The sequence below is a fragment of the Lissotriton vulgaris genome, unplaced genomic scaffold, assembly GCF_964263255.1.
Source record: "Lissotriton vulgaris unplaced genomic scaffold, aLisVul1.2 SCAFFOLD_1937, whole genome shotgun sequence".
Taxonomy (NCBI): Eukaryota; Metazoa; Chordata; class Amphibia; order Caudata; family Salamandridae; genus Lissotriton; species Lissotriton vulgaris.
In genome coordinates this window covers 4,318-75,565 of record NW_028246219.1, presented here as the reverse complement: position 1 = coordinate 75,565, position 71,248 = coordinate 4,318, and the positions used below count along the sequence as shown (strand labels likewise).

At 51.2% G+C, this 71,248-nt stretch overlaps 1 protein-coding gene across 1 annotated transcript; it reads right to left on the bottom strand.

Annotated features, from left to right (window-relative positions):
- Positions 1 to 31,207: 31,207 nt before the first annotated feature.
- LOC147666041 (ADAMTS-like protein 5) lies at positions 31,208 to 69,462 on the bottom strand. Its single transcript, XM_086949305.1, has 4 exons — positions 69,159 to 69,462; positions 37,955 to 38,159; positions 33,440 to 33,511; positions 31,208 to 32,806 (listed from the first exon to the last, which is right to left on the bottom strand). The coding sequence occupies exons 1-4, from the start codon at positions 69,366 to 69,368 to the stop codon at positions 32,427 to 32,429; spliced, it is 867 nt and encodes a 288-aa protein (XP_086805431.1). The 5' UTR covers positions 69,369 to 69,462; the 3' UTR covers positions 31,208 to 32,426.
- Positions 69,463 to 71,248: the final 1,786 nt, after the last annotated feature.

Sequence of the window (71,248 nt, the reverse complement as noted above, 5' to 3'; positions counted from 1 at the left end):
CATTGGATTCAGGTGATGCGTGGATCGCCCTCTGCATTGGATTCAGGTGGTGTGTGGAGTGCCCTCTGCATTGGATTCAGGTGGTGCGTGGAGTGCCCTCTGCATTGGATTCAGGTGGTGCGTGGAGTGCCCTCTGCATTGGATTCAGGTGGTTTGTGGAGTGCCCTCTGCATTGGATTCAGGTGGTTTGTGGAGTGCTCTCTGCATTGGATTCAGGTGGTGCGTGGAGGGCCCTCTGCATTGGACTCAAGTGGTGCGTGGAGTGCCCTCTGCATTGGATTCAGGTGGTTTGTGGAGTGCTCTCTGCATTGGATTCAGGTGGTGCGTGGAGTGCCCTCTGCATTGGATTCAAGTGGTGCGTGGAGTGCCCTCTGCATTGGATTCAGGTGGTGCGTGGAGTGCCCTCTGCATTAGATTCAGGTGGTGCGTGGAGTGCCCTATACATTGGATTCAGGTGGTGCGTGGTGGTGCGTGGAGTGCCCTCTGCACTGGATTCAGGTGGTGGTGCGTGGAGTGCCCTCTGCATTGGATTCAGGTGGTGCGTGGATAGCCTCTGCATTGGATTCAGGTGGTGCGTGGAGTGCCCTCTGCATTGGGTTCAGGTGGTGCTTGGAGGGCCCTCTGCATTGGGTTCAGGTGGTGCGTGGAGTGCCCTCTGCATTGGATTCAGGTGGTGCGTGGAGTGCCCTCTGCATTGGATTCAGGTGGTGTGTGGAGTGCCCTCTGCATTGGATTCAGGTGGTGGTGCGTGGAGTGCCCTCTGCATTGGATTCAGGTGGTGCGTGGAGTGCCCTCTGCATTGGATTCAGGTGGTGCGTTGAGTGCCCTCTGCATTGGATTCAGGTGGTGGTGTGTGGAGTGCCCTCTGCATTGGATTCAGGTGGTGCATGGAGTGCCCTCTGCATTGGATTCAGGTGGTGCGTGGAGTGCCCTCTGCATTGGATTCAGGTGGTGCGTGGAGTGCCCTCTGCATTGGATTCAGGTGGTGGTGCGTGGAGTGCCCTCTGCATTGGGTTCAGGTGGTGCGTGGAGTGCCCTCTGCATTGGATTCAGGTGGTGCGTGGAGTGCCCTCTGCATTGGATTCAGGTGGTGCGTGGAGTGCCCTCTGCATTGGATTCAGGTGGTGCGTGGAGTGCCCTCTGCATTGGATTCAGGTGGTGGTGCATGGAGTGCCCTCTGCATTGGATTCAGGTGGTGCATGGAGTGCCCTCTGCATTGGATTCAGGTGGTGCGTGGATCGCCCTCTGTTGGACGTGGCCCATCTGGCAGGTCCGCCCCTGAAGTTTTTATGGTATATGTAACCTGGGGATGGTGATTCCCCCTCGGAGTGAGTGTGAGGAGAGAGCGACCTACCCTTCCATAGGAATACATGGGGAATGGATGAGTCCCCGGTAGTTCCCGGTGCGTAGGGTGTACAGGGTCAAGTCTGGTATGTATGAACTCGTGAGATTGAATGCTGCGCAACGGTATATGAGGTATGAGTGTGTCTAGTGTAGAAGTCCCCCTTTTGGAAGTTGGCATATTTGTGGAATATGTGCCTGGCGTATGATTGGCCGGGGCTGGCTGGTGAGCCTGGCTCCCAGGATCTGGGAGGGTCTGCCCCGGTGGTGAATGGAGTGTTTAGCATACTGATGTGAGGGGAGGAGTGAGCCTGGGTCTGCTTGTGGATTGACTGTCTGGTTTGAGTGTCATGAATGAGGCTGGGTTTTCCCCAGACAATGCTGGCTCCGCCCCCTGGGGTGCGGCTGATGTTCCCAGCCTGGCCAGTGTAAAGAATCCCCCCATAACCAGTTCCAGCTGGTTCTCCCCCTGCCTGCCCCTTCAGACCAAGAATGTGTGTATAAAAAGGGTGCTGTGACACTCTGGACTTGTTCTTGTTCTCAACTTGAATCTACCAGGAGCGGCTGCTGCTTGGGCTCAGGGTTGGCTTGCCTCCCTGGGCCCTGCCCTACTCCTGGACTCCTGATGGTTTTTCCCCTTCTAGGAGCGGCTACGCTCCACCTGAGGTCCTAGACTCCCTATGGACTTTGCTACCTTCATCTGGCCTTTGGGAGCGCTTTCTTCTGATCCCTAGCGCTGGGAGCGCGGCATCTATACCCTAGCGCTTGGGAGCGCTGGATTCATCGAGCCGGTGCCACCCGGCATTTGCCCTGCCCCACGGAGTTGCCAGACGCCCAGCGAGTGCCTACCTCGCCTACCCCCCTTGCGTGGCATATTTACGAGGGAGCCTACTCCTCGCTACCTCCCCGAGTTCACCGCTGCAGCCCGGAGTCGGCTGTGGAGGCGCTGTGCTCGCCTCCCTATCCAGGGCCGCGCTGCCATTGGCGGCCCCGGAGAAAGCATTGCCACCCCGCCATTGGTCCTGGCCGCCGGGACTCCTACCGCATCATTGCGGGGCCGCGCAGGGATTGGCCCGATCTTGGAGGGCTTCCCCAGGCGCACCCGGCAGTCTATGGTCCTCCCGGAGGAGGGAACGCCGCCCTCGCCACGCCGAGGAGCTGAGGCCCCGTGGATCCGCTGCCTCTAACAGCCGGTGAGTGCGGGAAGGACTCCCACGATGCTCCACATTCGGCTCCTCCTTCCTTGAGCCCCGGAGAGGCTCTACCTTGGGCCCCCTCATCTCTCGAGCCTGCGAGGCTCCACCTCTGGCCCTTCATTTTCCCGAGCCCGGCGAGGCTCTACCTTGGGCCCCCTCATCTCTCGAGCCTGCGAGGCTCCACCTCTGGCCCTTCATTTTCCCGAGCCCGGCGAGGCTCTACCTTGGGCCCCCTCATCTCCCGAGCCTGCGAGGCTCCACCTCTGGCCCCTTCGTTCCTCGAGCCCGGCGAGGCTCCACCTCTGGCCCCTTCGTACCTCGAGCCTGCGAGGCTCCACCTCTGGCCCCTTCGTTCCTCGAGCCCGAGAGGCTCCACCATTGTCCCTTGCCCTATCGAGCCTGCGAGGCTCCAACGTGATGCTCCCAGCATCTACAGCTGCCCAGCACTTCGTGGGCCGCTGCCACGTTTAGGTTTATCGATGGGTACCTGCAGTCCCCCTCACCCCTGACATTGAGACTATGGGCGTCCCAGCCCCCGAAGGTCGGGTGGCCTGTTGAGAGGACTAGCTAAATGTCAATTGTGCTCCTTGAGATTTATTCTATGTGTCTTTCCTACAGGTACCCCTGCAAGCTTATGTACTTTTGTCCTTTCCCCCCTGAAATGCCAGATGTCCCCTGTATGTGATTCCTGGCAGTGGTCCCTTGGCCCTGCGCTGTACCTTCTTCCCTGTAGCCCCTGCCCGTGCCCCTGGCACCTTGTACAATGTGTGTTTCTATGTGTCATGCTTAATACAAAGACTATTTTCATATATTCTTGGTGTGGAGTTCCTTTTGTGGGAGGCCCGGGATGTTGTTGTTGGTGGGTGCGTGCGCAAATACTTCACATGTCCTCCGAGATAGGCCTGGCTGCCCGCGCCGCGTTACCTAGGGGGCGAGCAGGGGTCGACTTTTCATAGGAGTGGCGGTCTCTGACTGGCTGTGGCGCAAGCCCTGGCCGGCCGGGGGTCCCATTTCCTACACTGGTGGCTAGCGGTGGGATCCGGACTTGTGTTTGCGCAGTACCACAATGATAACTGGCCTCCCTACAAAACTCTGTATTGTAAATGGTCGCAAAGAAAGGAGATTATTGTTTTAAGAGTTTACGTAAATGCCCGTTCTGTGAAAGATGTGTTCTGGTTAGGTGGCCCTAGCTAGGGAGGGTAGATCAACTCCCTAGTACAATGTGTTTTCTGGACTCACCGGAAGGGTGGGATCCAGTGGTGGCAGCATAATTATGTTCAATGTGTATGGTCCCTGTCCCTTCCCTGGAATAATGGTACCTGTGCCACATAGGATCAGGTCAAGTTGCTAAAAATGTCTGTGAAAAAAAAAAGTTGCTAAAAATGTCTGTGAAAAATGTTAAAGATTGTTGGAAATACCCGTCCTGTGGAAAGTTTTAAGGGTTACTTAAATATCTGTTCTGTAGAAAAAATGTACATGTATACTGAGAGTTAGGTGTCCCTAGCTTGGGAGGGTAAATCATCTCCCTAGTGTAATATGGTTTTCTGGATTCACCAGAAGGGTGGGATCCAGTGGTGGTTGCAAAATTGTGTTCAAATATGTATGGTCCTTGTCCCTACCCTAGAGTAATGGTACCTGTGCCCCGAGGGTCAGGTTGAGGAATCAGGGGCGGTGGAAAACTGTCCTACCAGTCTAGGGAACGGTATGTGCATGAATGTTGAGGTATGCTGAGTAATGGAGTATAAAGTTCTCTGGGATGGGGAGCTTGCTGAATCAACGTTAATCTTGTCCTTCCTTACCCTGATGAATGTGTTGGAGGCATCATGGGTTCCGTGCACCGCTGAATGTGTTTGATGCGTCAGATGCCCCCCCCCCTTTTTGCCCTGCTAATTGTGTTTGATGCATCATGCGTTCCGTACCACGCTGAATGTGGTTTAGGCGTCAGGTGTCGCCCTGGCTGAATTTATGTTAAGTTGTATCCCGGACAAGGAAGACCTGCTGGCTCGGCCGCGGCTTGCCTTGGGGAGAGCTGAACCTTGAAACCTGCTGGCGCTGCTGCAGCTTGTTTTGTTAAAGTTATGGTAGTTGTATCCCGGACAAGGAAGACCTGCTGGCTCGGCCGCGGCTTGCCTTGGGGAGAGCTGAACCTTGAGACCTGCTGGCGCTGCTGCAGCCTGTTTTGTTAAAGTTATGGTAGTTGTATCCCGGACAAGGAAGACCTGCTGGCTCGGCCGCGGCTTGCCTTGGGGAGAGCTGAACCTTGAGACCGGCTAGTGCTGCCGCGGCTCGTTTTGTTGAATTCATGTTAGTTGTATCCCAGACAAGGAAGACCTGCTGGCGCGGCCGCGGCTTGCCTTGGGGAGAGCTGAACGCTTAGTTCCCAGGTGGAAGACCAGTGGAGGGAGGAAGTTCCAAGACTGTTAGGAAAGTGTGTTCTGAGGGTGTTTCTCCTGGGAGAACGCGGAACCTCAGAAGTAGAGGTAGGGTGGGGCATTCTTGCCCGTGACCTCTGGCAAGCCTGAGGGTGTGGACCCTAGGTGGAAGGAACAGTGGTAGTCGTGGCTACCCTGAGAAAGGGAGTGGAGAAGGTCTATTGTGGGCCCGGGGTTACCACCCCCCACTTCGGATTAGCAGGGACCAGTGGTATCTGGGTGGCCTAGGGCCTGGTCCTAGTCACGGACAACTAAGGCGTGCCAGTGAGGTAGCCTGGTTGGACCTACGTCTTTATTATTTTCTTTATTTTTTATTTTTCTTAATTTTTAGCCTGTGTGTGTCTATCGGTCCAGGTGGGCGTCGAACTAGAGGGTAGCTCGGTAGCGCGGGCCACGTCCATGTTCTATCGCCCTGCAGCAGGGAAGTCCATCACGGTAGTGATTGGTCTACCCTGCGTTTGGGCTGGGAGGGGCATGTGTTGGACGTGGCCCATCTGGCAGGTCCGCCCCTGAAGTTTTTATGGTATATGTAACCTGGGGATGGTGATTCCCCCTCGGAGTGAGTGTGAGGAGAGAGCGACCTACCCTTCCATAGGAATACATGGGGAATGGATGAGTCCCCGGTAGTTCCCGGTGCGTAGGGTGTACAGGGTCAAGTCTGGTATGTATGAACTCGTGAGATTGAATGCTGCGCAACGGTATATGAGGTATGAGTGTGTCTAGTGTAGAAGTCCCCCTTTTGGAAGTTGGCATATTTGTGGAATATGTGCCTGGCGTATGATTGCCGGGGCTGGCTGGTGAGCCTGTGTTAGACGGACCGGGAGGGTCGGCCGAGGACAAGGGGAGAGGTCTCCGGGGAGAGCCGTCTCCAGCGATCGTACAGACAAGTAACTTCCCCCCCACAGACGGACACCACACCAGGATAAGGTTCAACGATACTTTATCAGCAATTCTTTAGTTACGGTAGAATTATACAAGGAGGTCTGGACTCAGGGGTCCCCTCGAGTCTGGTCTCTGGATTGGGAAAAGGGTAGCGGGACAGTCTTGTTACCAGTAGATAAAAATAGCTCTCAATCCTCGAGCTCGGCGTTCTAGATGATCGGGCCGCGGCGGAGCCAGCAGGTCCCGAGATGGATGAAGGAAGCGACGGTCCGCGGCGGAGCCAGCAGGTCCCGATGAAGATGGTGGTTACAAACGGTCCGCGGCCACCCCAGCAGGTCCCGACGACGATGATGATTACGAAGGTCTTGGCAGCGCCAACAGGCAGGACGATGGTTCGCAAGGCAGGGCTACGGCAGCGCCAGTAGTCCGTCAAGGATGAGTTCTTCACTGCGTCTCTCGACTCCAGGATACAACTGCCTTCCTGCTCTGGAGCTGCCCCAGTTATAGGGCTGATCCTCTTTGATGTCCGGACCCTCGCTCTTGGAGGTTGGGGGGTCCGGAATGAAGGGGTCCAGACACCCAGCAGGGGGGTGGAGCCAGCGCCCGGGGAGATGGTGGGCGAGCGGCACCTGGCGAGGGAGAGCCATCGACACCTCTTTCTCCCATTGACCCGCCAAGTAGTCCGCTCACCTCCTGGGTGGATGATGGTGCCGGGATGTCTGAGGCCTGGCCAGGCCCAGGGTTGGGGTCGATCGGGGGCCACGCGGCCTCGTGGCGGAGTGTCCAAGATGGCGCCCAGGCTGGGCGCGCGGGCCAGTGAGGGATCGGGCCCACGAGGTCGATATGTTCAGAGGCAAGGGTCCCGGAGGGGACGGAAAGCGTAAAGTGGTGGTGTGTGACACTTGAGGGACCGGGCTCGGGCCTGGTCGGGCAGAGGGGGAGCGGCCCTTCACGTGGCCTGTCCAACATGCGTCCCCCCCAGCTGAAGGCGGGGAGAGTCACCCATCCTCTTGGGGACTCTCCTCGTCGAGGCGGAAAAACCGGGACAGGCCATCTGCGTTGGCGTGGTCTGGCCCAGGCCGGTGTTCAACAGTGAAGTCCATCCCTTGTAGGGAGATGGACCAACGTAGTAGCTTTGGGTTTTCCCCCCGCATCTGCATCAGCCACTGCAGGGGTCGATGGTCGGTCTGCACCCGGAAGTGTGTGCCAAAGAGGTAGGGCCGGAGCTTTTTGAGGGCCCATACCACGGCGAAGGCCTCTCTCTCGATGGTGCTCCAGCGTTGTTCTCGAGGTAGGAGTCGCCTGCTGATGAAGGCCACTGGCTGGTCAAGGCCTTCGGTGTTCAATTGAGACAGGACCGCCCCAATGCCGTGGTCGGAGGCGTCCGTCTGTACGACGAATTCCCGGCTGTAGTCGGGGGCCTGGAGCACAGGGGCGGAGCACATGGCGGCCTTCAGTTGTTCGAAGGCTGTTTGACAATCTGGGGTCCAGTTGACCTTCTGGGGTTGATTTTTGGACGTGAGCTCCGTGAGGGGCCCCACTATGGTACCATAGTCTTTCACGAACCGTCTGTAATAGCCCGTGAGTCCCAAAAAGGCGCGGACCTCGGTCTGGGTGATGGGGGGCTGCCAGGACTGGATGGCGGCAATCTTAAGCTGCAGGGGGGCCACCAGGCCGCTTCCCACCTGGTGTCCGAGGTAGGTTACGGACCCCTGACCAATTTGGCATTTGCCGGCCTTGATCGTGAGGCCAGCTTGCTGAAGGGCCTGTAGCACCGCTCGGAGGTGGTGGAGGTGGTCGGACCAGTGGTGGCTGTACACAGCGATGTCGTCTAGGTAGGCGGCGCTGAATCCTTCGAGCCCGGCCAAGACCTGGTTGACTAGCCGCTGAAATGTTGCGGGGGCATTCTTCATGCCGAAGGGCATGACCTTGAAATGATAATGGCCATCAGGAGTGGAAAATGCAGAGCGTTCTTGGGCCCGGGGTGTGAGGCCGATCTGCCAGTAGCCCGCCGTCAGGTCGAAAATGCTGAGGTAGCGGGCAGCTCCCATGCGGTCGATTAGTTCATCTGCCCGGGGGATGGGGTGTGCGTCCGCCCTGGTGACCGCATTCAAGCCCCGGTAGTCGACGCAGAACCGGAGTTCCGGTGTGGTGCCGGGAGCGGCTGCTTTGGGGACCAGTACTACTGGGCTGGCCCAGGGGCTGTCTGAGGGCTCAATGACCCCGAGGGTGAGCATTTTGGTTACTTCTCCCTGGATGCAAGCCCGTACCCGATCTGGTACGCGGTAGGCCCGGTGGCGGATAGGGGGGCTGTCCCCCGTGTCCACATCGTGCACACACCAGGAAGTGACACCTGGGGTGAGGGAAAACAGGTCGGCGAACTGCAACAGAAGGTCCCGACATTCCTGGCGTTGGTCCAGGGTGAGGGCTCCCGAGAGTCGGACCCCATCCACGGAGCCATCTTTCTCCCCAGTCCGTAGGAGGTCAGGAAGGGGTTCGGAGTCTTCTTCGGCTCCATTGTCTGTGGCCATCAGGAGGCTGAGTTCTGAACGCACAAAGTGGGGTTTCAGCCTATTAGCGTGGAGGAGTCGGAGGGGGTTCCGTGAAGATTCCATGTCGATGAGATAGGTGACAGGACCCTTACGTTCAACTACTTTGAAGGGCCCCGTCCACTTGTCTTGCAGGGCGCAGGGCTCGGTGGGGGACATGACCCATACCTGTTGTCCGGGTTCAAATTCGATGGAGGAGGCATTCTGGTCATACCACTTTTTCATGTCCTCTTGACTGGCCTCCAGGTTTGCTTTTGCCAGTTCTCTGAACCGTCGGGTCTGGTTGCGGAGGGTCAGGAGGTATTTGAAGACATCCGGGGGGTTCTTTAGAGGGGGCATTTCCCAGCCTTCCTTGACTAGACTGAGAGGCCCCCGTACGGGGTGTCCATACAACAACTCAAACGGGCTGAAGCCGAGGGACTTCTGGGGGACCTCTCGATATGCGAAGAGGAGGCACGGCAGCAGCACATCCCACTGGCGACGGAGGGGCTCTTCCAACCCCCCAATCATCCCTTTGAGCGTGCGGTTGAACCGCTCAACGAGTCCGTTTCCTTGAGGGTGATAGGGGGTCGTGAATCGGTAGGTGACCCCACACTGTTGCCAGAGGGACTTCATATATTTGGAAATAAAGTTTGTGCCCCTGTCGCTGACGACTTCTCTGGGGAAGCCCACACGGGAGAAGATCCCCATCAGGGCCCGACCGACCACCGGGGCTGTCACAGTTCGCAGGGGAATAGCCTCGGGGTAGCGGGTGGCGTGGTCCACTAGTACCAGGATGAACCGATGTCCTTGTTTTGTACGGGGGTCCAGGGGCCCCACAATGTCTATCCCGACCCTCTCGAACGGGGTGGTGACCACGGGAAACGGTTGCAGGGGGGCTTTTAGTTTGCGGCCGCTCTTTCCACTGGCTTGGCACGTGGGGCAAGATCGGCAATGCTGGAGAACATCATTCCTCATTTTGGGCCAGAAGAAGTGGGTTACTAGGCGGCTGTAGGTTTTATCCTGACCCAGGTGTCCCGCCAGGGGGACATCGTGGGCTAGGTTTAGCAAGAAGTCTCTAAAACGGAGGGGCACCACTAGCACTCGGCTGGCCCCCAACTCCGCGATCCTTTGTTCACTGTACAGCAGATCATTGTCCCAGTAGACCCAATGTGTTCCGGAGGTATCCCCTGCGCTCTGGGCGAGGGCTTGTTGGCGGAGTCCCTCGAGGGAGGGACAGGTCTTTTGCTCTTGGCGAAACTGTTCCTGTGTGGGTCCCCCCTCTTGATGCCACTGGTCGAGGCTAGCGAGGTCCGGAGGTTGAGCTGGTTCTGGGGGGACGGCACGGTCGGTGTCTTCGACTGGGGCGACCGGGGGAGGAGGTGCCGGCCATTCGGGTTCCTCTTGTCGGGGATTGGCACGGGCGGCCATGGACCGGGTGGTGACGCACGCCCAGTCCGGGACGCCCAACATCCCCAGGTGTTCTCTTCGTTCTACGGCTGCCCAGGGCGAGCTTTCAAGGTCATTTCCCAGGAGACAGTCTACGGGAGCATCATCTCGGACCGTTACTTTCAACATGCCGGATACCCCTCCCCATTCGAAAGGGACGCAGGCCATCCGACACAGACTTTCTGAGTTATCGGCTGAACGGACAGGGCAGAGAATGTTTGGTATGAACTGTTCTGGGGTCACCAGGTGACAGCGGACGGCTGTTACACTGGCCCCGGTGTCACGGAGGGCTTCGGCCCGGCGTCCATTGATGCTCACCCATTGGCTGTACTTCCGGGTGTTAGCGGGTAGGGGGACCCGCGGGACCATGTCTTTCCCCCCTAAGCATGCTAAAGTCATGGCGGCTGGCTCCCATTCTTGATGCTCTTGTTCGTATTCTTCCTGCTCCTCGGAGATCTGTTCTTCCCCTAGGGCAGCAGCGGCCACTTGGCGGGGTCTTGGGCTCTGGTACTGCGGGCAATTTGGGTCGTTTGCATAGTGGCCGACTCGTTGGCATCGGTGACACGTGACATTGGCTCTGTATCCCGGTCGCGCCGGGGTGCTGCCCCGGTTGGCCGGGGGGGTGGAGCTGGTAGCGGGGGCGACCGGAGCGTTGTCTCTTCCTCGCCCTTGGCCCCCTCCTCCTCCTCTGGGACGGTGCTGACCGTTGTTGTTCCGGTTCTGTTCATAGGATCCATTTCGGCCCACTCTGGTGATTTCCCACCGGTCAGCCTCGGCTGCGAGCTGCCGTGGATCAGTCAAATTGCTGTCGAGGAGGTGCTGCCGGAGCTCAATGAAGCAATTGTTTGATAGATGCTCCCACACCATGAGGTTGAAGAGTTGTTCGTACGTGGTGACATTGCTTCCTTTGATCCAGCCCTCGAAGGCTCGGCTAAAATAGTTCACGTAGTCCACCCAAGTTGTACCCGGGATGCGGGTGCAGTCTCGGAACCTCTGACGGTACATCTCGGGTGTGAGCCCATAGCGGGTGAGGAGGGCAGCTTTCATGTGGTCATAGGAGGTCATCTGATGGTCCGGGAGCTGTAGCAGGGCATCGCGGCCCTCATTGAGGAATCTCCCCCAGAGACCGGCTCCCCAATCGTTTCGATCGATCCGGTGGGCGGTCATAGCGATTTCGTAGGCCTTGAACCATTGCTGGATGTCGTCCTCTCGGAAGTATTCTCGGACGACATCCTTGGGGATGTGTACCTTTTTCTCTGTTGCCCCTGGGTCGCGGGGTTGCTCGGGCACCCCTAATTCTCTGTTCTGCTTGCGTAAGTCTATCTCCGCTAGTTTGCGCTCATGTTCGTACGCCAGCCTCTTTTCCTCGAGCTCCCTTTGTCTCTGTTTTTCCTCTCTTTCTTCTCGGAGACGCAGGTGCTCTAAGCTTATTTTTTGTTCGGCCAGTTTAAGTTCAACCTCCATTTTGAGCCGGGCCATTTCTAGTTCGTGTAGTCGTGTTTTCTCTCGTTCCTGGATCTCGTCTTGTGAGAGACCCGTTCTCTGCTCCTCGGGTGCAGTGGTGTTTTTTTCTACTGCTGCGATATTTTGGTCGGTGGTTTCCACGGCCCCGGTTTCTGCCCAGGACTCTAAGGCCTGCTTAAAATCGTCTTTGGTACTTAGACCGGTGGTAGCGATACCTAGTTCGATGCAGAATTGTTTTAGTTCACGATGGCTGTACTCGTTCAATTTCTCCATTTGAAATTTCTCGGTGGATCCGCTTTCTTTAGTTGTCATCGTGATTTCGTCGTGGGGTGAGCTACTCTCTGTACGATTATGCGGTGATTCGGATCGCGCCGCTGGCCACCAATGTTAGACGGACCGGGAGGGTCGGCCGAGGACAAGGGGAGAGGTCTCCGGGGAGAGCCGTCTCCAGCGATCGTACAGACAAGTAACTTCCCCCCCACAGACGGACACCACACCAGGATAAGGTTCAACGATACTTTATCAGCAATTCTTTAGTTACGGTAGAATTATACAAGGAGGTCTGGACTCAGGGGTCCCCTCGAGTCTGGTCTCTGGATTGGGAAAAGGGTAGCGGGACAGTCTTGTTACCAGTAGATGAAAATAGCTCTCAATCCTCGAGCTCGGCGTTCTAGATGATCGGGCCGCGGCGGAGCCAGCAGGTCCCGAGATGGATGAAGGAAGCGACGGTCCGCGGCGGAGCCAGCAGGTCCCGATGAAGATGGTGGTTACAAACGGTCCGCGGCCACGCCAGCAGGTCCCGACGACGATGATGATTACGAAGGTCTTGGCAGCGCCAACAGGCAGGACGATGGTTCGCAAGGCAGGGCTACGGCAGCGCCAGTAGTCCGTCAAGGATGAGTTCTTCACTGCGTCTCTCGACTCCAGGATACAACTGCCTTCCTGCTCTGGAGCTGCCCCAGTTATAGGGCTGATCCTCTTTGATGTCCGGACCCTCGCTCTTGGAGGTTGGGGGGTCCGGGATGAAGGGGTCCAGACACCCAGCAGGGGGGTGGAGCCAGCGCCCGGGGAGATGGTGGGCGAGCGGCACCTGGCGAGGGAGAGCCATCGACACCTCTTTCTCCCATTGACCCGCCAAGTAGTCCGCTCACCTCCTGGGTGGATGATGGTGCCGGGATGTCTGAGGCCTGGCCAGGCCCAGGGTTGGGGTCGATCGGGGGCCATGCGGCCTCGTGGCGGAGTGTCCAAGATGGCGCCCAGGCTGGGCGCGCGGGCCAGTGAGGGATCGGGCCCACGAGGTCGATATGTTCAGAGGCAAGGGTCCCGGAGGGGACGGAAAGCGTGAAGTGGTGGTGTGTGACACTTGAGGGACCGGGCTCGGGCCTGGTCGGGCAGAGGGGGAGCGGCCCTTCACGTGGCCTGTCCAACAGCCTGGCTCCCAAGATCTGGGAGGGTCTGCCCCGTTGGTGAATGGAGTGTTTAGCATACTGATGTGAGGGGAGGAGTGAGCCTGGGTCTGCTTGTGGATTGACTGTCTGGTTTGAGTGTCATGAATGAGGCTGGGTTTTCCCCAGACAATGCTGGCTCCGCCCCCTGGGGTGCGGCTGATGTTCCCAGCCTGGCCAGTGTAAAGAATCCCCCCATAACCAGTTCCAGCTGGTTCTCCCCCTGCCTGCCCCTTCAGACCAAGAATGTGTGTATAAAAAGGGTGCTGTGACACTCTGGACTTGTTCTTGTTCTCAACTTGAATCTACCAGGAGCGGCTGCTGCTTGGGCTCAGGGTTGGCTTGCCTCCCTGGGCCCTGCCCTACTCCTGGACTCCTGATGGTTTTTCCCCTTCTAGGAGCGGCTACGCTCCACCTGAGGTCCTAGACTCCCTATGGACTTTGCTACCTTCATCTGGCCTTTGGGAGCGCTTTCTTCTGATCCCTAGCGCTGGGAGCGCGGCATCTATACCCTAGCGCTTGGGAGCGCTGGATTCATCGAGCCGGTGCCACCCGGCATTTGCCCTGCCCCACGGAGTTGCCAGACGCCCAGCGAGTGCCTACCTCGCCTACCCCCCTTGCGTGGCATATTTACGAGGGAGCCTACTCCTCGCTACCTCCCCGAGTTCACCGCTGCAGCCCGGAGTCGGCTGTGGAGGCGCTGTGCCCGCCTCCCTATCCAGGGCCGCGCTGCCATTGGCGGCCCCGGAGAAAGCATTGCCACCCCGCCATTGGTCCTGGCCGCCGGGACTCCTACCGCGTCATTGCGGGGCCGCGCAGGGATTGGCCCGATCTTGGAGGGCTTCCCCAGGCGCACCCGGCAGTCTATGGTCCTCCCGGAGGAGGGAACGCCGCCCTCGCCACGCCGAGGAGCTGAGGCCCCGTGGATCCGCTGCCTCTAACAGCCGGTGAGTGCGGGCAGGCTACGGGACGCTCCTCTGCCCTGGGGAGTGCTGTGGGTCCGCGAGGCTTCCCCCCCCTTGGTCCCAGAGTCCGGGAAGGACTCCCACGATGCTCCACATTCGGCTCCTCCTTCCTTGAGCCCCGGAGAGGCTCTACCTTGGGCCCCCTCATCTCTCGAGCCTGCGAGGCTCCACCTCTGGCCCTTCATTTTCCCGAGCCCGGCGAGGCTCTACCTTGGGCCCCCTCATCTCTCGAGCCTGCGAGGCTCCACCTCTGGCCCTTCATTTTCCCGAGCCCGGCGAGGCTCCACCTCTGGCCCCTTCGTACCTCGAGCCTGCGAGGCTCCACCTCTGACCCCTTCGTTCCTCGAGCCCGAGAGGCTCCACCATTGTCCCTTGCCCTATCGAGCCTGCGAGGCTCCAACGTGATGCTCCCAGCATCTACAGCTGCCCAGCACTTCGTGGGCCGCTGCCACGTTTAGGTTTATCGATGGGTACCTGCAGTCCCCCTCACCCCTGACATTGAGACTATGGGCGTCCCAGCCCCCGAAGGTCGGGTGGCCTGTTGAGAGGACTAGCTAAATGTCAATTGTGCTCCTTGAGATTTATTCTATGTGTCTTTCCTACAGGTACCCCTGCAAGCTTATGTACTTTTGTCCTTTCCCCCCTGAAATGCCAGATGTCCCCTGTATGTGATTCCTGGCAGTGGTCCCTTGGCCCTGCGCTGTACCTTCTTCCCTGTAGCCCCTGCCCGTGCCCCTGGCACCTTGTACAATGTGTGTTTCTATGTGTCATGCTTAATACAAAGACTATTTTCATATATTCTTGGTGTGGAGTTCCTTTTGTGGGAGGCCCGGGATGTTGTTGTTGGTGGGTGCGTGCGCAAATACTTCACATGTCCTCCGAGATAGGCCTGGCTGCCCGCGCCGCGTTACCTAGGGGGCGAGCAGGGGTCGACTTTTCATAGGAGTGGCGGTCTCTGACTGGCTGTGGCGCAAGCCCTGGCCGGCCGGGGGTCCCATTTCCTACACCCTCTGCATTGGATTCAGGTGGTGCTTGGAGTGCCCTCTGCATTGGATTCAGGTGGTGCGTGGAGTGCCCTCTGCATTGGATTCAGGTGGTGCGTGGATCGCCCTCTGCATTGGATTCAGGTGGTGCGTGGAGTGCCCTCTGCATTGGATTCAGGTGGTGCGTGGATCGCCCTCTGCATTGGATTCAGGTGGTGCTTGGAGTGCCCTCTGCATTGGATTCAGGTGGTGGTGCGTGGAGTGCCCTCTGCATTGGATTCAGGTGGTGCGTGGAGTGCCCTCTGCATTGGATTCAGGTGGTGCGTGGATCGTCTCTGCATTGGATTCAGGTGGTGCGTGGAGTGCCCTCTGCATTGGATTCAGGTGGTGCGTGGAGTGCCCTCTGCATTGGATTCAGGTGGTGCGTGGATCGTCTCTGCATTGGATTCAGGAGGTGCGTGGAGTGCCCTCTGCATTGGATTCAGGTGGTGCGTGGAGTGCCCTCTGCATTGGATTCAGGTGGTGCGTGGATCGCCCTCTGCATTGAATTCAGGTGGTGCTTGGAGTGCCCTCTGCATTGGATTCAGGTGGTGGTGCGTGGAGTGCCCTATGCATTGGATTCAGGTGGTGCGTGGAGTGCCCTCTGCATTGGATTCAGGTGGTGCGTGGAGTGCCCTCTGCATTGGATTCAGGTGGTGCATGGAGTGCCCTCTGCATTGGATTCAGGTGGCGCGTGGAGTGCCCTCTGCATTGGATTCAGGTGGTGCGTGGAGTGCCCTCTGCATTGGATTCAGGTGGTGCGTGGAGTGCCCTCTGCATTGGATTCAGGTGGTGGTGCGTGGAGTGCCCTCTGCATTGGATTCAGGTGGTGCGTGAATCGCCCTCTGCATTGGATTCAGGTGGTGCTTGGAGTGCCCTCTGCATTGGATTCAGGTGGTGCGTGGAGTGCCCTCTGCATTGGATTCAGGTGGTGTGTGGAGTGCCCTCTGCATTGGATTCAGGTGGTGCGTGGAGTGCCCTCTGCATTGGATTCAGGTGGTGCGTGGAGTCCCCTCTGCATTGGATTCAGGTGGTGCGTGGAGTGCCCTCTGCATTGGATTCAGGTGGTGCGTGGAGTGCCCTCTGCATTGGATTCAGGTGGCGCGTGGAGTGCCCTCTGCATTGGATTCAGGTGGTGCGTGGAGTGCCCTCTGCATTGGATTCAGGTGGTGCGTGGAGTGCCCTCTGCATTGGATTCAGGTGGTGCGTGGAGTGCCCTCTGCATTGGATTCAGGTGGTGCGTGGAGTGCCTTCTGCATTGGATTCAGGTGGTGCGTGGAGTGCCCTCTGCATTGGATTCAGGTGGTGCGTGGAGTGCCCTCTGCATTGGATTCAGGTGGTGAGTGGAGTGCCCTCTGCATTGGATTCAGGTGGGGCGTGGAGTGCCCTCTGCATTGGATTCAGGTGGTGCGTGGAGTGCCCTCTGCATTGGATTCAGGTGGTGCGTGGAGTGCCCTCTGCATTGGATTCAGGTGGTGCGTGGAGTGCCCTCTGCATTGGATTCAGGTGGTGCGTGGAGTGCCCTCTGCATTGGATTCAGGTGGTGCGTGGAGTGCCCTCGGCATTGGATTCAGGTGATGCGTGGAGTGCCCTCTGCATTAGATTCAGGTGGTGCGTGGAGTGCCCTCTGCATTGGATTCAGGTGGTGCTTGGAGTGCCCTCTGCATTGGATTCAGGTGGTGCGTGAATCGCCCTCTGCATTGGATTCAGGTGGTGCGTGGAGTGCCCTCTGCATTGGATTCAGGTGGTGCGTGAATCGCCCTCTGCATTGGATTCAGGTGGTGCTTGGAGTGCCCTCTGCATTGGATTCAGGTGGTGCGTGGAGTGCCCTCTGCATTGGATTCAGGTGGTGCGTGGAGTGCCCTCTGCATTGGATTCAGGTGGTGCGTGAATCGCCCTCTGCATTGGATTCAGGTGGTGCTTGGAGTGCCCTCTGCATTGGATTCAGGTGGTGCGTGGAGTGCCCTCTGCATTGGATTCAGGTGGTGCGTGAATCGCCCTCTGCATTGGATTCAGGTGGTGGTGCGTGGAGTGCCCTCTGCATTGGATTCAGGTGGTGCGTGGAGTGCCCTCTGCATTGGATTCAGGTGGTGCGTGGAGTGCCCTCTGCATTAGATTCAGGTGGTGCGTGGAGTTCCCTCTGCATTGGATTCAGGTGGTGCGTGGAGTGCCCTCTGCATTGGATTCAGGTGGCGCGTGGAGTGCCCTCTGCATTGGATTCAGGTGGTGGTGCGTGGAGTGCCCTCTGCATTGGATTCAGGTGGTGCGTGGAGTGCCCTCTGCATTGCATTCAGGTGGTGCGTGGAGTGCCCTCTGCATTGGATTCAGGTGGTGCGTGGAGTGCCCTCTGCATTGGATTCAGGTGGTTTGTGGAGTGCCCTCTGCATTGGATTCAGGTGGTGCGTGGATCGCCCTCTGCATTGGATTCAGGTGGTGCGTGGAGTGCCCTCTGCATTGGATTCAGGTGGTTTGTGGAGTGCCCTCTGCATTGGATTCAGGTGGTGCGTGGAGTGCCCTCTGCATTGGATTCAGGTGGTGCGTGGAGTGCCCTCTGCATTGGATTCAGGTGGTGCGTGGAGTGCCCTCTGCATTGGATTCAGGTGGTGCGTGAATCGCCCTCTGCATTGGATTCAGGTGGTGCGTGGAGTGCCCTCTGCATTGGATTCAGGTGGTGCGTGGAGTGCCCTCTGCATTGGATTCAGGTGGTGCGTGGAGTGCCCTCTGCATTGCATTCAGGTGGTGCGTGGAGTGCCCTCTGCATTGGATTCAGGTGGTGCGTGGAGTGCCCTCTGCATTGCATTCAGGTGGTGCGTGGAGTGCCCTCTGCATTGGATTCAGGTGGTGCGTGGAGTGCCCTCTGCATTGGATTCAGGTGGTGCATGAAGTGCCCTATGTATTGGGTTCAGGTGGTGCTTGGAGGGCCCTCTGCATTGGGTTCAGGTGGTGCGTGGAGTGCCCTCTGCATTGGATTCAGGTGGTGCGTGGAGTCCCCTCTGCATTGGATTCAGGTGGTGCGTGGAGTGCCCTCTGCATTGGATTCAGGTGGTGGTGCGTGGAGTGCCCTATGCATTGGATTCAGGTGGTGCGTGGATCGCCCTCTGCATTAGATTCAGGTGGTGCGTGGAGTGCCCTCTGCATTGGATTCAGGTGGTGCGTGGAGTGCCCTCTGCATTGGATTCAGGTGGTGGTGCGTGGAGTTCCCTCTGCATTGGATTCAGGTGGTGCGTGGAGTGCCCTCTGCATTGCATTCAGGTGGTGCGTGGAGTGCCCTCTGCATTGGATTCAGGTGGTGCGTTGAGTGCCCTCTGCATTGGATTCAGATGGTGCGTGGAGTGCCCTCTGCATTGGATTCAGGTGGTGCGTGGAGTGCCCTCTGCATTGGATTCAGGTGGTGCATGGAGTGCTCTCTGCATTGGATTCAGGTGGTGCGTGGAGTGCCCTCTGCATTGGATTCAGGTGGTGAGTGGAGTGCCCTCTGCATTGGATTCAAGTGGTGCGTGGAGTGCCCTCTGCATTGGATTCAGGTGGTGCGTGGAGTGTCCTCTGCATTGGATTCAGGTGGTGCGTTGAGTGCCCTCTGCATTGGATTCAGGTGGTGCGTGGAGTGCCCTCTGCATTGGATTCAGGTGGTGCGTGGATCGCCCTCTGCATTGGATTCAGGTGGTGCGTGGAGTGCCCTCTGCATTGGATTCAGGTGGTGCGTGGAGTGCCCTCTGCATTGGATTCAGGTGGTGCGTGGAGTGCCCTCTGCATTGGATTCAGGTGGTGCGTGGAGTGCCCTCTGCATTGGATTCAGGTGGTGTGTGGAGTGCCCTCTGCATTGGATTCAGGTGGTGCGTGGAGTGCCCTCTGCATTGGATTCAGGTGGTGCGTGGAGTGCCCTCTGCATTGGATTCAGGTGGTGCGTGGAGTGCCCTCTGCATTGGATTCAGGTGGTGCGTGGAGTGCCCTCTGCATTGGATTCAGGTGGTGCGTGGAGTGCCCTCTGCATTGGATTCAGGTGGTGCGTGGAGTGCCCTCTGCATTGGATACTTTGAATGTCATGCTTCCTGTGAGGGGGTCGTGCTAGTTTTGTTATGTGATGGATTCCTCACAGGCACATCGGAGTTTGTTTCATGGAAGTGTGTCCATTTTTGAGGAGCACATTAGTGGGAGAGGTGTGGCGCAGCGGCCAGGGCGACAGACAATGGATCTGGGGTTCACGGTTCGATCCCGGCACCAGAGGCAGGTCAGCCCAGCACCATGTGACTCTGGCCAATAGCTTGCTTAATCTTCCCGAGGGCCCCCAGCGCCTAGAGACCCTTACGGGTGATTGTGCGCTTTACAAATATGGAATATTATCGTTATTATTACACATTCCGTGTGGCAATTCAAGGTGCCTGCTTTGTATTCTTCTGAATACTTGAAGTCTTGGTTTCCTTCGTTATTGGGGGTCATATTTATTCTTTTATTTTTTTGAAAACCTTTATTGTGCAGTACCAGCAAACAGTTACGGGCCTACAACCACCTGGCCGGCCTCGGCTACGATATAGAGCACAACAGCAAATTTACGGTTACTCAGTAGCACATCATTTTAAATATTATAGAATATAAAGGATCAAATGCCGCACAATCTAGCAAGGAGTACCGAGTGGGCAACGCGTGCAACATAGCAATTGAACAGCTAGCATTTTCAGAGTACCGGTACTAAAGACTATCAATGGGTGAAGCATAAACCATACAGGCTACATACCAGTCATCGCCCATCCCAGGTACTTATAGCAACCCCGACACCTCCCACAGAACCGCAATAAGCGGAGAACAGCGAGAGGCACCCAACCGACCCAGCATAACGATCCAAAAGAATGAGAGAAAAGAAAAGGAAAGGAAGAAACACATGAGAAAGGAAGAAAGAGAAAAAGGCCCATAGTCACTTAGAGAAAACAAAACAAGAACCCCAACCCCCAACCCCCCACCCTGCACCCCTGCAGAGGCTACGGCCTACCCCCCCCCTAGCAGCGTGCCTGTCGCCCTCAAAACGAATACCCGAAATTTAGAGAGAAAAACGTAAACAAGAAAGGCCATAGAGAAAGGACAAATAAACCCAAGAGCACCCCCCCTCCGACCCCTCCACCCTGCACGTCAAAGAGGCTATGGCCCACCCCTCAACTAACGTGTCCGCCACCCCAGAAATGTCCCAATGAAAGGGAAAAAACGGGGGGAAAAACAATAATTCCAAACCCCCGCCCTCCCCCCGCTCACATCCAGTAGCTCGGGGTCAACCACAAATAGATCAACAAGTCAACAGACAGTAGTGGCATCGTAGTACAGTCCAAGGAAACGTTCTCATCCAATGATTGACCGGGCATCCGTCCCTCAAGACAAGGAAGAAGAGTTCACCCCTGGCCCATTTTGACCCTGCCATCGATCCGTGGCCACTGATAGTGAGCAATGCAGTACAACTTCGGACAATCAAAGTGACCAGTCAGACAAAGTAGAACCAACTCCATGAGAGACCCCAGCGACAATGGGCCAAGGAAGCAACATTTCCAGCAGTGTAGGCGCGTCAGCAGGGGACCTGGCCAATCTCCCATATCGCAACACGCCAAGAGCAACGTAGGATGGATGGACAAAGGAGCAGTGCCCAGGAAACATTCCGCCGGCAGTCCAGTTCCAGGCCCCAATGCCCCACACACGAAAGCAATGGATTCAGATTCATATTCAACACCAGGTAGGGCCCCCCGCGGAGCCAGCGATAGGTACACAGCAGCTTCATCCGGTGGCATTGGGGAGCCACTACCAGCAGCTCACTCTTCCAGATCGTCGAGGCCAGCATCCAGCAGTGAAGTGAGAATGGAGTCCAATTTCCGTCCGAGGTCACTGGCTTCCCTTACCCAGGCAAGGTTTAGAGCGCCCAAGGCAACAATAATGTCTCGAACCGTAGGTTCCATCGCGCTTGGTTGGCATTAACTCCCTCGCACTCAGAGTAGTTCCCTCTCCAACCGGCCCCAGCAGTCCCCACCGTCTCGACTGGCCACCAATAAAAGGGGGGGGGGGCCAGCTCCACACTAAACTGCTGCGAGCAGTCCGCCATTTCCACTATAGCCAGAAGCAAGTCGCTCAGTCTGTAAGCACTCGAGAGAAGGCGCAGGCATCGGTCGCAATATGTCCCTGGTAATAATATTACCAGGGACAGACCCGCCATCAATGTCCTGCAGGACACTGGGATCCGCGGGAGCACAGGTCTGTCCCCGCACGCTCGGTGCTTCACACCCGCCCGTCCGGGCAGCCCACCCAAAGCTGCCCCGAGGACAAAGGAGCAGTCTCACTGCCCGGTGGCGCGCGGCCGTACCCCGGGCATCGCTCGTCTGAGAGGCTCCGATGTTGCCTCCAGTAGCAGCCGTCGCCAACCTCCGGCCCCTCGGCCAGCGGGCGGACTCAGTCGCGGTCCAGGCAGAGGGAGCCGGACACATCCAAGCTCCGGAGTAACTTCTTCCGACACCTCATCGGGTGAGTCCCGCGCTTGTGCAAGCGGGGCAAGGCAGGATGATATCAGGATTTGTATCGTGGCGAGCGGAGCTCACAAACTAGGCAGCCATCTCGCCTCGCGCTCGCCCACGCCCCCCCCCCCCCCCCGGTCATATTTATTCTCATCTTTAATTTTGGATTGTTCTGTGAGGTCCGCTTCTGAGGTTCTCCCAGATGCAGTGTCTGTATTTACCTCTGTCCTTCATTTACATGGTTGGAAAGATTTCAGTTTTATCTAAAGAGAAAGTTTGCTTTTTAATCCTACTTCATTTATAGAACTAAATATGTGTTTTGAGCTCTTGTCTCTCTTGCAGCCAGATTGGATTTCGGCTCAAACGCTCCTGCTGGTCCCTTGCGGGATATTCGTCGACGGGCTTGGTTTATTCTATGCCTCTTGACTTGCTAGGCCAGGTGTGGCCACTGGCAAGGGCTCCTTTTCAAGTGGGTTTCCTTCGGTAGTTCCAGCCTTCTCGGATATCTTTGCCAGGCAGCCTTATCTTAATGCTGAGCCTCCAAAGGTGTTTCATTGACGGTGCGATATCTCTCTTGATATTATATTGTATTGGACTTTGGGACTGTTTTTTCAGTTCCGTTTAACCATGTGTGTATACAGAGTTTACGTAAGGGTGTTAGATATGTATTTACCCATGCTGAGATATATGTTTGCTATATGTAATAAAAAAGATAGTACTTTCTTTTAAATTTAGATTTAAATGTATGCCTGGAACGCAGATGGATAGATCTGGGTATAATGGATCATTTGTTATACCAGATTCATATCTGATTAATTTCCATCTTTACGGGCACTATACAATGTATGAATCTTCGGATGGTCATTTTTATTTAAAAAAAATCTTTGTTTTTGAGACGGACTCGACGTTCATCTTTCTCGATACGTGGATTGATCTTCCCGATCTAGCAATGAATGTTTTTTTCTTTTTGGTTTTAATGGGAATGGGCTGTGGAATCCCGTCTTTTTCTGGAACTATCAGGGCATATTTCCTGCAGATATTCCTTTACTGATGGAGAGAATGCGGGTTACTGGCCGTTTGCGCTGCCTTTGGCCCTTCTAGTCAAAGGACTCACTTACCCTTTGGGGTTAGATTCTATTGTCTGTCTGTTGTCGGATGTCTTCTATCCTGTCCCTCTTGAGGCTGAGCTTTTTCTGTGCCTTCGGGGGTTGTTTCTTATTTGCACTGTCTGTGGTCATTGCCTCGGTGTTTATGGAGGGCCGGGCTCTTTTTCATTTCATTCCTCCGTAGGTCTGGTCTGTGGTCAACTTCGGCCAGCTGGTTCTCCTCGAGAGCTATTATAGGATTTGTTCGCCGACCCTCCTACGTGTGGGTAGAGCTGTGGTATTTAATTTAAAAGTGGAGGAATCTGCTGCTAGATGTCTCTATCAGATGAACACGTTACTAACCTTTGCTATGTGGTAGAGTCACAGTCTAGCCGCAGGCTCCTAAACGCCCGCCCATCATCCCGCTCTGCGAGCGTTCATTCAGCACTGGTTTCATATACCAGTGATCACTGTTTCACTTCATTGTCTAATTCAACAGACCACTTGGTCTTACTTCTTGAATCTTGACACGGCGCTGCCACACCTTTCATTTCCATTTGCTCTGTCACAACATCGGGTCTTTCCTTATGTGCTTTGTCTGGGTATTATCATACCATTTAATTCAATTTTTTGATTAAGTTTTAAAGATACATTGATCTTTTTGGCACACTGTTTCCACGGCCAGTTTCTACAGTGGCACCGTGTTTTTGCACAGAGGGTTTCACAGAAGAAACAGACGTCCGTGCCCTGGAGGGGACTTATATGACTCCACTGACGTCACAATCAGAGTCGACGTCATCACAGAGTTGTAAGGCGACGTCCTGCGGCGCGCAGAGGGACTGCTAAAAAAAAATCCACATCCAGTTTGACGCTTGGTGACAATTCAAAAGTTAAGGAATCTGCGGCTAGGGTGTGTCTCAACCAGATAATGCGTTACCGAAGGTAAGTAACTTGTTCGTTAAGTTACCTGTGTACCTCAATCAGGCTCAGATGCGGAAATGGCTCTACATACATTAGATTTTTATGGAGCCCTGGTACTCTGATGAGCTCCGGCAGAAAAAGGCCTCCTGTAAACCCCTCGAACGCCTCTGGAGACAGAACTACTCCCTGGACAGCAAAACCGCTTATAAATCAGCACTTAAAGAATACCGGAGAATGATCGAAAAACACAAACGAGATTTTCTTGCCTCCAAAATTACCCATGCCAGTAATGGCGCTAGGGAAATCTTCAACATAGTGAGATCCTTCACAAACCCCAACGCTCTGACTCGTACTCAGCCCGCCTCTCAGTCGCTTTGCGACAAACTCTCACAATTCTTTGAGGATAAAATCGAGGCTATTTATTCCTCCTTCCCCACCCCTAACATCGTAGGGCAAAACAAGGATCCCTTCACTCCCTCGCATCCGCAACCTACTCTATTCGAATTTACACCCATTTCAGAAGCAGACTCGTTGGCTGAACTTTTCAAATGCAAATCAGGCTCACCCAAAGACCCTTGGCCTGCCAAGCAATATAAAAATCTTGCATCCCTTCTCAACCCCCACCTCAACCTTATCTGGAATAACTCTCTCAGATCGGGCTGTTTCCCTGCCAAATGGAAACACGCCTCCTTAGTCCCCATCCTTAAAAAACCCAATTTGGATCCAGACAACCCCAGCAACTACAGGCCTATTTCTCTCCTGCTTGCTCCAGCCAAGATCCTGGAAAAACTGGTACATGCCCAGCTGTAGAATTACATTGAAACCAATAGGCTTCTCCTCGACTCCCAGCATGGTTTCAGGTCGGGCCACAGCACCGAGTCGGCCCTAATCGAAATGGCTGACTCGGTAAGGTGGACGCTTGACCAAGGGTCGAGGGCGGTGTTGGTGCTGGTGGATATCTCGGCAGCATTCGACACCGTCTCTCACAAAATCCTGCTGGAAAGACTGGAGGACCTAGGGTTGGGTGGCGCTGTTCTGAAATGGTTCTCATTCTACCTTTCGGACCGTACACAGCAGGTCTTCACTCCTCCATTCACCTCTCCTGCCAGACCACTCAAATGGGGAGTCCCACAGGGTTCTTCCCTGAGCCCGCTCCTTTTTAATGTGTATTTCACCCCCCTGGCCAAGCTGATTGCACAGACGGGGATCAAATCTACTTCCTACGCTGACGACATCCAGCTTCTCTTCACTTTCGACTCCCCCTCCGCCTCAGCTTTTGATCCACTGAAATCCTGTCTCAGGGACATCTCGAGCAGGATGGATGCTAATTCCCTCCGACTCAATGCTGGAAAAACAGAGATCCTCTTTTTCAACACACCATCCCCCCTGGACTCTAGTATCTGGTGGCCAGCAGACCTGAGCCTAGCTCCCACCCCCAAAGACTCGGTGAGAAATCTCGGAGTTCGCTGGGACAACCAACTTAGCTTTAACAATCAGGTACAAACAGTCGCATCCTCCTGCTTCGCTAAGATCCGCACCATAAAACACCTCATTAACTACCTGCCGGCGGACTGCCGTAAAACTGTGATCCAGGCACTGATCATATCCCACCTCGATTATGCCAACGCCCTCTACCTTGGTATCACAGCAGGCCTCTGCCATAAACTTCAGACAGTCCAAAATGCCGCCGCCCGGCTGGTGGAGAGAATCCCTGCTAGACACCATATCTCCCCACACCTCCGCAAACTCCATTGGCTGCCCATAGCAAAAAGATGTGTATTCAAGGCCATGACACTGGCCTTCCGAGCATCAAAAGGCAGTGGATCGGCACACCTGAAAAACACCCTGCGACCCTACGCCAACTCCAGGACTCTACGATCTAATACCCTCCACTTCCTGGAAACTCCCCGATTTAAACGCTCTCGGGCAGGTGGAAAAACTTTTGAGGTCTGTACCTCTCAGCGCTGGAATAAGCTCCCACTAGCCTTACGCACCTGCCAGACAGAATCAGCCTTCCGTAAATCCCTGAAAACACATCTATTCTCCTCTTAACATTGGAAATCTGACCCCATGACCTCTATTTTTTTCAGAGTTCTCAGCGCCGGGACGCCCCGTTGGGGCCGCTGCGCGCTCTACAAAATTCTCAAATAAATAAATAAATATTACACTGACAGAACAACTCTTTGTTGCTTTTTCACCCCCCCCATACAGGAAAGCCCATATCTCAGTAAGGCATTGCAAGGTGGTAAAGCCAAACAGAGTTTACCTACCCCCCAACGCACACTCTGTTTCCAAGATAAAGGCTTCTATGGCTTTCCTAAGCTGACACCCAATAGCTGATAATATGCAAAGCAGCTTCTTGGTCCACACCACACACTTTCACTAAGCATTATTGTCTGGATGTTCTAGCACGCCAACAAGCTAATGTAGGACAGGTCATGCTACGTACACTCTTTCAATCGACTGCACACCCACAGGTCAACCACCACTTTGGAGAGCACTGCTATACAGTCTATGCAAAGCATGTGTATCTACAACCACAAATGCCTCAAACGGATTATGTTACTTACCCTGTGAGCATCTATTCTTGGTATGTAGTGCTATGACCCCCTCCCCCCGGACACCTGTGACCATAGCAGGTCCTTTACCTTTGCAGTTCAATGGACATCTCTTCACTGACACTTTCTTTTACTCCATTCTCACCCGCCTTTGGGAAAACAATTTAAACAATGGAGGAGATGCCCGTGCGCAGGGTACAAGTAGTCAGGAAAACATGTGCTGGCCAGAAACGAGGGATGGAAAGCCATAATAGACCATCCAGACCTGATGGTGCTGGCTAACGACTGTAAACCACTTATGACAGGAAACTCGGAAATGGATAATAACCGCTTCGAGGAGTGGATGGCTGCCCTCAAGGACAAAGCTGGGCCTGCCAAGGGGAATAGTAGGCCGCGTAATAAGAGAATGTCCGCCCCATGGTTCCATCACTCGTTAAAAGAGAAACAAGGAGAGGTTCGCGTGGCTGAGCGTAGGTGGCGGAAAGAATATTAGGAGGAGGAACGGGATAACTACAAAGTAGTAAGAAATCAATACCATGCACTCATCAAAAAGGCCAAAGTTAATTTCTATACCAAAGTAATAGAAGCGGCTAATAATAAGCAAAAATCCATTTTTAAGATAGTAAAGGATTTCAACAACCCCAAAATATTACAGCAGGAAATTCCCCCATCTGAAAACCTCTGTAATACCATCGCAGACTTCTTTGAACAAAAAGTACAATGCCTCACCAAGGACTTTGTCACTCCTGATAAAGCCCTAGGAGAAGAAAGAAGTACAGTGAGCTTGCCTTCTGACATGATGGCGACCTTCCGACCAATTAATCTGGAGGAAACCCGCCAAGCCATTCTGACGACAAAATCAGGGTCCCCGTTCGACCCGTGTCCACCTATGCTCTGACATAAGATTGTGGATATGGTTAATCCTACTATTAATATTATCGTAAATACATCACTGTCCACGGCAAATATCCCCCTAGAATGGAAATTGGCGGCGGTTAAACCACTGCAGAAAAAACAACTACCAGATCCGACCACGCTGTCTAATCTTCAACCGATCTCACTACTCACCGTGCTATGTAAAATAACGGAATCCTTTGTAAACAAACAGATTACCAAATTTCTGGAAGACACCCAAGCCTGGCACCCAAACCAATCTGGTTTCAGAGCCCAACACTCCACTGAGTCTGCTCTCCTGATCACCACCGACACCATCCAAATGGCCCTGGACCAGGGCAAGAAGACTGGCCTGATACTTTTAGATCTGTCGACAGCCTTCGACACGGTCTCACATACCATCTTGATTGACCGGCTTGCAACATCTGGCATCACAGGAATGGTATTGGACTGGATCAGGAACTTCTTAAGTGTCAGGAGGCAAGTAGTCACTCTGGAAGATTTCTGCTTAAAGGAAAAACCACTCACGACTGGAGTCCAGCAGGGATCCAGTCTAAGCCCGACACATTTCAATATTTATACCACCCCTTTGATTAAGCTAATATCGTCTTATAGTATAGACGTTGTAGCGTACGCAGGCGATACGCAGCTTATCTTAGTCCTCGACAAAGATACCAGGGACTGGGAAGAAAATCTCAAATGCTACCTGACGGCCACATTTGAATGGATGGAAAAAAATTACTTGAAATGTAACACGGGCAAAACTGAAATAATATTAATGGGCCCCCAAAATGACTTCGTCCCCAAACTATGGTGGCTGAAAAACGCAGAGGTACCGCCGCACACAATCAATACGGCACGTAACTTGGGTATCAAATTTGACACCACTCTGTCGTTTAAACAGCAGGCTTTATCAGTAGCAGGGACCTGCTTTAATGTCATCAAGGGACTAAGGAAATTCTTTGATCTACTGCCTCTGGCAGCCAGGAAAATGGTAGCGGTCGCACTTGTAACGCACGACTCGACTACTGCAATAGTCTGTATGCGGGAACCACTAAGGTGGTCACCCATAAGCTGCAAATGGTGCAACAGGCTGCCGCCAGGCTGGTGCTGAAATAGCCTAAGAAATCCTCGGCGTCAGCCGCGCTAAACACTCTGCACTGGTTACCAGTGACCAAACGGGTCCTTTTCAAGGTTCTGCTAATTACTTTTAGAGTATTCCACTCTCAAGGACCAAAGTATTTATTAAGGAGGTTCTCTCGATACCATCCCTCGCAGACTTTGAGGTCCTCAAATGCTAACTTGCTGACTGTTCCAGCTTTAAGACTCAGTACGAGGTGTGGTAAATTTCTGCCTGTCCTAGGGTCTAAGGCATGGAATAAACTTCCCCCACACCTCCGTGCTATGGAACGGGAATCTGAGTTCCGTAAGGCGCTAAAGACTTGGATTTTTAATCTTCCTGACACCTGTGCCAGAGCTTTAGTATAATCATCTCAGCCGGACTAGTGAAAGTAGCCTGACCTATCATCCAGACCTTTTCTGGTCAGTGTAGGCGTCAAGATGCGCCATGGAGTGTATGTTGCGCGGTGCAAATACCAGCTTACATTACATTACATTACAGGTTAGGTAGCATAATCCTTTATGTGCCTGGGAATCATACGTCCCTTTTTGGGGTGTTATATCTATTTTTTACTGTGTGATGTTTATGGCCATCTTCTTAGCCACCTGGACTTTTAACCACCCAGTTTCCCCCTTTGCTTCTAATCTAGAACTACTGAGAATACCATATCTGAAACACGGCTTCTTTTGCTCAGACACCTTTACTCCATGACAGGGATTGTATAGACAAACACATTGTAAAAGAACTGAGAGCCGAAGTAATTCGAGGACAGCTGAGAACTCACTCTGTACCCAATGGCATAACGCTGGCTATTAGGTTCCCTTGTTTTTTAGGTCAAGCCTAGAGCAGCGCATGCGCTGCTTGCTCGACTTTTAGTAAGGGGGTTTCAAAGTGCTACCAGAGGCTTTTGCTGGCCTCAAGCTTGCGTTCATGCACGCATGCATGCGCGCAGCCGCCATCTGTCTTTTCTCCGGTCTTGCTTTTTTTTAACTTAAAGGCAAGCATGTGATATTGTCACACTTGAAGCGTTTAAGTTTCTGTTTTTCCAGGCATGTAAGCTTGAGGCAAGCTCATTATATTGACAGACTTGAAACGTTTGCGGCCGCATGTTTCCACATTAAGATTTGTTTATTGGATATGTGGATATGTTTGGGAGGCTCATGTTTATCAGACATTGTTGCCTGGCGCGGCAAGATCCCTGTGTTTATTTATTATTGCAAGATCGTAATTTGCCTATACTTAACAAATGTTGAGCCATGCCGAGGCTCGAACCAGGTCTCAAGTCGGCGGCTCTAACCGCTAAACCACCGCCTCTCCATCTAGGGATAGCAAATTGAAAATAGGACAACTGATTACATGCTGTATTTTTTTCCCTGTTTACTTACTTTTTTTACAATGGGGCCCCCGCGCGGGTGCCGCCATTACAACAAAAGGAAATAAATAAACGGAAAAAAAAGTCTGCCCGACATTTTTACCCAGTGCTTTAAATGGGCCGATACTCACCGGTACTGAGTACCGGCACGTCCGTATATTTGTGCTGTCAGTACCGGCACTTTTTCTGTAGACTAGGAGGGTACCGGTACCATAACGGCAGGCTCAGGTTATGCATCTCCTGCACCTCAGGGCAAGGCCATGTCCTCCAGGGCTACCGAGCAGCTTGCAAGTAAATGAGGCGTGAAGTAGCCGCCCTTTTCCAGAGTTGCTGCTGAAGATTAGCAGCGCCCATTTCATTGTTCCCAAACTGCAGGGGTTTGAGTGGGCACTTGTCACACTGTGATTAACAGGGCAGGGTCTCTAGACAGACCCTGCACTGTCAATCTGGTGTGCAGCGATGAAAGTGCTTTAGCGCCCCTACCCCCACCCGGTCAGCGTTCAATGCCATGGCTCCGTGCTTGGGAGGTAGTCTCTCGCAGCTCACTTCTTTGGATGCCCTCTCGGCTCCGTACGTGCTTTAAAAGCAGATCAAAGAAAACGCCAGGATTTGCATACATATTGAATCGGATTACTGATACGGATCTAAAAGTACCTAAAAGGAGCTTTCCTTTCAGAAAGATAAACATTATATTTATTTTAAGGTAATATTGCGACCAACTAATTACAATGATTATTTACAAAGTTAAAACCCTGTAAATTTTATTTCTTTGGCACAAACAATTGTGAAACGAAAATGTAGTTATGTTCCATATTTATTTAATCTCTTTCCGTATTCCTGTCCTGATCAGGGGAGAGGCTGCAAAGGAAAGAACCTGCTGTCCTAAGGAAACTTGCATGCCGCATTCGTTTACTTTCACAGGCGTAGGTTTCTGGACCATGAAGAGAAAGAGTTCACTTGGGAACCAGCTTGATTAGTATTCTGCCCAACAGAGTCTCAGCGCTCAGTGGCGTCACTAGGGGGGTGCAGACCGCACGGGTGACACCATGAGTTACAGCACTGGGTGACACCAACCCTAGTGACGCTGCTGCCCACCCCTCCAGCAAAGACCTCAAAACAAGGAAATGTTAACATATCACTGTTTGGCTGTCATTTTGTGTAATGAGGTAATCTGTTTTGTTGACAAACACATTTCTCATGTGTTTTGATATATGCTGCAACTCGTACAGAAGTCATTATGTATGATCATATGTTCCCGTAGCCCCGCCCCTAACCCCGCCCACTTGCCACGCCTCTAGCTCATTTTAATGAGTACCTGCACTATTTTTTTTCCGTTTAAAGCAGTTTTTGAAACATCTGAAGCTAAAGCACATGTGCCGGGATTACTTCAAAAGTAAAGAAAGAGAAAAATGCACATTTTCTTATTCCTGGGGCGGCGAGATCCCCGCTTATTTATTTGTAATTAAAAAATCATTAATAAATGTTGAGCCGATGCCGAGGCTCGAACACTGGCCCCCAGGTCTCAAGTCGGCAGTTCTAACCTTCAGAAATGCGTCCCCAAACCCTCACGTTGCTGCACGAACTGTGAAATTGCCATGACAGCTGCATAAAGAAAACTTTACAACAACATGACATTTTCTTAGTGTTAGTTTGACGTCGCTGCACATTCGACTGGAAAAGGAAAACCTTGGATCTTCAGCCTTCCCTCCCATCTGTCATGTGCTTGCATCTCCACTCAGCTCAGAAGTTCACGCTGGCTACTATAACGGGCTCCCTTTCGATTACACCTGCCCACGTGTACATTAAATAGTTTATATCTACATGAAATCACCCACACTAGGACTCATGAAAGTTTTTCCAGTGAGACATTCCAGCTCAGATCCGAGAAATGAACGACCTTTTTTCCTTCTGGAAAGCCATCAAAACTCACCTTTTCAATTAGTTATGTTATGTGCACTTCCGGACAACCCCCTCTAATTTCCATCGTTAGCTGTCCCCTGGACATTGGCAGCTAGCGCCGGGACGCCCCTTGGCTGGGGCAGCCGTGCGCTATACAAACACCTTTAACATAATAGACCGGCCTGATATGGAACTCCTTTCAGGTCTTATTTCCTTGTCCTATATGGCGCGTAAATCGTTTTTGAAAACAGATTCCATGAGCGAAGAAGGTTCTATACATTGAAATTGCTAGTAAAAACATCGACTTGACATATTCATTTTTATTATATTTTAACTATGTTGAGAAACTTCTTTCATTTTTTGGGGAGGGGCAACAGGGCGGAAGCAGGCGGGATTAGTTGAGAGCATTAGACCTGCAGACCACTCACTAGAAAGGCAACTATATTCTTTGTTTGACACCTATTTCTTGATTTTTTTTTAGAAACTTTATTATTTGCAAAAATAGATACAGAGAGAATAAACGGGTCCGATTTTGCATATGTCTATATATCATTATTTGGAATTCTTTCAGAGCTCAGCAGTTCACGTATGACAGTAGGTGCCCAAAAAAAAGACATGGATTTCATATTGGGGCAGGACAATAGAGAAATGAAAACAAGCATTGGCATAGCCAATAGGTCTCGCTTTTGGGACCTTATAAGTATTTAGTTATGCAACACAATATCCTTGGTGCAATCACACCAACTGTTGCCTGGCTAACACTTATAAGGTCCCAAAGGCGAGACCTATTGGCTATGCCAATGCTTGTTTTAATTATAGCGCCTAACCACGTAGGTGCTTCAACACTATTTGGCTGAGCCTCGGCCTCAGAATGTGCTTGTCAGTTCTGCATTTTTTTTTTTATTCTAATTATAATGTTTCATTTTTTAAAGCTACGACCCTGATGGAGCAGTGACTCTCGCTGGGTTTGATTACTTGTTGGGCAGTACCCGAGTTTTAAGGCTCCATCACTCCTGGAATAAGCCTTGACTGCTTGGCTGCGCTACCCTTTGGAGAATGAAGACCTAAGTATGCATTCTTGACACCCAGAGAGCAGCGCGGTAGCCCCCAGAGCCCTTCGGAGTCAGTTGTAACCAATAGGTACTTGCAGGGGCCCCGTCCAGTAACCACTGCCAGCCCCAGGACCCACAGTCCATCCCTGGAAGCCATCTTCAAGAGCTGCATTTAGCTCCCAGCCCATCCTGCCCTACACACCAGACAACGTCTCTGCGCTCGCCTCTTGTCCCCTACAGGCCACCACCCATCCAATGACAGAAGGCTCGATGCTCTGCCCATCATGCCTGCAGGGATGAGGTTATTGTATGTTGTGAGTGATTAATGGAGTGCGGGTTCATGTCTTTGCAGGGAGCTGTAAGGTGTTACAGGGCCTGGCTGTGCTTCATGTCCCTCAGGCTCATCCGTGCCTGCTGAGGTACAGTGTCTTTGTAGCTCTTGCAGTCTGAGGACCTCTTGGGATGTCCACAGGGCGGTATAGCTGTGTCTGTCTAGCACGATGCGCTCAGAGTTGAGGTGGCGTCGCGCCATCAGCAGGTAGTCCCTCCGTTCCATCAGGCGGGGACAGTCGCATGGATCGGGCACCCAGATGTACTCACGATGCACTATGTGGTAGCGGTTTTTATAAGACTGCTTCACCCGTACATCGTAGCGCGTCTCGTGTCCAATGAGCGTTTTCTTCACAATCCGGGCACGGAAGACTGCAAAGAGAGAGCCAATGAGAAAGCGAGACCAGGACACTGATATATAAATATATAAATACATATATATATATATATATATACACACATATACATATATATAAATATATATTGAAAAAACAAATGTACAGAGACATAATTAGGAAACAGAATTTTAAAAAAACCTTGGAAATTCACTGAAAAAATCTAAGATAACAGGGACGTCATTTAGATTTTCAGATTTTACATACACAAAAGCAAAGGAATTCAGCAGTTCGAGTTATCTCAAGTAACTATAACTCGCGTCCCCGCCATGCACAGTTTTCTCATCCATAATTTTACTGCAAATATTGCAGTGATGTCATAGAAGATGTCATGAGTGATGTAATATGTGGAGTAATTATCAGTGCATGGGGGGTCCCCATGCTTGTTGCCGTACGGATTTTAGACACAACTACAGCCCGAACCCCGGAACAGACTTGCACTAAATGTGGCCGAAAGCTGGATCTGGGTCCGGAATAGTGCGCTCCGTAATTTGGTGTAAATCTGTTCAGTAGTTTTGGATCAAAGGGTGAAAGGGGGAGAGCTTTGAAGAGGGTGGGAGAAGGAATGTGACAGAAACCCCGAGAGGCAGGAGAGCAGGCGGGGTCTTACCGAAGTCGCTCTGGCAGTAGCTCCGGATCTGCTGGGATTTGTCCCTGACTTTTTTGCATTCGCCGCAGCCTCCTGCAAGGGAAGAGAGGGTCACCTCACACAGGTGGTAGGGGAGTGGTGTGTGGTTGAGACATGCTTGTGTGCCCAGCACGGCCAAGATACCTCACCTGCACGGCTCTGCCTAGGTACCCCTCACCTGAACAGCTCTACCTGGGCACCACTTACCAAGGTCCACAGATCAGCACGGCTCTGCCAAGGTACCTTCACCTGCACGGCTCTGCCTAGGTACCCCTCACCTGAACAGCTCTACCTGGGTACCACTTACCAAGGTCCACAGATCAGCACGGCTCTGCCAAGGTACCTTCACCTGCACGGCTCTGCCTTTGTACCCCTTCCCTACATGGTTCTACCAAGGCACGCCCACCTGCACAGCTCTGCCAAGGTACCCCTCAGCTGCATGGCTCTGCCAAGGTACCTTCACCTGCACGGCTCTGCCTTTGTACCCCTTCCCTACATGGTTCTGCCTACGTACAACTCACCGGCAAGGTTCTCCATATGTACCACTCACCTGCACATATCTGGTTACGTACCCCTCACCAACCTGGGAGTGAGTGTGATTTATACAGGAGTGAGTATGATTTATGCAGGAGTTAGTATGATTTATACAGGAGTGAGTATGATTTATACAGGAGTGAGTGATTTATACAGGAGTGAGTGATTTATACAGGAGTGAGTATGATTTATACAGGAGTGAGTATGATTTGTGCAGGAGTGAGTATGATTTATGCAGGAGTGAGTATGAGTTATGCAGGAGTTAGTATGATTTATACAGGAGTGAGAATGATTTATACAGGAGTGAGTGATTTATACAGGAGTGAGTGATTTATACAGGAGTGAGTGATTTATACAGGAGTGAGTATGATTTATACAGGAGTGAGTGATTTATACAGGAGTGAGTATGATTTATACAGGAGTGAGTATGATTTATACAGGAGTGAGTATGATTTATGCAGGAGTTAGTATGATTTATACAGGAGTGAGTATGATTTATGCAGGTGTGAGTATGATTTATACAGGAGTGAGTATGATTTATATAGGAGTGAGTATGATTTATACTGGAGTGAGTGATTTATACAGGAGTGAGTATGATTTATACAGGAGTGAGTGATTTATACAGGAGTGAGTATGATTTATGCAGGAGTTAGTATGATTTATACAGGAGTGAGTGATTTATACAGGAGTGAGTATGATTTATACAGGAGTGAGTATGATTTATACAGGAGTGAGTGTGATTTATACAGGAGTTAGTATAATTTATACAGGAGTGAGTATGATTTATGCAGGAGTGAGTATGATTTTTGCAGGTGTGAGTATGATTTATACAGGAGTGAGTATGATTTATGCAGGTGTGAGTATGATTTATGCAGGTGTGAGTATGATTTATACAGGAGTGAGTGTGATTTATACAGGAGTGAGTATGATTTATACAGGAGTGAGTATGATTTATGCAGGAGTGAGTACGATTTATGCAGGTGTGAGTATGATTTATACAGGAGTGAGTATGATTTATACAGGAGTGAGTATGATTTATACAGGAGTGAGTATGATTTATACAGGAGTGAGGGAGTGAGTATGATTTATACAGGAGTGAGTATGATTTATACAGGAGTGAGTAAGATTTATGCAGGAGTGAGTATGATTTATGCAGGAGTGAGTGATTTATGCAGGAGTGAGTGATTTATACAGGAGTGAGTGATTTATACAGGAGTGAGTATGATTTATACAGGAGTGAGTATGATTTATGCAGGTGTGAGTATGATTTATCCAGGAGTGAGTATGATTTATGCAGTAGTGAGTGATTTATACAGGAGTGAGTGATTTATACAGGAGTGAGTGTGATTTATACAGGAGTGAGTATGATTTGTGCAGGTGTGAGTGTGATTTATACAGGAGTGAGTGTGATTTATACAGGAGTGAGTATGATTTATGCAGGAGTGAGTGTGATTTATACAGGTGTGAGTATGATTTATGCAGGTGTGTGTGATTTATACAGGAGTGAGTGGTTTACACAGAAGTGACTGATTTATACAGGAGTGAGTGTGATTATACAGGAGTGAGTATGATTTATGCTGGTGTGAGTGTGATTTATACAGGAGTGAGTATGATTTATCCAGGAGTGAGTATGATTTATGCAGTAGTGAGTGATTTATACAGGAGTGAGTGATTTATACAGGAGTGAGTGTGATTTATACAGGAGTGAGTATGATTTGTGCAGGTGTGAGTGTGATTTATACAGGAGTGAGTGTGATTTATACAGGAGTGAGTATGATTTATGCAGGAGTGAGTGTGATTTATACAGGTGTGAGTATGATTTATGCAGGTGTGTGTGATTTATACAGGAGTGAGTGGTTTACACAGAAGTGACTGATTTATACAGGAGTGAGTGTGATTATACAGGAGTGAGTATGATTTATGCTGGTGTGAGTGTGATTTATACAGGAGTGAGTGTGATTTATACAGGAGTGAGTATGATTTATGCAGGAGTGCGTGTGATTTATACAGGTGTGAGTATGATTTATGCAGGTATAAGTGTGATTTATACAGGAGTGTGTGGTTTATACAGGAGTGAGTATGATTTATAAGGGAGTGAGTATGATTTATGCAGGTATAAGTGTGATTTATACAGGAGTGAGTGATTTATACAGGAGTGAGTATGATTTATACAGGAGTGAGTATGATGTATGCCGGTTTAAGTGTGATTTATACAGAAGTGAGTGATTTATACAGGAGTGAGTATGATTTATACAGGAGTGAGTATGATTTATGCAGGTATAAGTGTGATTTATACAGGAGTGAGTGATTTATACAGGAGTGAGTATGATTTATACAGGAGTGAGGATGATTTATGCAGGAGTGAGTATGATTTATACAGGAGTGAGTATGATTTATACAGGAGTGAGTAGGATTTATACATGAGTGAGTAGGATTTATACAGGAGTGAGTGTGATTTATACAGGAGTGTTTATGATTTATACAGGAGTGAGTATGATTTATGCAGGAGTGAGTATGATTTATACAGGAGTGAGTATGATTTATACAGGAGTGAGTATGATTAATGCAGGAGTTAGTATGATTTATGCAGGTGTGAGTATGATTTATACGGGAGGGAGTATGATTTATGCTGGAGTGAGTATGATTTATACAGGTGTGAGTATGATTTATACAGGAGTGAGTGGTTTATGCAGGAGTGAGTATGATTTATACAGGAGTGAGTGATTTATACAGGAGTTAGTATGATGTATCTAACATCGAGTGGGAATGACGTATCTCACAGAGAATACGTATGACTTATATAAGAGTGAGTGTGATTTATATAAGAGTGAGTGTGATTTATCTAGCAGGGTGTGAATATGACGTATCTAGCAGGACGCGAGTATGATTTGCATTGCAGGGAGTGAGTATGATTTGCATTGCAGGGAGTGAGTGTGATTTGCATTGCAGGGAGTGACAGGAAGTGAGGGGTCTTATCTCAAGGCCAGGAGCCCGCTGGTCGAGAACCTGTGCAGGGGAGGGACAGGAAGTGAGGGATCTTATCTCAAGGCCAGGAGCCTGCTGGCAGAGAACCTGTCCAGAGGAGGGACAGGAAGTGAGGGATCTTATCCCAAGACCAGGAGCCTGCTGGTAGAGAACCTGTCCAGGGGAGGGACAGGAAGTGAGGGATCTTATCCCAAGACCAGGAGCCTGCTGGCAGAGAACCTGTGCAGAGGAGGGACAGGAAGTGAGGGATCTTATCTCAAGACCAGGAGCCCGCTGGTAGAGAACCTGTGCAGGGGAGGGACAGGAAGTGAGGGGTCTTATCTCAAGGCCAGGAGCCCGCTGGTCGAGAACCTGTGCAGGGGAGGGACAGGAAGTGAGCGTGATTTGCATTGCAGGGAGTGAGCGTGATTTGCATAGCAGGGAGTGAGCGTGATTTGCATTGCTGGGAGTGAGTGTGATTTGCATTGCAGGGAGTCAGTGTGATTTGCATTGCTGGGAGTGAGTGTGATTTGCATTGCTGGGAGTGAGCGTGATTTGCATTGCAGGGAGTGAGTGTGATTTGCATTGCAGGGAGTGAGTGTGATTTGCATTGCTGGGAGTGAGCGTGATTTGCATTGCAGGGAGTGAGTGTGATTTGCATTGCAGGGAGTGAGTGTGATTTGCATTGCTGGGAGTGAGTGTGATTTGCATTGCAGGGAGTGAGTGTGATTTGCATTGCAGGGAGTGAGTGTGATTTGCATTGCAGGGAGTGAGTGTGATTTGCATTGCAGGGAGTGAGTATGATTTGCATTGCAGGGAGTGAGTGTGGCCTATAGAGCAGGAAGCGAGAAGTGAATGCGATTTATGTAAAGGTCCTTTATATAATATCCCATCTTGTGGCGAGTGAGTGTTGTGATGTACGTTGTCTGCTTTAAGAAAGATTATTTGAGCTGCCAGGAGTGAGTGTAATGATTGCATAGTATGCACCTTCACACTCACCCGCAGATCTCTCTGGAGTGTGTAGGGGCCCTGACGGAGGTGTGGCCCTCTTCTGATCAGGAGGCGCACTATTCCCGAAGCCCCGGTCCTCTTGGCGCTGCTGTGGCTGCCTCAAGGCGCTCGCTCCTCCATGGAAAGTGCTGTAGAGATCGCGGGGCAGCCAGTACTCGTACTCCACACCTGGGTTCTGCTCCTGGAAAAGAAGCTGCACAGAGGAGGGACAGTGAGTGAGGGAACTCATGCTTAACACCAGCAGCCAACTGCTGGTAGAGAACCTGTCCAGGGGAGGGACAGGAAGTGAGGGATCTTATCTCAAGGCCAGGAGCCCGCTGGTAGAGAACCTGTGCAGGGGAGGGACAGGAAGTGAGGGATATTATCTCAAGACCAGGAGCCCGCTGGTAGAGAACCTGTCCAGGGGAGGGACAGGAAGTGAGGGATATTATCTCAAGACCAGGAGCCCGCTGGTAGAGAACCTGTGCAGGGGAGGGACAGGAAGTGAGGGATATTATCTCAAGACCAGGAGCCCGCTGGTAGAGAACCTGTGCAGGGGAGGGACAGGAAGTGAGGGGTCTTATCTCAAGGCCAGCAGCCCGCTGGTAGAGAACCTGTGCAGGGGAGGGACAGGAAGTGAGGGGTCTTATCTCAAGACCAGGAGCCCGCTGGTCGAGAACCTGTGCAGGGGAGGGACAGGAAGTGAGGGATCTTATCTCAAGGCCAGGAGCCTGCTGGCAGAGAACCTGTCCAGAGGAGGGACAGGAAGTGAGGGATCTTATCCCAAGACCAGGAGCCCGCTGGTAGAGAACCTGTGGACCGACTGGACTACGGAAACACCCTCTACGCAGGCACCACCACTAAACTCCAGAAGAAACTACAACGAATCCAAAACGCCTCAGCCAGGCTCATACTAGACATCCCACGCAACGAACACATTTCTGGTCACCTTAAAGACCTCCACTGGCTACCCGTCAATAAGAGGATCACTTTCCGACTGCTTACCCACGCACACAAATCACTCTACGACATCGGACCAGATTGCCTCAACTCTCGACTGTCCTTCTACACCCCCTCCCGCCAACTTCGCTCCTCCAGTCAAGCCTTCGCCACTGTACCTCGCATCAACAAGACCACCATGGGAGGCAGATCCTTTTCATACCTGGCTGCCAAAACATGGAACTCATTCCCCGCTTACCTTCGCCTCACCCAGAATCACCTAGCGTTCAGAAAGCAGCTTAAAACGTGGATATTTGACAAATAATCCTCCTCCCCTTCCTAAGCGCCTTGAAACCCTCTGGGTATGTAGTGCGCTATACAAATTTTATGACTTGACTTGACTTGACTTGCAGAGGAGGGACAGGAAGTGAGGGGTCTTATCTCAAGACCAGGAGCCTGCTGGCAGAGAACCTGTGCAGGGGAGGGACAGGAAGTGAGGGATATTATCTCAAGACCAGGAGCCCGCTGGTAGAGAACCTGTGCAGGGGAGGGACAGGAAGTGAGGGATATTATCTCAAGGCCAGGAGCCCCTTGGTAGAGAACCTGTCCAGGGGAGGGACAGGAAGTGAGGGGTCTTATCTCAAGGCCAGGAGCCCGCTGGTAGAGAACCTGTGCAGGGGAGGGACAGGAAGTGAGGGGTCTTATCTCAAGGCCAGGAGCCCGCTGGTCGAGAACCTGTGCAGGGGAGGGACAGGAAGTGAGGGATCTTATCTCAAGGCCAGGAGCCTGCTGGCAGAGAACCTGTCCAGAGGAGGGACAGGAAGTGAGGGATCTTATCCCAAGACCAGGAGCCTGCTGGTAGAGAACCTGTCCAGGGGAGGGACAGGAAGTGAGGGATCTTTTCCCAAGACCAGGAGCCCGCTGGTAGAGAACCTGTGCAGGGGAGGGACAGGAAGTGAGGGATCTTATCTCAAGGCCAGGAGCCTGCTGGCAGAGACCCTGTGCAGGGGAGGGACAGGAAATGAGGGATCTTATCTCAAGGCCAGGAGCCCGCTGGTCGAGAACCTGTGCAGGGGAGGGACAGGAAGTGAGGGATCATATATCAAGGTCAGGACCCTACTCGTAGAGAACCTGTGCAGGGGAGGGACAGGAAGTGAGGGGTCTTATCTCAAGGCCAGGAGCCCGCTGGTCGAGAACCTGTGCAGGGGAGGGACAGGAAGTGAGGGATCTTATCTCAAGGCCAGTAGCCTGCTGGCAGAGAACCTGTCCAGAGGAGGGACAGGAAGTGAGGGATCTTATCCCAAGACCAGGAGCCTGCTGGTAGAGAACCTGTCCAGGGGAGGGACAGGAAGTGAGGGATCTTATCCCAAGACCAGGAGCCTGCTGGCAGAGAACCTGTGCAGAGGAGGGACAGGAAGTGAGGGATCTTATCTCAAGACCAGGAGCCCGCTGGTAGAGAACCTGTGCAGGGGAGGGACAGGAAGTGAGGGGTCTTATCTCAAGGCCAGGAGCCCGCTGGTCGAGAACCTGTGCAGGGGAGGGGCAGGAAGTGAGGGATCTTATCTCAAGGCCAGGAGCCTGCTGGCAGAGAACCTGTCCAGAGGAGGGACAGGAAGTGAGGGATATTATCTCAAGGCCAGGAGCCCCTTGGTAGAGAACCTGTCCAGGGGAGGGACATGAAGTGAGGGATCTTATCTCAAGACCAGGAGGCCGCTGGCAGAGAACCTGTGCAGGGGAGGGACAGGAAGTGAGGGATCTTATCTCAAGACCAGGAGCCTGCTGGTAGAAAACCTGTGCAGGGGAGGGACAGGAAGTGAGGGATCTTATCTCAAGGCCAGGAGCCCGCTGGTAGAGAACCTGTGCAGGGGAGGGACAGGAAGTGAGGGATATTATCTCAAGACCAGGAGCCCGCTGGTAGAGAACCTGTGCAGGGGAGGGACAGGAAGTGAGGGATCTTATCCCAAGACCAGGAGCCTGCTGGTAGAGAACCTGTCCAGGGGAGGGACAGGAAGTGAGGGATCTTATCCCAAGACCAGGAGCCCGCTGGTAGAGAACCTGTGCAGGGGAGGGACAGGAAGTGAGGGGTCTTATCTCAAGGCCAGGAGCCCGCTGGTAGAGAACCTGTCCAGGGCAGGGACAGGAAGTGAGGGATCTTATCTCAAGACCAGGAGCCCGCTGGCAGAGAACCTGTGCAGGGGAGGGACAGGAAGTGAGGGATATTATCTCAAGAGCAGGAGCCTGCTGGCAGAGAACCTGTGCAGGGGAGGGACAGGAAGTGAGGGATATTATCTGAAGACCAGGAGCCCGCTGGTAGAGAACCTGTGCAGGGGAGGGACAGGAAGTGAGGGGTCTTATCTCAAGGCCAGGAGCCCGCTGGTAGAGAACCTGTGCAGGGGAGGGACAGGAAGTGAGGGATCTTATCCCAAGACCAGGAGCCCGCTGGTAGAGAACCTGTCCAGAGGAGGGACAGGAAGTGGGGGATCTTATCTCAAGGCCAGGAGCCCGCTGGTAGAGAACCTGTGCAGGGGAGGGACAGGAAGTGAGGGATCTTATCTCAAGGCCAGGAGCCCGCTGGTAGAGAACGTGTGCAGGGGAGGGACAGTAAGTGAGGGATCTTATCTCAAGACCAGGAGCCTGCTGGTAGAGAACCTGTCCAGGGGAGGGACAGGAAGTGAGGGATCTTATCCCAAGACCAGGAGCCCGCTGGTAGAGAACCTGTGCAAGGGAGGGACAGGAAGTGAGGGATCTTATCTCAAGGCCAGGAGCCTGCTGGCAGAGACCCTGTGCAGGGGAGGGACAGGAAGTGAGGGATCTTATCTCAAGGCCAGGAGCCCGCTGGTAGAGAACCTGTGCAGGGGAGGGACAGGAAGTGAGGGATCATATATCAAGGCCAGGACCCTACTCGTAGAGAACCTGTCCAGAGGAGGGACAGGAAGTGAGGGATCTTATCTCAAGGCCAGGAGCCCCTTGGTAGAGAACCTGTCCAGGGGAGGGACAGGAAGTGAGGGATCTTATCCCAAGACCAGGAGCCCGCTGGTAGAGAACCTGTCCAGAGGAGGGACAGGAAGTGAGGGATCTTATCTCAAGGCCAGGAGCCTGCTGGCAGAGACCCTGTGCAGGGGAGGGACAGGAAGTGAGGGATCTTATCTCAAGGCCAGGAGCCCGCTGGTAGAGAACCTGTGCAGGGGAGGGACAGGAAGTGAGGGATCATATATCAAGGCCAGGACCCTACTCGTAGAGAACCTGTCCAGAGGAGGGACAGGAAGTGAGGGATCTTATCTCAAGGCCAGGAGCCCCTTGGTAGAGAACCTGTCCAGGGGAGGGACAGGAAGTGAGGGATCTTATCTCAAGGCCAGGAGCCTGCTGGTAGAGAACCTGTCCAGGGGAGGGACAGGAAGTGAGGGATATCATCTCAAGACCAGGAGCCCGCTGGTAGAGAACCTGTGCAGGGGAGGGACAGGAAGTGAGGGATATTATCTCAAGGCCAGGAGCCCGCTGGTAGAGAACCTGTCCAGGGCAGGGACAGGAAGTGAGGGATCTTATCTCAAGGCCAGGAGCCCGCTGGTAGAGAACCTGTGCAGGGGAGGGACAGGAAGTGAGGGATATTATCGAAAGACCAGGAGCCCCCTTGGTAGAGAACCTGTCCAGGGGAGGGACAGGAAGTGAGGGATATTATCTCAAGACCAGGAGCCCGCTGGTAGAGAACCTGTGCAGGGGAGGGACAGGAAGTGAGGGATATTATCTCAAGAACAGGAGCCCGCTGGTAGAGAACCTGTCCAGGGGAGGGACAGGAAGTGAGGGATATTATCTCAAGACCAGGAGCCCGCTGGTAGAGAACCTGTGCAGGGGAGGGACAGGAAGTGAGGGATCTTATCCCAAGACCAGGAGCCCGCTGGTAGAGAACCTGTGCAGGGGAGGGACAGGAAGTGAGGGATATTATCTCAAGGCCAGGAGCCCACTGGTAGAGAACCTGTGCAGGGGAGGGACAGGAAGTGAGGGATATTATCTCAAGACCAGGAGCCCGCTGGTAGAGAACCTGTGCAGGGGAGGGACAGGAAGTGAGGGATATTATCTCAAGACCAGGAGCCCGCTGGTAGAGAACCTGTGCAGGGGAGGGACAGGAAGTGAGGGATATTATCTCAAGACCAGGAGCCCGCTGGTAGAGAACCTGTGCAGGGGAGGGACAGGAAGTGAGGGATATTATCTCAAGACCAGGAGCCCGCTGGTAGAGAACCTGTGCAGGGGAGGGACAGGAAGTGAGGGATCTTATCTCAAGACCAGGAGCCCGCTGGTAGAGAACCTGTGCAGGGGAGGGACAGGAAGTGAGGGATCTTATCCCAAGACCAGGAGCCCGCTGGTAGAGAACCTGTGCAGGGGATGGACAGGAAGTGAGGGATCCTATCTCAAGGTCAGGAGCCTGCTGGCAGAGAACCTGTGCAGAGGAGGGACAGGAAGTGAGGGATCTTATCTCAAGTTGAGTTCCTGAAGGCTATAGCTCCCGGTATTGTTCCCCATTTAAAAAACATGTTTGAAGAGGGTAGAGATAACGGTGTCATGCCACTCGCCCAAAGACTGGCCTCCATAGCAGTCATCCTCAAGCCGAATAAATCACCTACTGATTGCAGGTCTTATAGACCGATCTCTCTCATCAGTGCGGTGGCCAAGATCCTAGCCAAGCTATTAGCAGCTCGCCTACTCCTCGTGCTTCCTTCCCTAATCCACGACGATCAATCGGGCTTCCTCCCAGGACGTAACACGGCCCTTAATCTGCGCCGAGTCAACAACGTCCTGAGTCGACAATCTATTATACAACAGGATGCCGCCATTCTGTTCCTCGATGCCACAATGGCGTTTGACTCGATCGAGTGGTCCTATCTCTTTGAGGTCCTTCACAGTTTTGGCTTTGGACCCAAATTTATCCAATGGGTGTGACTCCTGTAGACAGATTTACTGGGTCAGGTGCGGGTCAACAACCATACATCTCGGCAATTCCGACTCCACAGAGGGACCCGTCAGGGCTGCCCCCTGTCACCACTACTGTTATCCCTCACCTTGGAACCCCTGGTCCACTGGGTTCGTACGGACGCTTCCATTAGAGGCCTCCAATGGAACAACGAGATAATGGACAGGATTTCTGTCTATGCCGATGACATCCTGATATCAATCAATCAATCAAAGCATTTGTATAGCGCGCTACTCACCCGGAGGGTCTCAAGGCGCTTGTGGAGGGGGAGCCTGCTACTGCTCGAACAGCCAGGTCTTGAGTTGCTTCCTGAAGGCGAGGTGGTCTTGGGTCAGGCGGAGGTGGGTGGGGAGGGAGTTCCACGTCTTGGTGGCCAGGTAGGAGCAGGATCTTCCTCCCGTTGTGGCTCTTCGGATGCGGGGGGCGGCGGCGAGGGCGTGGCTGGTCGATCGATGCTGGCGGGTGGGAGTGTAGAAGTTGAGGCGGTCGTTGAGGTATCTTGGGCCTTGGTTGTGGAGAGCTTTGTGTGCGTGAGTGAGGAGTCGGAACGTGATTCTCTTGTTGATGAGGAGCCAGTGCAGGTTTCTTAGGTGTGCGGAGATGTGGCTGTGTCGGGGGATGTCCAGGATGAGTCGTGCTGAGGCGTTTAGAATTTGCTGAAGTCTTTTCTGGAGTTTTGCAGTGGTTCCGGCGTAGAGGGAGTTGCCGTAGTCCAGTCGGCTGGTGACGAGGGCCTGGGTGACCGTCTTCCTGGTTTTGGTGGGGATCCACCGGAAGATCTTCCGTAGCATGCGTAGGATGTTGAAGCATGACGAGGAGATGGCGTTGACTTGTCTGGTCATGGAGAGGGAGGAGTCCAGGATGAAGCCCAGGTTGCGTGCATGGTCCGTTGGTTTGGGTGCGCTGCCCAGGGCAGGGGGCCACCAGGAGTCATCCCAGGCGGATGGCGACGATCCCAGGATGAGGACTTCCGTCTTATCTGAGTTTAGTTTCAGGCAGCTGTTCCTCATCCACTCGGCTACGTCTTTCATCCCTTCGTGTAGGTTGGTTCTGGCTGTGGCGGGGTCATTGGTGAGGGAGAGGATCAGCTGGGTGTCGTCGGCGTAGGAGATGATGTTAAGGTTGTATTGGCGTGCGATGGCCGCAAGGGGGCTCATGTAGATGTTGAACAGCGTGGGGCTGAGTGATGATCCTTGTGGTACGCCGCATATGACTTCGGTGGCCTCGGATCTGAACGGGGGGAGGCGGACTCTTTGTCTCCTTCCGGCGAGGAGGGAGACGATCCATTCCAGTGTTTTCTCTTGGATTCTGACGTTGCTGAGGCGTTGCACTAGGGTGCGGTGGCAGACAGTGTCGAACGCCGCAGAGAGGTCCAGGAGGATGAGGGCCACTGTTTCACCGTTGTCTAGCAGGGCTCGGATGTCGTCAGTGGCTGCGATGAGGGCGGTCTCGGTACTGTGGTTCGCCCGGAAGCCGGACTGCGAGGGGTCGAGGGATCCATTCGTCACGAGGAAGGCGCCAGCTGTCTGTTGACGGTCTTCTCGATGACTTTGGCAGGAAACGGGAGGAGCGAGATGGGGCGGTAGTTTTTGAGGTCGGTGGGGTCGGCTGATGGTTTCTTTAGGAGGGCGCTGAGTTCGGCATGCTTCCAGCTCTGCGGGAAGGTTGCGTTGTCGAAGGAGGCGTTGATGATGTCCCGGAGATGGGGTGCGATGTCGGAGTCGGCCTTGTTGAAGACGTGATGAGGACAGAGGTCGGTTGGAGATCCGGAGTGGATGGAGTTCATCGTGCGTATGGTCTCTTCGGTGTTGGTCGGGGTCCAGGCGCGGAGGGTGGTGGTGGGGGGCGCTGGTGCGGTCGTAGGGTGCGTTGGCATTGTGCTGAAGCTGTTGTGTATGTCTGCGATCTTGTTGTGGAAGTACGAGGCGAGTGAGTTGCAGAGGTCTTGCGATGGGGTGATGTTGTTGTTTCCGGCGCTGGGGTTGGAGAGCTCTTTGACGATGTTGAAGAGTTCCTTGCTGTTGTGGGCGTTGTTGTCCAGTCGTTCTTTGAATGCTGTTTTCTTGGTGGTGTGGATCAGTTGGTGGTGTTTTCGAGTGACGAGCTTGAGGGTGGGCATGTTGTCTGGTGTCAGGTCTCTGCACCAGGCTTTCTCGAGGGCTCGGCAGTTCTTCTTGGAGCTCTTGAGTTCGTCGGTGAACCAGGATGCTTTCTTGCTGCTGGGTCTGCTGGGAGGGGTCCTCAGTGGGGCGAGGTCATCTGCACAGTTGCTGATCCACCTCGAGAGGTTGTTGGCGGCATGGTTGGGGTTCGCTGAGCTGGCGGGAGGGTTCTGGCTCAGGGATGTAGCGAGCTGGTCGGCTGTGATCTTGTTCCAGCTTCTGCGTGGAGCCTGTTGCTGGTGGTGGTGGATCGTTTTCCTTCTGAAGCTGAAGTGGACGCAGCTGTGGTCCGTCCAGTGGAGTCCGGTGGCGTGGCTGAAGGAGATGTCCTTGCTGGAGGAGAAGACGGGGTCAAGCGTGTGGCCGGCGTAGTGGATGGGGGTGGTCACCAGCTGCTTGAGTCAGAGGTTGGCAAGGTTGTCCAGCAGGGTGGTGGTGTTGCGGTCGTTGTTGTTCTCCAGGTGGAAGTTGAGGTCCCTGAGGAGGATGTAGTCAGCGGAGGGAAGGGCGTGCGTGCTGATGAAGTCGGCGATGTCTTTGCTGAATTGTGTGCGCGGTCCAGGGGGTCTGTAGATGAGGGTGCCTCTTAGGGTGGTCTTGGGGTCGGTGTGGATCTGGAAGTGGCTTCCCCCCGGTCCTCCATTAATAGCCTATTCCACGTCCTCACTAACTTCGGGAGATACTCGGGCTACTCGATCAATTGGTCTAAATCGACACTGTATATGCTGTACGGCCCCCCGCCCAAGCTGCCCCGAGGATTTTCCATCACAGTGGCCCCTGATGGATTTAAATACCTGGGTATCTTTATCACGTCAGACCCAGTAGTGTTCCATGACCAGAACCTACTGGGTCCTCTGCGGAGGCTGCACAGTGACGTAGCACACTGGCGATCTCTCCCACTATCCCTTCCAGGCAGGGCTGCCCTATTTAAAATGCTGGCGCTCCTGCGCTTCTTATACACCCTGCAAAACTGTCCCTTTCCGATCCCTGACTAATATTTTAGCGCTGTGGAGAGTGATATACGCCAGCTGTTGTGGGACGGGGGGACAGCCCGCATAGCCCTCCATAAACTCACCCAAAGCTGGTACGACGGAGGTATAGCCCTGCCTAACTTGCGCCTTTACTATTGGTCATCGCAATTAGTGGCTATTAATCACTGGATCCATGGCTCCCCCCTGAATCCGGTCTTCCTCCTTGACAGAAGACAGACTGGGCGGGAGGGTTACCTGGGGGCCCTCTACAGCAAACCAACCAGGAAAAGCTATGTCGGGCCCATGGCACACACAGTTGCAATCTGGCATAGAGCCAACAAGAGTTTGGGATGGTCAGACAAAATAACCAAAGCGACTCCACTATGGTCGTCGCAACAACTGGGCTCCCTCTGTTTCCTTCAGGGATTCGATAAATGGGACACGATAGGGCTCTCCACTGTGGGTGACTTAGTGCATAGGGGCAAGCTATCGACATTCGAGGACCTACAAACCAAACACTCCTTGGCACCAACAGAACACTTTGGATATCTTCAAATCAAACATGCCATCCTCACTGCCATCCATGACCTCACCTCCATACCTGAGAGCTCCATACTAGAGGATAGGCTGTTGTCGGAACCTCTCCCTGAGAAGGCAATATCCTACACCTATCGTAAGCTCTGTAACAACCTCCCTGACACTCTTCAACCCTTGCGGGATAAATGGGAGGAAGACCTGGGCCTCTTAGAAGAGGAGGAATGGCGGGCAGCCCTAATGTCTCCAATCAACCATCGATTCCGATTAATCCAACTGAAAATTTTACATATGTCTGCTCTCACACTGGCCCAAATTGGAAGGCGTCCTGACACTCTATGTCTCAGAGGGTGTGGCCTGCCAGGCACCTTCTACCACATCCTGTGGGACTGCCCGAAGGTGCAGCAATTCTGGGAGGGAGCAATACGTAAAATGAGGAATTCCTTGGGTAAGCCAATTCCGTTATCGCCAAAAGAGAGTGTACTTAATGTGTGGGGGGCCACGGACCTGAACGAATTGGAACTACAGTGGGCGGCATTGGCCTTCCTACTGGCTAATCGCTCCATCACTATGAAGTGGGGCTCCCCCGAGAGGCCGTTGGTGGTGGGCTGGATGGCTGAGATGGACCGTTGCATGCTTGCCAAAAAAACAGTCTACAAAATTAGTGGTTGCCCTACAAAATGGGATAAGAAATGGGGACACTGGAACAAATTCCCGGGTGAACTATGTGACTCTCCAACGATTGAATTGGCAATGACCCGGGCTGGACGCACCTGTCGAAATGTATGCTAATGTATTATTACAATTGCTGTGTACTATGATTCAGCTATATATCTCTATATATGACTGATTTATTGACTCTGCTTTTTCTCTGATAAAATCGTATGTTAAAAAAAGATATATATACATTTAAAAATAATTACATTGTATATCTTACAAACATAATATACACAAATATATATTTTAAAATAAATGTAAAAAATAATCAACATAATCCATATATAAAACCATTAAATAAACCATAATAAAATAAAAATATATACTAATAATTAACAATAATTCAACACTATACTATTTTTAAAATGATAAACAACAAAATTATTAAAATAAAAATAGTAGACTAAATCACAAAACATCTTTAAAAAAAAAATCACATAAAAGTGTTAGACTTGTAGGGGTCAAATTAACTACACTCACTCCAAAGTAGGCAACAGTAGTAAAAATCTTGAACTTTGAAGGAATTAGATTTACTATTTCCACTCCAATCAGAGCAACAATGGGAAAAGCATTTCACTTTGGAGGGGTCAGATTTAGTGTTTCTGCTCCAACCTGAGCAATAGTAGGAGAAGTGTTGAACGTTGGAGGTGTTGGATTTTCTATTCCCACTGTAACATAAGTAACAGTTTCGAAAGGGTTGGACATTGGAGGGATCAGTTTTAGTATTTCTACTTCAACCAGAGGAACACTAGGTAAAGTGGTCAACTTTGGAGATGCCAAATTTAGTATTCACACTCCAGCGTAATTTAATGTACTATTCCCTCCCAAAGTTAAAAAATATATATTATAAAGAAATATTAACTTAAAATATATTTTAGCAAATGTATAAAAATATCCTTTTTACGTTGCAAAATGTTTAAAGATAATAACACAAGTAGTAGATTAACAATTAAGAATTGATTGGAAAATAACTTACAAATAATTATCAATTCAAATCATTACAAAATAAGTGTATATATTACACTTCCCAACCTCCTGCCTCAAAAATCGTACACGCACAAAACAAACGAAGGTAATATTTGCAAATAATCAATAATACATAGCAATTTAACAAATAATACAAAAAGTAATTAATATAAGAACATAGTACAATCAATTGATATACTAATTATTCAAATCAATGAAAGGCATTTGCATAGCCAGTGTTATTGTTCACCAATTAACAATTACAACATAATTACTGTTTTATTTAAAATCATCTATTACATATTCTAAAATTAAAAAAAATATACATAATTAATAATAGCATTATTAAATAAATACAAAAGATGTATAATCATATAAAAATGAATATTAAAAAACGTCCCTCCCTATTCCATAACAGACCACCATTAAATACATATACAAATATTTTTTTTTTTACAAATACTCAAATATATTACCAATTAAAAAAAACGATACTAAAATAATACACACACTTGACATCATAATAATATTAACTTACAAAAGTAAATCTAATAACACAGGGGTACTCATAGTACGGCCCGCGGGCCAGGGGCGGCCCGGCAAGCCTTCCCTGGCGGCCCGGCAAGCCTTCCCTGGCGGCCCGCGGACCTTGCAGACGTCCTACCTATGTATTTTTTTTTCTTTTAAAGATTGTCTGCTGCAGCGCGACTCTGAGAGTCTCTGCTGCTCTGTGGGGGCCAGGGGCAGGCGATTCTCACTTAGCTAGAGTGGAGCTGCAGGGGCCTAAGAAGAGGTGGAATACAACAAAGCCTCATTAGCATGCAAATGGCCTTTAACGACCTGTGAAGTGCTTGGGTGCGGCTGTATGTGTCAGGAAGCTGTCTCACCCGGGGCTGACACACAGGCAGGGTGAGATGACAGAGGGAGGCAGAGGGAGGTCGAGGGACAGAGACAGAGGGAGGGATGGAAAGAGAGGGAGACAGAGGGAGAGAGGAAAAGGGAGGGAGAGAGAGAGAGAAGGGAGTGGGAAAGGGAAAGGGAGGGAGAGGGACACAGAGAAAGGGAGACAGAAAGGGAGACAGAGGGAGGGCGGCGACAGAGGAGGACGACGGAGGGAGTGAGGGGGACAGAGGGAGTGAGGGTGATGGAGGGAGTGAGGGTGACGGAGGGAGTGAGGGTAACAGAGGGAGTGAGGGCGATGGAGGGAGTAAGGGCAAAGGAGGGAGTAAGGGCAAAGGAGGGAGTAAGGGCGACGGAGGGAGTGTGGCCGAGGGAGCATGGGGGAGGGAGTGTGGGCGAGGAAGCGTGGGCGAGGGAGTGTGGGCGGGAGTGAGAGGGGGAGGGAGTGGGAGGGAGTGAGAGAGAGAGGGAGGGAGACAGAGGGAGACAGATGTGTGTATGCCGGGTGTGGTGGCGCAGTCGAAGAAGGCATCTGCTGCAGGGACCTGTGATAAACCTCATGGTCATAGTTTTTTTTGTTTATCTAGCCCTGCCCCCTCCCCACTGACCCCGCCCCCACCGGTGCGGCCCTCGGAAACAAACCACACTGTAAATTTGGCCCCCGAGAGAAAGTTTGTGAGTACCCATGTAATAACACAACAAAAACAAAAAAGGTTATTATATAGAGGTATATTCAAAATCTATACATATAAAATACCTAAAAAATAATATCCATGCCTTCTCTGTTCTGTTGCACAATATTGTTTTCACAATATTTGTGTCAAACAGTATTTTTTAAACAACATTTTGTCGGAGCAACATTGATTGTAGTTTGTACTGTATAGGAGGTGTTGGGTAAGGAGTGTGAAGTCTGGAGATGTCCTCTAAACATAGCAACACAACAAGATGATGGATGGAGCGCTGAAACTTTTCAAGCATCCTGGGACCGGTTTCGGGGCATTACTAAACATATGCATCGTCGTAGATGCAATTGAACATGTGTCTACTTTCAGTCTTCTTGTGGTCCGTATCATGAAGTAGAGAAAGCACTGATGTGGATCCTGGGGGTCAATGTGTAATATATAGGCTATCTGGTTTTAGGTTTAAACCTATAATAACTGATAAAACCCCACGATAGGAAATAAGCCATCAACGGCGTAAATATATAAACACTGAAAAAACACCTTAGCAACCACAAACTAAGTGCCATTCAAAGAAAGGAAAAGATGACTGAAAGAGACATTTTTATTTCTTCCTGAAGGGTCCAATACAATGTAACTTTCTTATACAAGGTAGCAGCAAGAAAGACTGGGCTAACATTATTCTGCTTGAGTTTTGTTATTTAGGGATGTCACTAAAACATCGTGATCACTGCTCTGAATTGCACGCCAACATTGGTGGACTCCACAATATCACTTGGAATCCTACTGGATAAGAACCTTAACATGCAAACTCACATCAACTTGATGGCTAAAAATGCCCGCTTTCACCTCAGCTATCTCAGAAAAATGAAGCCATTCATTGAGAACCCGGACATCAAAACTGCAGTTCAGTCCTTAGTCATATCGAGGCTGGAGTACGGATGTACTACCCTCTCAGGGCTTCCCAAAATCTCTACCGCTCCTCTAAAAGCCTGTCTTAATGCCGCAGCAAGACTCATTACAGGATCTAGGAAATTTGACCATATATCACCACACCTGAAGGCACTCAACTGGCTACCCTATGAAGCTTGTTTTCACTTAAAGATGGCTTGCATCACTCACAAGGCGTTACACTACCACACCCCCAGTACCTAGCCCAAAAACGTATCTTATCTGGAGGAAACAGACATTCTATGAGCGCAGATAATCTACTCCTGAAACCCTTGCGGTTCAACCAGACTAATACCTCCAACAGAGCATTTTCTGGAGCGGCGCCAAGAATTTGGAACTCACTTCCGCCATTCATCAGAAAAATCGTCTCAACACCTCTCTTCAAAAAGGAAGCAAAATTATTCTTGATGAGCGAATTCCTCCCCTAAATCCGCACAAACACCGCACCAGCTTACAACCTCAAACTTGCCTCTACTCTCCGTCCATGATATTTCCAAGCTAAGACTTGCACACTCTCGAATGGATTCTTATTACTCAGAACAATTCTCTATTCTGCTTTTATCCCCCGAACTTGGTTATTCTATTTTGTTATTTTGTATGCCATGCTTTTACTAAATGTGCTATTCACACAGGTGGAGAAGTGTGGCTGAATGGTTAGAGCGGCAGACCCTGATGCAGAGGTCTAGCCCGGGACCAGGGTTCAATCCCCGCCTCGGCGGGTATGGGGCTCAATTTCCCCGGACCTGATCATTCTCGCCTCGGTCCCTATTCTAATCACGGGCCCCACGCTGCAACTCTGGGCGATAGCTTGCTTAATCTCCACAACGGCCCCAGCACCGCTAGGGTGCCTGGCTTCACCTTGGGGGAGCCCAGGAGTGGACATTTCACAGGGAAAAGCCAGGAAGGGTTCCACAGCGGTATGCGTTACAGCGCCAGGACACCCCAGTTGGGGTATTAGTGCGCTTTACAAGTACAAATTACATTACCGCGCTCACTATGTAAAGCGCTTTGATACCCTACCTTGGGCCTGGTTTGCGCTCTAGAAAACTCTAAAAATAAATACATTGTCTCTTCTGCTTTTTTCAGTTATGTGGTCTTTGGTCTAAAGATGCAGTGTTTAGAAGTATGTTTTAGATCTTATGTAGTTATTTTATAAACTGTAGAGAATCGGGAAATATCAAAATCATATTTTATATTTTGGCTACATTTGATTTCACTGATAAGTAAAATGGCTGGTTTCATAAGAATCTTCCCTAATATGTCCCATCACATTTACCCACAGACAGAGAATGTGTGAAATCCTTTGATACATCAACCCCTTTTCTAGTGAGTCAGTATTGATTGTAAGTGAATTACCAAACACCTCAAGCATTAAACATTCAATGCAAGATGTAGTGACAGGTTTATGTGAAAAGAATGTTCTCACCAAGCATCTGAGATAGTGGTGAAAACACGACACCAGACTTTTGGTAAAAAGGGAACGCAGTGTCTCTCGGAATGCTGCTGAAAAAAGTTTCTTCTAAGTTCATTAAAGATTGGAGTGACTTTGCATCTTTACAATCTTCAGAGTTAATGAAGAATCCTATTGACTGTGGAGTCCATTCTGGTGCCGTAAAAATGTATTTGGACCTCATATACCCTGTGCACCTACCTTCAAGGAGGTTCTGCTCCTGAAATGTTAAACCCTCCATCCCCACACCTGCCCCAGAAGGCCTCTGCCCCTGCAGTGTTAAACCCTCCATCCCCACACCTGCCCCAGAAGGCCTCTGCCCCTGCAGTGTTAAACCCTCCATCCCCACACCTGCCCCAGAAGGCCTCTGGCCTGCAGTGTTAACCCATTCACCCCCACACCTGCCCCAGAAGGCCTCTGCCCCTGCAGTGTTAAACCCTCCATCCCCACACCTGCCCCAGAAGGCCTCTGGCCTGCAGTGTTAAACCCTCCATCCCCACACCTGCCCCAGAAGGCCTCTGCCCCTGCAGTGTTAAACCCTCCATCCCCACACCTGCCCCAGAAGGCCTCTGCCCCTGCGGTGTTAACCCATTCACCCCCACACCTGCCCCAGAAGGCCTCTGCCCCTGCAGTGTTAAACCCTCCATCCCCACACCTGCCCCAGAAGGCCTCTGGCCTGCAGTGTTAACCCATTCACCCCCACACCTGCCCCAGAAGGCCTCTGCCCCTGCAGTGTTAACCCTCCATCCCCACACCTGCCCCAGAAGGCCTCTGGCCTGCAGTGTTAAACCCTCCATCCCCACACCTGCCCCAGAAGGCCTCTGCCCCTGCAGTGTTAAACCCTCCATCCCCACACCTGCCCCAGAAGGCCTCTGGCCTGCAGTGTTAAACCCTCCATCCCCACACCTGCCCCAGAAGGCCTCTGGCCCTGCGGTGTTAAACCCTCCATCCCCACACCTGCCCCAGAAGGCCTCTGCCCCTGCAGTGTTAAACCCTCCATCCCCACACCTGCCCCAGAAGGCCTCTGCCCCTGCAGTGTTAAACCCTCCATCCCCACACCTGCCCCAGAAGGCCTCTGCCCCTGCAGTGTTAAACCCTCCATCCCCACACCTGCCCCAGAAGGCCTCTGCCCCTGCAGTGTTAAACCCTCCATCCCCACACCTGCCCCAGAAGGCCTCTGGCCTGCAGTGTTAAACCCTCCATCCCCACACCTGCCCCAGAAGGCCTCTGCCCCTGCAGTGTTAAACCCTCCATCCCCACACCTGCCCCAGAAGGCCCCTGCCCCTGCAGTGTTAAACCCTCCTTCCCCACACCTGCCCCAGAAGGCCTCTGGCCTGCAGTGTTAACCCATTCACCCCCACACCTGCCCCAGAAGGCCTCTGCCCCAGCAGTGTTAAACCCTCCATCCCCACACCTGCCCCAGAAGGCCTCTGCCCCTGCAGTGTTAAACCCTCCATCCCCACACCTGCCCCAGAAGGCCTCTGGCCTGCAGTGTTAAACCCTCCATCCCCACACCTGCCCCAGAAGGCCTCTGGCCTACAGTGTTAAACCCTCCATCCCCACACCTGCCCCAGAAGGCCTCTGGCCTGCAGTGTTAACTCATTCACCCCCGCACCTGCCCCAGAAGGCCCCTGCCCCTGCAGTATTAAACCCTCCATCCCCACACCTGCCCCAGAAGGCCCCTTCCCCTGCAGTGTTAAACCCTCCATCCCCACACCTGCCCCAGAAGGCCTCTGGCCTGCAGTGTTAAACCCTCCATCCCCACACCTGCCCCAGAAGGCCTTTGGCCCTGCGGTGTTAAACCCTCCATCCCCACACCTGCCCCAGAAGGCCTCTGCCCCTGCAGTGTTAAACCCTCCATCCCCACACCTGCCCCCAGAATGCCTCTGCCCCTGCGGTGTTAAACCCTCCATCCCCACACCTGCCCCAGAAGGCCTCTGGCCTGCAGTGTTAAACCCTCCATCCCCACACCTGCCCCAGAAGGCCTCTGCCACTGCAGTGTTAAACCATCCATCCCCACACCTACCCCAGAAGGCCTCTGGCCTGCAGTGTTAAACCCTCCACCCCTACACCTGCCCCAGAAGGCCTCTGGCCTGCAGTGTTAAACCCTCCATCCCCACACCTGCCCCAGAAGGCCTCTGGCCTGCAGTGTTAAACCCTCCATCCCCACACCTGCCCCAGAAGGCCTCTGCCCCTGCAGTGTTAAACCCTTCATCCCCACACCTGCCCCAGAAGGCCTCTGCCCCTGCAGTGTTAAACCCTCCATCCCCACACCTGCCCCAGAAGGCCTCTGCCACTGCAGTGTTAAACCCTCCATCCCCACACCTGCCCCAGAAGGCCTCTGCCCCTGCAGTGTTAAACCCTCCATCCCCACACCTGCCCCAGAAGGCCTCTGCCCCTGCAGTGTTAAACCCTCCATCCCCACACCTGCCCCAGAAGGCCTCTGGCCTGCAGTGTTAACCCATTCACCCCCACACCTGCCCCAGAAGGCCTCTGGCCTGTAGTGTTAAACCCTCCATCCCCACACCTGCCCCAGAAGGCCTCTGCCCCTGCAGTGTTAAACCCTCCATCCCCACACCTGCCCCAGAAGGCCTCTGCCCCTGCAGTGTTAAACCCTCCATCCCCACACCTGCCCCAGAAGGCCTCTGGCCTGCAGTGTTAAACCCTCCATCCCCACACCTGCCCCAGAAGGCCTCTGGCCTGCAGTGTTAAACCCTCCATCCCCACACCTGCCCCAGAAGGCCTCTGCCCCTGCAGTGTTAAACCCTCCATCCCCACACCTGCCCCAGAAGGCCTCTGGCCTGCAGTGTTAACCCATTCACCCCCACACCTGCCCCAGAAGGCCTCTGGCCTGCAGTGTTAAACCCCCCATCCCCACACCTGCCCCAGAAGGCCTCTGCCCCTGCAGTGTTAAACCCTCCATCCCCACACCTGCCCCAGAAGGCCTCTGCCCCTGCAGTGTTAAACCCTCCATCCCCACACCTGCCCCAGAAGGCCTCTGGCCTGCAGTGTTAAACCCTCCATCCCCACACCTGCCCCAGAAGGCCTTTGGCCCTGCGGTGTTAAACCCTCCATCCCCACACCTGCCCCAGAAGGCCTCTGCCCCTGCAGTGTTAAACCCTCCATCCCCACACCTGCCCCCAGAATGCCTCTGCCCCTGCGGTGTTAAACCCTCCATCCCCACACCTGCCCCAGAAGGCCTCTGGCCTGCAGTGTTAACCCATTCACCCCCACACCTGCCCCAGAAGGCCTCTGCCCCTGCAGTGTTAAACCCTCCATCCCCACACCTGCCCCAGAAGGCCTCTGGCCTGCAGTGTTAAACCCTCCATCCCCACACCTGCCCCAGAAGGCCTCTGGCCTGCAGTGTTAAACCCTCCATCCCCACACCTGCCCCAGAAGGCCTCTGGCCTGCAGTGTTAACCCATTCACCCCCGCACCTGCCCCAGAAGGCCCCTGCCCCTGCAGTGTTAAACCCTCCTTCCCCACACCTGCCGCAGAAGGCCTCTGGCCTGCAGTGTTAACCCATTCACCCCCGCACCTGCCCCAGAAGGCCTCTGCCCCTGCAGTGTTAAACCCTCCATCCCCACACCTGCCCCAGAAGGCCTCTGGCCTGCAGTGTTAAACCCTCCATCCCCACACCTGCCCCAGAAGGCCTCTGGCCTGCAGTGTTAAACGCTCCATCCCCACACCTGCCCCAGAAGGCCTCTGGCCTGCAGTGTTAAACGCTCCATCCCCACACCTGCCCCAGAAGGCCTCTGGCCTGCAGTGTTAACCCATTCACCCCCCCACACCTGCCCCAGAAGGCCTCTGCCCCTGCAGTGTTAAACCCTCCTTCCCAACACCTGCCCCAGAAGGTCTCTGGCCTGCAGTGTTAACCCATTCACCCCCGCACCTGCCCCAGAAGGCCTCTGCCCCTGCAGTGTTAAACCCTCCATCCCCACACCTGCCCCAGAAGGCCTCTGGCCTGCAGTGTTAAACCCTCCATCCCCACACCTGCCCCAGAAGGCCTCTGGCCTGCAGTGTTAAACCCTCCATCCCCACACCTGCCCCAGAAGGCCTCTGGCCTGCAGTGTTAACCCATTCACCCCCGCACCTGCCCCAGAAGGCCCTGCCCCTGCAGTGTTAAACCCTCCATCCCCACACCTGCCCCAGAAGGCCTCTGGCCTGCAGTGTTAAACCCTCCATCCCCACACCTGCCCCAGAAGGCCTCTGGCCTGCAGTGTTAAACCCTCCATCCCCACACCTGCCCCAGAAGGCCTCTGGCCTGCAGTGTTAACCCATTCACCCCCGCACCTGCCCCAGAAGGCCCCTGCCCCTGCAGTGTTAAACCCTCCATCCCCACACCTGCCCCAGAAGGCCTCTGGCCTGCAGTGTTAACCCATTCACCCCCGCACCTGCCCCAGAAGGCCTCTGCCCCTGCAGTGTTAAACCCTCCATCCCCACACCTGCCCCAGAAGGCCTCTGCCCCTGCAGTGTTAACCTATTCACCCCCACACCTGCCCCAGAAGGCCTCTGGTCTGCAGTGTTAACCCATTCACCCCCACACCTGCCCCAGAAGGCCTCTGCCCCTGCGGTGTTAACCCATTCACCCCCACACCTGCCCCAGAAGGCCTCTGCCACTGCAGTGTTAAACCCTCCATCCCCACACCTGCCCCAGAAGGCCTCTGGCCTGCAGTGTTAACCCATTCACCCCCACACCTGCCCCAGAAGGCCTCTGCCCCTGCAGTGTTAAACCCTCCATCCCCACACCTGCCCCAGAAGGCCTCTGGCCTGCAGTGTTAAACCCTCCATCCCCACACCTGCCCCAGAAGGCCTCTGCCCCTGCAGTGTTAAACCCTCCATCCCCACACCTGCCCCAGAAGGCCTCTGCCCCTGCAGTGTTAAACCCCCCATCCCCACACCTGCCCCAGAAGGCCTCTGGCCTGCAGTGTTAAACCCTCCATCCCCACACCTGCCCCAGAAGGCCTCTGCCCCTGCAGTGTTAAACCGGATCACTGACAGAATATCGAAATCACAAATATCGACCTACAAGAATATTGAGTCAACAATATCGATGGCAAAAATATCGACATCCTATCTACAACATGGTAAGTACAAAAATATCGAAAAAATAATATCGATGTAAAAAATATCGATGTTAAAAATATCGATTTTTTTTTAATATATATAAATGTAAAATTAAGTATATAACACTAATAAATAAAATATACATATTTAAAAGTATCTAATAATGTTTAAAATTAAATAATTAATACATATATATATTACTAATACATTAATTAAATATATACACTAAATATATAATATATAAATACAGAACAATAAGTATTAATACTTATTTTACTAATTTATAAATTAATAAAATATATTCTAATTTACTAATTAACATTTACAAACATAAAACAATAACATAAATAAAATGTAAGTAATAAAAAATAAAAAATAATTTTTTTACAATTAATTATATAAAACATTGGATAACATAAGGGTAAAAATTACTATTCCTACTCCAGAGAGTGCAACAGTAGGGAAAGCGTTTCATAGCGTAGGGGTAAAATTACTATTCCCACTCCAGTGGGTGCAACAGTAGTCAAAACTGACCCTGATCCCTAAAAATACCCCTTTACCCACGAACTGAAAACTGACCCTGAACCCTAAAAATACCCCTTTACCCAAAAACTGAAAACTGACCCTGAACCCTAAAAATACCCCTTTACCCAAAAACTGAAAACTGACACTGAAGCCTAAAAATACCCCTTTACCCAAAAACTGAAAACTGACCCTGAAGCCTAAAAATACCCCTTTACCCAAAAACTGAAAACTGACCCTGAACCCTAAAAATACCCCTTTACCCAAAAACAGAAAACTGACCCTGAACCCTAAAAATACCCCTTTACCCAAAAACTGAAAACTGACCCTGAAGCCTAAAAATACCCCTTTACCCAAAAACTGAAAACTGACCCTGAACCCTAAAAATACCCCTTTACCCAAAAACTGAAAACTGACCCTGAAGCCTAAAAATACCCCTTTACCCAAAAACTGAAAACTGACCCTGAACCCTAAAAATACCCCTTTACCCAAAAACTGAAAACTGACCCTGAAGCCTAAAAATACCCCTTTACCCAAAAACTGAAAACTGACCCTGAAGCCTAAAAATACCCCTTTACCCAAAAACTGAAAACTGACCCTGAAGCCTAAAAATACCCCTTTACCCAAAAACTGAAAACTGACCCTGAACCCTAAAAATACCCCTTTACCCAAAAACTGAAAACTGACCCTGAAGCCTAAAAATACCCCTTTACCCGAAAACTGACCCTGAACCCTAAAAATACCCCTTTACCCAAAAACTGAAAACTGACCCTGAACCCTAAAAATACCCCATTACCCAAAAACTGAAAACTGACTCTGAACCCTAAATATACCCCTTTACCCAAAAACTGAAAACTGACCCTAACACTAAAAGTACTCCTTTACCCAAAATTAATTAATATTACAATTAAATTACTTCCCACCCTATTCCCCTATAAACCCACAACCCGCTCCAGTAGTAAAACATATAATTTACTTAAAAATATACATAAATTATCAATTAATTAATCAATTAATCAATTAAAATAATTAATTGACAATTAATATTTAATTGTAAAATAATTAATCTTTTAAAAATAATTATTTAATTAAAAATAAATTACTTCCCACCCTATTCCCCTATAAACCCACAACCCGCTCCAGTAGTAAAACATATAATTTACTTAAAAATATACATAAATTATCAATTAATTAATCAATTAATCAATTAAAATAATTCATTGCCAATTAATATTTAATTGAAAAATAAATTAATCATTAAAAAATAATTATTTAATTAAAAATAAATTACTTCCCACCCTATTCCCCTAAAAACCCACAACCCGCTCTGGTAGTAAAACATATAATTTACTTTTATATTTCTTTAAGTTATAAAAACATATTAAACACATATTATAACAATTACTTTAAATACTTAACTAAAATTTCTAACACATATTAGTAAATCGAAATTACTTACATCGATATATATGCTATCGATATTAGTAATTTCGATATTACTTACATCGATATATATGCTATCGATATAAGTAATTTCGATATTACTTACCTTAGGGTCGATATTCTGGCCATCGATATTCTGGACATCGATATTCTGTCCTTTCGATATTTGCAACTCGATATAAGTGTAGGTCGAAATTACTGTAATCGATATTTTGACTGTTTACCGTTAAACCCTCCATCCCCACACCTGCCCCAGAAGGCCTCTGGCCTGCAGTGTTAACCCATTCACCCCCACACCTGCCCCAGAAGGCCTCTGCCCCTGCAGTGTTAAACCCTCCATCCCCACACCTGCCCCAGAAGGCCTCTGGCCTGCAGTGTTAAACCCTCCATCCCCACACCTGCCCCAGAAGGCCTCTGGCCCTGCGGTGTTAAACCCTCCATCCCCACACCTGCCCCAGAAGGCCTCTGCCCCTGCAGTGTTAAACCCTCCATCCCCACACCTGCCCCAGAAGGCCTCTGCCCCTGCAGTGTTAAACCCTCCATCCCCACACCTGCCCCAGAAGGCCTCTGCCACTGCAGTGTTAAACCCTCCATCCCCACACCTGCCCCAGAAGGCCTCTGCCCCTGCAGTGTTAAACCCTCCATCCCCACACCTGCCCCAGAAGGCCTCTGCCCCTGCAGTGTTAAACCCTCCATCCCCACACCTGCCCCAGAAGGCCTCTGGCCCTGCAGTGTTAAGCCATTCACCCCCACACCTGCCCCAGAAGGCCCCTGCCCCTGCAGTGTTAAATCCTCCATCCCCACACCTGCCCCAGAAGGCCTCTGGCCTGCAGTGTTAACCCATTCACCCCCACACCTGCCCCAGAAGGCCTCTGCCCCTGCAGTGTTAAACCCTCCATCCCCACACCTGCCCCAGAAGGCCTCTGCCCCTGCAGTGTTAAACCCTCCACCCCCACACCTGCCCCAGAAGGCCTCTGGCCTGCAGTGTTAAACCCTCCACCCCCACACCTGCCCCAGAAGGCCTCTGGCCTGCAGTGTTAAACGCTCCATCCCCACACCTGCCCCAGAAGGCCTCTGGCCTGCAATGTTAACCCATTCACCCCCACACCTGCCCCAGAAGGCCTCTGCCCCTGCAGTGTTAAACCCTCCATCCCCACACCTGCCCCAGAAGGCCCCTGCCCCTGCAGTGTTAAACCCTCCATCCCCACACCTGCCCCAGAAGGCCTCTGGCCTGCAGTGTTAACCCATTCACCCCCACACCTGCCCCAGAAGGCCTCTGCCCCTGCAGTGTTAAACCCTCCATCCCCACACCTGCCCCAGAAGGCCTCTGCCCCTGCAGTGTTAAACCCTCCATCCCCACACCTGCCCCAGAAGGCCTCTGGCCTGCAGTGTTAAACCCTCCATCCCCACACCTGCCCCAGAAGTCCTCTGCCCCTGCAGTGTTAAACCCTCCATCCCCACACCTGCCCCAGAAGGCCTCTGGCCTGCAGTGTTAAACCCTCCATCCCCACACCTGCCCCAGAAGGCCTCTGGCCTGCAGTGTTAAACCCTCCATCCCCACACCTGCCCCAGAAGGCCCCTGCCCCTGCAGTGTTAAACCCTCCATCCCCACACCTGCCCCAGAAGGCCTCTGGCCTGCAGTGTTAACCCATTCACCCCCACACCTGCCCCAGAAGGCCTCTGCCCCTGCAGTGTTAAACCCTCCATCCCCACACCTGCCCCAGAAGGCCTCTGCCCCTGCAGTGTTAAACCCTCCATCCCCACACCTGCCCCAGAAGGCCTCTGGCCTGCAGTGTTAAACCCTCCATCCCCACACCTGCCCCAGAAGTCCTCTGCCCCTGCAGTGTTAAACCCTCCATCCCCACACCTGCCCCAGAAGTCCTCTGCCCCTGCAGTGTTAAACCCTCCATCCCCACACCTGCCCCAGAAGGCCTCTGGCCTGCAGTGTTAAACCCTCTATCCCCACACCTGCCCCAGAAGGCCTCTGGCCTGCAGTGTTAAACCCTCCATCCCCACACCTGCCCCAGAAGGCCTCTCAGTGTTAACCCATTCACCCCCACACCTTCCCCAGAAGGCCTCTGGCCTGCAGTGTTAAACCCTCCATCCCCACACCTGCCCCAGAAGGCCTCTGGCCTGCAGTGTTGAACCCTCCATCCCCACACCTGCCCCAGAAGGCCTCTGGCCCTGCGGTGTTAAACCCTCCATCCCCACACCTGCCCCAGAAGGCCTCTGCCCCTGCAGTGTTAAACCCTCCATCCCCACACCTGCCCCAGAAGGCCTCTGCCCCTGCAGTGTTAAACCCTCTATCCCCACACCTGCCCCAGAAGGCCTCTGCCCCTGCAGTGTTAAACCCTCCATCCCCACACCTGCCCCAGAAGGCCTCTGGCCTGCAGTGTTAAACCCTCCATCCCCACACCTGCCCCAGAAGGCCTCTGGCCCTGCGGTGTTAAACCCTCCATCCCCACACCTGCCCCAGAAGGCCTCTGTCCCTGCAGTGTTAACCCATTCACCCCCACACCTGCCCCAGAAGGCCTCTGCCCCTGCGGTGTTAAACCCTCCATCCCCACACCTTCCCCAGAAGGCCTCTGCCCCTGCAGTGTTAAACCCTCTGTTGTATTCCATATTCAATTATGTACATATCTCTTTAAGTAGGCTCTGCCTGTTGTTGCCTTATAAACCTTGTACTGCAATCTGTTACTAAGGGCAAAGGTTCTAGATTCCAGCCTGTATTACTACTGGACCTGTCCTGCTGACCAGATGCTGTACTGTGTTCCTCTGTACAATAAACCTACTTTCACCTTCAACTGGACTGGATTACTACAAAATTGGCGACGTTTTCATTGGTTTGCTACATTTGGGAACACAGGAGCAACCAAAGGATTATAACCTGCGCTGCATAATTATCATCATTTTCATGGATTTTGGATGTAAAGTATAATTTATCATTACTCTACTTCAACTACTATTGGAAAAATTCCTTGGCTTTCATCTCGTTTTATCATCTTCACTATCTACTTTATGACTTTTATTCTTTCCGTGTTCTCACCTTGTTTCTTTCTCACTCGAAAGAAACCCTGGAAAAACTCACGTTTTAGAGACAATCGGAATCTATTTGGATACCTCGCTATGTCTTTCCGCATTTTGTGATTACTTTCAACATTTCAGCGCTAAAATTAAGCTTTTACGCTCACCGTTTGCTGACTTTCAAACTGCCGGTTTGCTCCTTCGGCAACCGCTTTTCCTCGCGCTCTCCTGCTGCGCGTCATTGTTGTGCCTCGCCATTGTTGTCAGGCGCGACATTCCCTAAGCACCGATCTCTATGGTAGGACGTGTGCGCTTGACATCATCGCGCACACGTCGACGCCATTTTGTGTACTGGTCGCTTAGCAACGGATCGCGGAACGATTGACATCGCGTTTCAACGCGGAAGAAGCAAATCCCTTCACAAAAGGATCGACTTCTCATTAATGGTATCCTGTATCGCGCTTAGCGCATTCCTGATGTGCAAGGACCAAAACTCTTCGTAATGCACATTGAAAAGTTGTTTTTCACCAAGAAAATGTTTTTTACACAGGTTTGACTTTCATTATTATTGTATGCTTGTTCTTTTATACCACATTACTTTCACATAAAAAATTTTTTTTTTCACTATTTCTTGAACTTACTAATACTCATTAACTTAAGCATATCATCAAACATGCAGTTTGATCCTCCCCCTAAGTTTCTACAAAATAAAGGTGAGCCTCCCATACCTTGCATTCGCTGGAAAGAGGAGTTTATGACATTTTTAAAAGCTATAGATGGGGAGAGATTTTCACAAGAAAGGAAAAAGAACATTTTATTACATTCTTTGGGTTCTGAAGGTCAAGTAGTATTCAGAACACTTCCTTTACATGATGGGGGAGGAGACAGAAATGTATTTGATGATGCCATGACTCGTCTTGAAGCTAGATTTAAACCTACTTTTAGTGTGGCTCTGAATCGCTATAAGTTTTACACTAGAGCTCAAGAAGAGTCTGAAACTTTTGATGATTTCTTGACAGCTTTACGTTATTTGTCTACTAATTGTAATTTTGGTCCTATCTCTGATGAGATGATCAGAGACCAAATTATAGTCCATACCAAGAGCAAGAAAATCCAAGAAAAATTATGGATTATGGGAGATCCGGATTTGAAGGATGTTATTGTTACAGCTAAAGCTATTGAACAATCAGACAAATGGATAAAGTGTTTGGATAAGAAGGACAAAGACAGTTCCTCTGAAGTGTGTGCTGTTAAATCTGACACCTCTTCTGCGTCATCTTCCAACAAAACTCAACGTGCCAGTAATTCATTTCAACGTTCTTACAAAAAGAATGACAAATTTTTCCATTGTTTCAGGTGTGGTAGTCCTAGTCATGCTGCTTCTTTTCCTAAATGTCCTGCTATTGGGAAGGAATGTAACAAGTGTGGTAGACAAGGACATTTCAGTAGTTTATGCAAGACCTCTACCGGAACCACTCCTGGGAATATCAATAAGAATAGAGTTTCTTTTGTTACTGACTCTGTGCAAGAAGTTGATGTTCCTGAGGAAGATAATGGAAATAATTGTGAAAGAGGAATAGTTGTTTCCATTGTCGATCCCAATGAACAAGAGTTGATTCACCTTAAACAACCTGAGTGCGTAGTACATGTTTTAGGTGTGGATCTTAAATTGATGGCCGACTCAGGGTCACCTTGGACAATCATCACTAAACAATATTTCACTGAGGTGTTTGAGGGCATTGTTGGTCTTACAGATCTTAAAGTTCCTGATATAATTGCCAGAACTTTTCTTGAAACTGTTATCCCTATGGAAGGATATTTAGGAGCAGACATGTTTTTTAGAGGTCGAATGAGGTTTGTTAAGATATACATTGCCACAAAGGGAGTGAATGTGCTTGGGTGGAGAGATCAGTGGAGTTTTGGTATTACTCTCAATCCCAGGAAATTGGATCCCATTGTCATGATTGATGATTGTGTAGAAGAAACTCATTCTGTTAAAGCTATAACTAGTACTGAAGCATGGATAAATGAGATCATTAATTTGTTTCCCAAGGTTTTTTCAAAAGAATTGGGAAAATTACATAACTTTCAACACTTGATCAGACTCAAGAAAGGAACCATTCCTGTTACTCAAAAGTTAAGAAATGTTCCCATAAATGTCAGGGATGATCTTAAAATACTTTTGAAAAATTTAATTGATGATGACATTATCGAAGAAGTTGAGTCTTCCGAATGGGTTTCGCCCATCGTTTTAGCCCGAAAATCTGATCAAAGCCTGAGGCTATGTGTAGATTTGAGAGCTCTCAATTCAAACATCATAGTGGACTGCCATCCCCTTCCTAATATAAATGAGGTTGTATGTATGTTAGAGGGAGCGAAGGTTTTTTCCACATTTGATTTGCGATCAGCATATCACCAAATTGTATTAGCAGATGAATCCAAACAAATGACAGCTTTTCTCACCCCTGAGGGTTTATTCCAATATAAGAGAATGCCCTTTGGTTTGGCCTCTGCGGCATCAGTTTTCCAACGTACTATGCATCATATTTTTAAAGACCTCTACAAATTTGTGAGGTGCTTTCAAGATGACATTCTTGTGTTTTCCCCTGATAATGCCTCTCACAAAGATCATGTCATGGAGGTTTGTAAAAGATTGGGTATGCATGGTCTCACTCTAAAGGACAACAAGTGCAAAATGTTTTGTGAATCTGTGGAATATCTTGGACACACACTTACGGGCAATGGTGTTGTTCCCAAGAAATGTTTGGTTGATGCTATTCTTAAAGCTCCATGTCCTGACAACAAGGAAAAGTTGCTTTCTTTCAATGGCTTGTGTGAATACTATAGCAAGTTCATTAAGGGGTTTGCAACTAAAATGGAACCCTTGAGAGAATTAACAAGACAAAAAGTAGAATTTTACTGGGGTGAGAAGCAGGAGTCTGCCTTTCAAACCATTAAGCATGATATTGCCAATGCCCCCACATTGAAACCCTTCTGTGTTAATAAACTGTGTGTGGTTACTGTTGATGCCAGTGAGTATGGGCTAGGAGGGGTTTTATCACAAAAGTGTGGAAATGATGAGTGGTGTGTGGCGTTTGCTTCCCGCACTTTGACTGAAACAGAAAGGAAGTATTCGGTCATTGAGAAAGAGCTTTTAGGATGTGTCTGGGGAATAGAACATTACCGGAATTTTTTATGGGGTAATCGTTTTCTCTTGAAAACGGACCATAAACCACTAGTCTCTATACTTTCCCCTGGTGGTGGTCGGAACGCCACAGCACGGATTGCTAGACTCATGTCTCGCTTGCAAGAGTACAATTTTGATGTGGAATATTTTCCTGGAAGGAGCAATGTTACAGCCGACTGTCTTTCGAGACTTCCCTGTGACTCTAAATGTACTTCAAATGACAAAGGTGAAGAAGATGTTTAGTTTGTTGCTTCTTTAAGAGATTTCTTAGGAGATGAATTTTCGTCCATTTCTAAATCTGTGTGGGATGATGCTGTTACACATGACAAGAATTGGACTACTCTTAAAGAGTATATCTTAAAGGGTTGGCCTAATAGTAATATGGTTCCTTCAGAATTGAAATCTTTTCATCAAGTTCTTAGTGAATTAGAAGTTGACAATGATTTGATTTTTAAAAGTGGAAAATGTGTACCTCCTGAGGATATGCAAGAGGAAATTATTAGGCTTGCTCATGAGTGTCATTTAGGCATGTCTTCCATGAAGAGATTAGTGAGAACTAGTTTTTGGTGGCCAGGAATGGACAAAATGATTGACAGAGTAGTTCGTGAATGCTCTATATGTGTCAGCAGTGATAAGATGTTGAAGACCTACCCTGCCCCACTCATACCCATTTCTTGGCCAGAGAATCCTTGGAGGAAGCTAGCCCTTGATATTTCCGGTCCTTTCAATTCTCTACCTCAAGATGCCCGTTTTGCTTTGGTGTTAATAGACTACCACTCTAAGTGGCCTGAAGTTAGGTTCGTGTCTTCAGCTTCCTCGCAGGTCATTGTTGAATTTCTCAGAGAGGTATTTGCAAGAGAAGGTAGCCCTGAGGTTCTGATTACCGATAACGGGGTACAATTGATTTCTACTGAAGTAGAGGACTATCTCAAGTCTTGTGGGATTAAACACATCACTACACCTCTTTACGAACCACAAGGTAATGGACAGGTAGAAAGGTTTAACCGCGTCTTGAAAGATTCTGTTGAATGGGCGAGAAAGACTCCCAGTGTGTGGAAAAAAGTTATCAGAGAAAGGTTATGGTTGTATAGAATAACCCCTCACTCAGTTACTGAGCTTAGTCCCTTTCGTTTATTGAGAGGAAGGGAGCCTGTGTCCAAATTGTGTCCGTGGTGGATGAAAGAGAAGTTTAGCTCTCCTGCCATTTCTTCTCCTGTTGACGTACGAAGCACTTCTCTGAGAGTCAAACATCATCAGGAGAAGATGAAGGAATATTATGACTCTAAGCACAATGTGAGGGTTCCTGATTTTGTAGTGGGAGATTTTGTCAGGATACGTAAACCTGGGTTTTTGATTAAGGGTGCTTCTAAATTTGGGCCTATTCGAAAAGTTGTAAAAGTCAACACCAACAGCATCATAACTAATGATGGCAAAGTCTGGAATGTGAGACGTGTTGTTAAATGTCCTAATCTTCACTCTCCCAGCTTTGACAATGTTATTCCACCTGTGAAAAATGATTCTGTTAGATATGATTCTGTTTCTTCTAGAGTTAAGACCAATAATAGAAGCGTTAATGTACCACTTAGGTTTAGAGATTGATTCAGTTTTTTTTTTTGTGCTTTCCACATTTTTCTTCCTTTTCTATTTCTTCTTCTTTAGTTTCCTCTCCCCTTTTCCTCCTTTTCTTTTCTGTTCTGTTCTTTTTAGGGATAAGATGTGTTGTATTCCATATTCAATTATGTACATATCTCTTTAAGTAGGCTCTGCCTGTTGTTGCCTTATAAACCTTGTACTGCAATCTGTTACTAAGGGCAAAGGTTCTAGATTCCAGCCTGTATTACTACTGGACCTGTCCTGCTGACCAGATGCTGTACTGTGTTCCTCTGTACAATAAACCTACTTTCACCTTCAACTGGACTGGATTACTACACCCTCCATCCCCACACCTGCCCCAGAAGGCCTCTGGCCTGCAGTGTTAAACCCTCCATCCCCACACCTGCCCCAGAAGGCCTCTGGCCTGCAGTGTTAAACCCTCCATCCCCACACCTGCCCCAGAAGGCCTCTGCCCCTGCAGTGTTAACCCATTCACCCCCGCACCTGCCCCAGAAGGCCCTGCCCCTGCGGTGTTAACCCATTCACCCCCACACCTGCCCCAGAAGGCCTCTGGCCTGCAGTGTTAAACCCTCCATCCCCACACCTGCCCCAGAAGGCCTCTGCCACTGCAGTGTTAAACCCTCCATCCCCACACCTTCCCCAGAAGGCCTCTGGCCTGCAGTGTTAAACCCTCCATCCCCACACCTTCCCCAGAAGGCCTCTGGCCTGCAGTGTTAAACCCTCCATCCCCACACCTTCCCCAGAAGGCCTCTGGCCTGCAGTGTTAAACCCTCCATCCCCACACCTTCCCCAGAAGGCCTCTGCCCCTGCAGTGTTAAACCCTCCATCCCCACACCTGCCCCAGAAGGCCTCTGCCCCTGCAGTGTTAAACCCTCCATCCCCACACCTTCCCCAGAAGGCCTCTGGCCTGCAGTGTTAAACCCTCCATCCCCACACCTTCCCCAGAAGGCCTCTGCCCCTGCAGTGTTAAACCCTCCATCCCCACACCTGCCCCAGAAGGCCTCTGGCCCTGCAGTGTTAAGCCATTCACCCCCACACCTGCCCCAGAAGGCCTCTGGCCTGCAGTGTTAGGCCCTTCACTCCCACTCAGGACCATCAACTGAAGTAGCAGCTCGCTCCTCACCATCACGTGTAGGTCCTCTTCTGTGGGTCCCAGAGCCTCCATCACCTCATGGTCGTCTGAGGAGCGGGTGTAGTGCACCTGGGTCCCTGCCACTTCGTAGACACCCGGCCAGCTCACCGCCCAGTCTCCGTTGATCACATAGCGCCGCCTGGCGTTCATCAGAGCTGCAGAAACAAGGTGGCAGTCAGTGCCTGTGAGGGCAGGTTCCATCTCTGAGCTGGCAGTAACAGTGTGGGAGTGGCTAGAGGGGCTTCGCTTCAGGCATTGTCTCAGTACTGATGTGTGTCTCAGGCCTCTTCTGTGTCCCCAGTGATGACTCTAGTCTGAGTCAGTGAGTGGGTGATTGTCACTAATGCCTCTTTTACAAGTATCTCAGATTAAAGTGCATCTTCTGTCCATTGGTTCTGTTTGGGCACTTTTGTACCTCAATGAGTCCCAGGTCTCAGGCAGCGTGCAGAGCAGCAGCCGCTGTGGCTTTAGCAGGTCGACTTTCCCCTCCCAGAGGCAGAGAGTGTGGTCTTCTAGGATCCAAGGTAGGCATTGCCTTTAAAGGTGATTATCAGAAACCTGCTGTGCTGGGCTGGTGGGAGGCAGCAAAGCACACAAGATGATGGACGGAATGTTGCACAATGGCAACACATTCACCCCCGGTCACAGATCTGGGTTTAATCCATCGTTAATTTGCTCACCAAGCCACCCCAGTTCAGACATGGCCATATGTAAATCAGTCTGACCCTGTGCCTCATGGGAACAGTCCAGCCCAGACCGGAATCAAGCATCTTAGGACCGCTTTCTGGCTATCAGCCGTCTTCAGCCAGGAAAGCTTGACTCCAGTGGCGTAGTGAGCACGGGACCCCCGTCTGGGCATACCCAACCCACTTAGGGTGAACAGCAAAACACAGGAGATGATGGACGGAATGTTGCACTGTGGCAAAACATTCACCCCAGCTGGTTGGAGAGCAGCTGCCGACTGCCAGGATGAGTGAGGGGGTATGCACCGCTCAGACCTGACAACTTTGAAAATTGTTTCATCATGTGAGGGGAGAGACAGGGCCTTGAAGGGTCGGGGTGGGGCATTGAGATCAAAACCTACCTCTCCAACCAGAGAGGGGATGGGGCTTAAAGCACGGCACTGTCACCAGTACATATTACAAAGGCGTGTGAAGCTGCTGGCCACGACCTGGAGAGATTGCAAGACATCTGATGAACGTCGGCTGTGCTGAGCCTCCACACATCAAACTTGAAACCACTCTTGCAGGGCGCTTCCAGCGGACTGTGTGCACACCATGTGTTTCTTCACCTGGAGAATGTGTGACGCACGCTGTTATCATGTGGCACACAGTGGGGCCATGGAAGTTGGCAGATCTGTGCCAACAAGCCTAGATTTTTGCCAGTGTAAGCACAGGGTATGGGTGCCAGTCCTTATAGGCCTGGTATGACGTTAATGGTCACTATCCACTGTTTCAAATCCTCAAATCCGTTGTGAAGAAACACTGCAGACCTTTGGTCTCTGTCGATTATCCGGGATCCTTTACTTACTCCAGTATTGGAAGATTTCATAGATTCACATGCTTGAATCATTCCCCATCGCCGCGATGGGAGTCCCTTGTTACCTTATAAAAGCAATGTAATGATAGGCCTATGCCGCTTACTTTAATAACCTATCATAGACATTAAAAAAAAGAGCCCAAACTTAAGTCTTGACCAATCAGGTTGTATTTTCCTCTAGAACACGCCTGTGAGAAGCTCCAGTCCCTCAGATGTTTGACTGCGCGTCGTGTAAGGGAGTCTCCTCTGAGCTCTGCTCAGTTTTCCTGTTCCAGACTTATTCTACAGAGAATTTGAAGTTTGTATCTCTTCAGATATTTACAGATATATCGACATACTTCTATATCTGTATTTTTTCTTGCTCAAATCTGACTTGACCATATCAGAGAAAGCAAAAAAGAGGTATATTTAAGTCCTGTACTACCTGTAGCAAAAAGAGGCTTCACTTCGATGACCCTTACCAGGACTTCATAACGCAGGGAATGTAGGGTACGCTGTAAGGTACGCTTAAAGAACTATGTCTGCAAGCCTGCCATTGCAGT

What these genes read in the sequence shown, in the direction of transcription:
- LOC147666041 (XM_086949305.1), bottom strand. Translation starts at nt 69,368, where the DNA reads ATGGAACCTGCCCTCACAGGCACTGACTGCCACCTTGTTTCTGCAGCT. An exon ending in AAGAGGACCTACACGTGATG is followed by an intron (nt 38,160 to 69,158) that starts GTGAGGAGCGAG and finishes TCCTCTGTGCAG; the next exon opens with CTTCTTTTCCAGGAGCAGAA. An exon ending in CTACTGCCAGAGCGACTTCG is followed by an intron (nt 32,807 to 33,439) that starts GTAAGACCCCGC and finishes CTCTCTTTGCAG; the next exon opens with TCTTCCGTGCCCGGATTGTG.